Raw genomic sequence first — 72,089 nt, 5'->3', positions numbered from 1 at the left:
ATCTTTAAGCCTGTGGTTATACAAGTAAGTGATTGAATAAATATATGAAATGGAGAGAATAGACAAATCTTCATATAAAGAAATAAAAAATAACTTATGAAGATACTCCTTTTTTCAGGAGGTGGAACATAGAAATCCATTGCTTAAGTGTGGGCTGCCCATAGTGATTTCCTAACAAACAGTAGAATATAGAAAGAAGGGAAAGGAGTAAATTTCAGTGGTGAAACCTGACAAACACTACCCTAGCCATGTGATCAAGGCTCATATCCACAGTCATAAGTCATGTTGATAGCATGAATCCCTGATATGGTGTGATGCACATTACCTCTGTGGCTTTTCTTTCCCCAAATCAATAATTCCAGTGTAACCATAAGAAAACATCAGCCAAACCAGAGACATTCTGCAAAATACTTGATTAGTCCTCCTCAAAACTGTCAACTGTCTTGTCATACAAGAAAAGTATGAGAAACTGTCATCTAAAGAAATCTAAGGAAACATGATGACTAAATGTAATGTGATATCCTGGATGGGTTTCTGAATCCAGAAAAAATAACATTAGATAAAAATAAAATAATGCAACTAAAGTATGGACTTGAGCTAATAATACATCAATATTGGTTCATTAGTTATATCATTCAATGCAGGATGTTAGAAACTGGGCAGTCTGCTTATGGTAAATATAAGAACCTTCTGTATTATCTTTATATATATATATCAGATCAGATGAGATCAGTCGCTCAGTCGTGTCTGACTCTTTGCAACCCCATGAATCGTAGCATACCAGGCCTCCCTGTCCATCACCAACTCCCAGAGTTCACTCAGACTCACGTCCATCAAGTCAGTGATGCCATCCAGCCATCTCATCCTCTGTCATCCCCTTCTCCTCCTGCCCCCAATCCCTCCCAGCATCAGAGTCTTTTCCAATGAGTCAACTCTTCGCATGAGGTGGCCAAAGTACTGGAGTTTCAGCTTTAGCATCATTCCTTCCAAAGAAATCCCAGGGCTGATCTCCTTCAGAATGGACTGGTTGGATCTCCTTGCAGTCCAAGGGACTCTCAAGAGTCTTCTCCAACACCACAGTTCAAAAGCATCAATTCTTCGGCTCTCAGCCTTCTTCATAGTCCAACTCTCACATCCATACATGACCACAGGAAAAACCATAGCCTTGACTAGACAAACTTTGTTGGCAAAGTAATGTCTCTGCTTTTGAATATGCTATCTAGGTTAGTCCTAACTTTCCTTCCAAGGAGTAAGCGTCTTTTAATTTCATGGCTGCAGTCACTATCTGCAGTGATTTTGGAGCCCAGAAAAATAAAGTCTGACACTGTTTCCACTGTTTCCCCATCTATTTCCCATGAAGTGGTGGGACCGGATGCCATGATCTTCGTTTTCTGAATGTTGAGCTTTAAGCCAACTTTTTCACTCTCCACTTTCACTTTCATCAAGAGGCTTTTGAGTTCCTCTTCACTTTCTGCCATAAGGGTGGTGTCATCTGCATATCTGAGGTTATTGATATTTCTCCTGGCGATCTTGATTCCAGCTTGTGTTTCTTCCAGTCCAGCGTTTCTCATGATGTACTCTGCATATAAGGTAAATAAGCAGGGTGACAATATACAGCCTTGACAACCTCCTTTTCCTATTTGGAATCAGTCTGTGGTTCCATGTCCAGTTCTAACTGTTGCTTCCTGACCTGCATACAGATTTCTCAAGAGGCAGATCAGGTGGTCTGGTATTCCCATCTCTTTCAAAATTTTCCACAGTTTCTTGTGATCCACACAGTCAAAGACTTTGGCATAGTCAATAAAGCATTATATATCTGTAAATATAAAACTGTTCTAGAATAAAAACTTTATTGAAAAGAAAATTGGGAAAAGTTCAGTGAGTAAAAGGATATTCAAATAGTTCAAAGATTCACTGCATGAATTGCTTTTTCTTTACAGGAGGAGGGAAGGTACCTTTGTGGTGGAGAAATATAAAGGATAATGCTTTAATCAAATGATCACATTTTTCATTGCCAAATATTGAATATAAACCATATGCCTCCTGATATGCTTCACGGAGATTAATACAGCATCACTATTTCTGACAAGAACCTTTAACCTGATTTCATTATGAGGATACCATTAGACAAATCCACATTATGTAATGTTCTGCAAAATAACTAAAATGTATGAGATAGCTAAAAGCATTTTTAGCTGAAGGGCTTCAGATTAAAATTATTTCGTTTTTTACCTAACACAATCTGTTTCCATGGGGTGATTGGAAAGAGCTTCATAGAGTAAATGGCACCAGGGATACAAATCTAAGGATGAATTGGAGGGGTTAATTGGACCAAGTAATAGAACAGAATACATGTTATGGTTAATTGATATATTACTGCGTAAGGAGAAAGGAAAAAAAAATACAAACCTTTCCTGAGAATTTAGATCAGAGGAGTCAGAAATGAGCAGGCATAGTGTCAGTGATATAAAGATTTCATGTTTGAAATTTACCTAATGCTGCAGCTTTGTGTTAATTCTAAAAAGGACTGTGATCAGAAGCTTTCTTCTACTTCAAGATCATTTATAAGAAATATTCAACTATTTTTCTCTATTTTTATCAGAGTCTATATACCTATAGATAAAGTAACCACATAAACAATTTTGGAGCATAAGACTTATTTGAAAATGGAAGAGGTTATCCCATGGACGGAGGAGCCTGGTAGGCTACAGTTCATGGGGTCATGGAGAGTCGGGCATGACTAAGCGACTTCACTTTCACTTTTCACTTTCATGCATTGGAGAAGGAAATGGCAACCCACTCCAGTGTTCTTGCCTGGAGAATCCCAGGGACGGGGGAGCCTGGTGGGCTAACATCTGTGGGGTCGCACAGAGTAGGACACGACTGGAGCCACTTAGCAGCAGCAGCAGCATTCATCGTTTTAAAAATATGTCTGACATAATGATTTTTAAATATATGAAATGGTTTTATGTTCATTTAGCAGGTAGATCAGTTAGAAATCCTTTTTGATGAAAACTTTAAGCATTGCTTTGCAATATTATTTTGTCTGCTTATGCCAAGTGATTTGTAGCTTTTGACTCTGAACCTCTTTCACTATTTGATCATTAATCCTAGCATCTTTGGTTACATTTTATAAAGTTAAGTAAAATGACAAAAGTGTGATAAAGGGACAAATATATAAAGACACTATGCTTATGCTTTTTCTTATTTGTTTTTTAGTATTTTGGATTTCAGTAAATCTCTTAGAAAACCCATATTTAATATACTGCTGCTACTAAATCGCTTCAGTCGTGTCCGACTCTGTGCGACCCCATAGACGGCAACCCACCAGGCTCCCCTGTCCCTGGGATTCTCCAGGCAAGAACACTGGAGTGGGTTGCCATCTCCTTCTACAATGCATGAAAGTGAAAAGTGAAAGCGAAGTTGCTCAATCCTGTCCGACTCTTAGTAACCCCGTGGACTGCAACATACCAGGCTCCTCCATCCATGGGATTTTCCAGGCAAGAGTACTGGAGAGGGTTGCCATTGCCTTCTCCTATTTAATATACACTTACTGTAAATAATTCAAATACTGGAAAGTAACTAGGTTGCATTCTTACCATCAAGTCCTGCACTTGTATTGCTGCACTTAGAGCCAGTCTTATTCTTTTTTCTGGCTCTGTGATCTCTTTTCTAGCACCTCAGTCCTGTAAATTTCTGGCAGAGGCTCCCTAGAATGGGTTGACTGTGTTATTTGACAGCCTCAAGCTTTGCAGGCCCCCTGTGGCTGGTTATAACAGGCAATTGCGTAAGGAGAAAAATACAGTTTGCCAGCTAGTACTGAGGAAAGCCATAACACAGACACCTTGAGACTCATATTCAGTTAACCTTCTCTGCCTCCAAGCTTTTTCATAACAAAACCACTGCTGTCTACAAAAGTTATAGTCAATTCAACAAATATTTACAGAGCCCCTACTGTGTGTGGGGTGGGCACTCTGCTAGAGCAAGTAGGCTAAGAGAAAAGGGAATGGAGGTGACTGATGAAAAGAAGGGGGGAATCTTCGAGTTTGAGCTTTGGAGTTAACTAAAATGAATTCAAGTAATTTTAACTTTTCCCTCATTGGCCTGTGACCTTAAGCAAGTTAATCTAACTTCTGAATTTTTTTTTTTAATTTTCATTTGGACAGAGCTAAAGAGAATTTTTTAAAGGTAAATTTAAGTATGCAACCACATTTAAATTTTATGTCAGTAACAAAAGTTAAAATTAAATACAGTGAATAAATGTAACGTTTTAAATTCTATACCTGTACCTTGTAAGTGACGAGAATAAAAATTGAATATAACTAGTTCTAGGGAGCAAACCAGAGCTGTGTAAACACAGGTAGAACTTGCTGAGAAGACACATTCAGTTAGTCTGCCGTAGGTAGGGATCAAAAGTTCAGCTTGTCTGCTGGATCTGAGTTATGTATTCATAGACAGGTTAGCTACAGAGTGCCTTGATGGCATGCCAGAACAGAATATTGCATTCATTCATGGAACTGCAATCTAAGTGGGGTCATCAAAAACTTAATAGCAGATTATAAAAGGATACAGGATGAAATGTGTTAAAAAGAGATGCAAACCACACATAGCCAGAAAACTAGAATAATTTATCTGAGCTAAGTTGGGTGGTGATAACAGGAGAAGTTTCGTAGGAGAGGTAGCGTTGAATTGGGCCTAGGGATGATAGTGGTGGCATCAGAGGCAGTGAATGGCAAACTTGAACAGCGTTAACTATGTGAGAGCACAGGGAATGTTACAGAAACACAAAAGTATCATAGAAATTATGAATACACCAGAGGGTTGTAGTATATGCGTGCTGTTGGTGATGAATTTATAGTTAGTTAACAGAGGGCAGAGGAAGCTGCATAACTAATCTAGGGAGAAAGTTTGAACAAGGAAGAAAATGAAGCCTGAGGACTTAACCCTGGAGTATACCAGTGTTTGGAGTTTGGGAAGAGCACGTAGATATAGCAGTAGACAATGAAAAGAAGACATCTGTGTAAATGTTCACATTGGGTCAGTTAAGTCGCTCAGTTGTGTCCGACTCTTTGCAACCTCATGGACTGCAGCACGCCAGGCCTCCCTGTCCATCACCAACTCCCAGGGTTTACTCAAACTCATGTCCATTGAGTCAATGATGCCATCCAACCATCTCATCCTCTGTTGTCTCTTGCTCCTCCTGCCTTCAATCTTTCCCAGCATCAGGGTCTTTTCCAATGAGTCAGTTCTTCGCATCAGGTGGCCAAACTATTGGAGTTTCAGCTTCAGCATCAGTCCTTCCAGTGAATATTCAGGACTGATTTCTTTTAGGATGGACTGGTTGGATTTCCTTGCAGTCCAAGGGCCTCTCAAGAGTCTTCTGCAACACCAGAGTTTAAAAGCATCAATTCTTCAGTGCTCAGCTTTCTTTATAGTCCAACTCTCACATCTGTACATGACTACTGGAAAAACCATAGCCTTGACTAGACGGACCGTGTTCTTATAACAAAAACAAAATTGTAGCCCTATGTGGTGGGGGATGTTAACTAGACTAATTGTGATCATTTTACAATACGTGTAACTATCAAGTCAGTATACTGTCTCCTTGAAACTAGTATAAAGTATGATGATTATACTTCAGTAAAAGAAAAAAGATATCTATGGGGTAGAAAATGAGCTAGCGAGGTATGGAAATTAAAAAGGCAAGATGAAAGTAACCAAGAATAGGCATTCATCATCTGTATCAAATACTGCTGAGATTTGATTAAAAAGGAGACAGATATATAGCAGATAGTGGACCTAGTATGATGCCTGTCTTTGGTGATTATGAGTTATTGGTGAATGGATTGGATGGGGCTGAAAACCTCCACTAGTTTCTTGAGAGAACAGAGTTGAGGAATTGAAGACAGGCAATATTAGCTTTTCTAAGGAATTTTGTCATAAAATTGTTTTTTATTTTTATCTTAAAAGCTAGCACAGAAACGTGGCTGTGAATGGAGGGAAGAAGATTCAGTCAAAGCTTCAGAACTGGAAGCTTCAAGTATGAGAATCAGGAGGTTTGATAACTTTCTTCCCTGTCCTGTGGCCAGTGTGGGATTTTATTACACATAATAAAACCAGCACCTGGAACAAATCAGAGAAGGCAACTGTGCAGACTTCTGACTGGTTAGTCCAATCACATGCCAGGATGTTTCTAATGAATCTTTCCTTAGCCTAAATTAATTAAAGTGGAATTTGTGTAATCTAAATAAGCCTGGATGATTGAGTAGTAAAATATAATCAGCTAAACTTCGCAAATATTAACAGTGGGATGTCAAAAACATCAGCAAATTTTGGAGATTCGGACCTGGAATTCGTTAATAAGCTCAAAACTATAGTTTCCTAGTTTGAAATAGAGAGGACATAGTGAAATCATTAGTCAAGAAGGAGAATTGCTCAGTGTGTATGCCCAGGCATGGTAGGAGTATTTTCAGTATGTTTATAAAACAATATTGTAGAATACATACATGTGAAGAACAGCTGAGTAAAGTCCATGGAAGAAAATTTCAAGAAAGGTATTCCAAGATGTGAAGGAGAACCAAAAATGTAGTGTCATATGGCTCTAAGGAGTGGTTAAGTATTTTATGGAAGCAATACATTGCCAATTGTGTCAATTGTTTTCAAAGAGATTAATTATGATAAAACCAGTGGGCTTGACAGTGAGGAGCTTTGAGAAAGCAATTTTAATTTAAATAGTAGAGATGAAAGAGGGATGAGATTATCAGGTTAATATGTACACGGACAGAGAGGAGATAGCAAGGGAGAAGTAATTTAAGTGAAAGACAGAGAAAGATGGTAACTGGAGGGAAAACTCAGAATGAAAGAGAAGAATCTTAAGTAGTATTGATGGGGGAGCATATTTGATGACTACAGGGGAGCTGGGGAGAAGGAGACACTGAAAAGCAAACAACTAATGGATACAGCAAGGATACAAATGCCAACAGAGGAGAAAAAGAGTTAGCATTAGACATCTCCATTGCTTTCCTTCAAATAATTTCATCAGTACCATCTTTCTAGATTCCTTATATATGCATTAGTATATGATGTTTGTTTTTCTCTTTCTGACTTACTTCACTAACACAATACTGTAAACCAATTATCATTCAATTAAAAATAAATTAATTAAAAAAAAAAGGATGAAGCAGCATTATATGTACTTACATGGAACAATCCCAAGTATACAAAACTTTAAGGAAATGAATAGCGCATGTAATATTTTTGTTAAAAATAGTATATATTTCAGAATGAAAAGTTAAAAATTATTTTAAATATTTATGGGTATATATGTATGTGTTTGTGTGCATATGTATGTATGGATATGTATGTTGTATACAACATATGTATGTATGTATGTATCTATGCTTCTGTGTGCATAGAATATCTCTGAGAATAGAAACAAGGAACTAAAAACATCTAGGGAGAGGGGTTGGGTGGACTGGACATGGAGGTTAAGAGATGGGAGATTTACTTTTCTGTGTTTACTCTTTGGAACATTTTACTTTTATAATTGTGAATTACCGGGTCAAACAATAAACAGATTAAAATCTGGGGTGAAAATTAAAAAAAAAAAAGTTAGAATGAAGGTAGGCCATGACTTTGTTGAAAATAAAATGACAGGAAAAAATGCAGAAATATTTTAGGTGAAAAGTGGGAAATTTATGTTTTGAAAATGATAATTAAGAGGAAAGGGGCCAGATATAGAGAAATAATGGTAAGGCAATAGGTCAGTCAAAGGAGCAAATAAGGTAGATAATTATCCAGAAATGAATAAACAATGCTACTTCCTTCTGCCACTTCTTCCATTCTCCTCCTCCTTGTTTTACGACTAGTTTCATATATATTAAACACCCAGAGACTGTGCCATCAAAGGGTGGATGAATAAAAGAACAAAAATACTGGATTTTGCTTTGGTATCCAAGAGGATGACTTTGAATTACACACCACAGAGAACACTTTGCTTTATCAACACAAGAATCAACCTTTCCAGAATGTTTTCTTGGTATACAAGCAAGAACTGAGGACTGTTAATTAGCTGGTAGAAGTCCTTCTGTAAGAGATGATTGGTTTTAGAGGACATAGGTAGTTTCTACAGGGTATCCAACCTTGTGTTGCCCTACCCTTAGATGAGAAAGGGTTTCCCTTAAGAACCATCATCCTCCTCTACAACAGAGACTTGAGATACCAGAAATACTTGCTTCAGAGTATTAGAAATGAATATGCACATATATAAAAATACCATCCATTTACAAGTTGTGGATCACCTTCAAGTTTACTGCTGGTTCTTCATTTGAACTCTGCATCAACAGGAAAACACATTTACTCTGTAGCCTATGACTCTGATACACTGAGACATTGTAATTGCTCTACATTCCTGAGTAATCATTTTCTGATGGGTTTATTGCCACCTCTGCCTTATCAGGGCATGGCACTGTTATGGACCCTAGTGATAAATTACCCTTTGGAGAGGGATAAGACAGTGCCACTTTAACAAGTGCAATAAAACACTTTTTATATTGGGAGAGTTCAGTGCATTTTCCATTCATCATACACCCTCAGTGATTTTACACAGATTTTACACTGTTGATTAGCTCATTAGTGGGGTTAATTGGATACATTAACTGGCAGAATTACAGCTTGACTATGAACCAGAGGCTGCAGCATTATAAATGACAGACAAACCGCAGACATGCATGACCAGCCTGAAGGAAGTTCTTCTCTTTGATTAACTTTCATTAGATTTTTATTTTTCCCCCTCCCCACTCCTGTAATTGGCTCCACATGAATATTTACTATGGGTTGGATAAGTGAATAGATGGCATGAATACATATTTTCAATATCTCCTCTCTTTCTACTATAAGTTTTCCTGAAAAATAATAAGAAAAAAGAGCAGTTTAGGAAAATGATGGAAATAGTCTCCAGGAAATCCATAAATTAATTTCTAGAAATTCAATAAATTCTCCTCTTTTAAAAACCATACTTTTACGAATCCTTGATAGTACATAGTGTGATTAATTGTTCCCTCATGGACTGCACGTCAGTATCATGGGGAAGCTTTTAACAATACAGATTCCTGGACTATACAGCAACCTTATTAAATAAAGACTTATAAAATAGACCCAGGAATCTTTAAAACTAACAAATTCCCCAGCTGATTCTTACACAGCGAGTTTTACATTGTGGTTAGAATAGCATGTTAGTTTGTACTGAACACCAAGCAGTGTGAAATATGCACTTAATTAAATGACTATAAATGGATGTGATACCATTTGGAGAAAGGCCAAGGTCTTTTTAAGAAACAATAGAAAATGATGCAGGATACAGGATGTTTGGGGCTGGTGCACTGGGATGACCCAGAGGAACGGTATGGGGAGGGAGGTGTGGGAGGGGGGTTCAGGATACGGAACGCGTGTACACCCGTGGTGGATTCATGTTGATGTATGGCAAAACCAATACAATATTGTAAAGTAATTAGCCTCCAATTAAAATAAATAAATTAAAATTAAAAAAAAATAAAAGTTTTATAACTTTAAAAAAAAAGAAAGAAAATTTTTTCTGTAGTTCAGTTTCCTACCAGATTCAGGCTTTAAGTTTGTTGAAGTCTTTCTGAGTCTCTTCTCCCATCTTTCTTTAACTTTTTTACTTCTACTAGTTGTGATTGTCTTTATGAAATTTTTAGTTTTATTTCTTTCCTGAGAAATTGTATTTGTTGCAGTGGAAACTATAAGTATAGAAACAGTGTGTAATTTACCTATGTTTTATATAAGATAGTGGTTGGCAGTAGAAAGAACTCTAGACTTGGAATGTGGACCTGGGCTCCAGTTTCAGTTCTGTGCTCTGAGTGCTGTCGCGTTCGATTCTTTGTGACCCTGTGGACTGTAGCCGATTCTTTGTGACCCTGTGGACTGTAGCCCACCAAGCTCCTCTGTCATACTGGAGTGGGTAGCCTATCCCTTCACCAGGGGATCTTCTTGACCCAGGAATCGAACCAGGGTCTCCTGCATTGCAGGCAGGTTCTTTATCCGCTGAGCCACCATTGAAGCCAGCTCTGTTACTCCCTTTTTAGACACCTTGAGAAAGTTTCAAATTCTCTGATTCTCAATTTATGATTCTTAAATTGGAGATCAGTCATATCTGATAGTAGGATCAGGCAAAGATCAGCTCCAAAGGAGGGGGAGGCAGCTAGTTCATTAGGCAGCTAGTTTGCAAAGCAGCTGGTATAAAAGAAAAGGAAGGAAATTTCATGTGGACAACATGTGCAGACTGCGTGGAGAACAAGGATGTTGGGAATACAGGAAACTTGGCGATGGTTATAGGTAATTCACTCCTACCTGCTACTCTTCAGGCAGAGAGGAACAGGCATGAAGCAGACACTGGATGAGAAGAAGGCAGAAGATAAAATAATTATTTGTAGTTGTTGGGGGAAAAAAGCATAGGAAAAGAATGGGGAGGAAAAAATAAAAACAGAACGCTTTGCCTGTGAATTCTAGGAGAAAACAAAACCAGGAGGGCTTGGGAGAGAGAGAAAAATCTCCCTGTTTGATGTAACAGGGAGAGAGAGAAGTTATTAGGAAATCTACATTAAAAATGCATGGAAGTGATTACCAAGTTACTGCCTAGTTGGGACTTTGATAAAGGATTTAATGAACTGAACCCAAAGGCTGCGTTTACAGTGACTCTAAGTTCTGGAATTGAGTATTGATTTACATTCCATAATAAAGCTCTTATTATAAAAAATGTTTCAAGAGAATAAAGAGTGTAACGACAGTGTTCTCGGTGGTTTTCGGTAGGTGTGAAGTAAAACTTGTAAGACGTACTGTGACTTTTGTGACCAAGATACTGTAATGTGTTAGGTGGCCTTGAATCCAGAGACAGTAGATCAAAAGTCCCACATGTCAGTGACTCATATGTTTAGGAAACCTTAGGTATCTGGCATGTCGTTACTTTTCAGAAAAAAAATAGTGTTTGTACTATTTTGGAGGGGGACCCTCAGGCGCTAATTTTACCTTTTTGAGTAATTAATACTTTGGTTTCAGCAACCTTGATGATGGTTTCAGCGACCTTGATGAACTTTTTGCTAATAGCAACCCCCAAATATGGCATTGCTCTCTCTTAAAACTCAAAAACTAAATAGTGTCTAAATATATTCATTTAAAAATATTCTCTGTGCTATGAAAACCAAATAAAATGTAATACATTAAATAAAGCTCTTCCTGTTCAACTAGGTCTCTTTCTTTTCTGAACTTCTGTAGCATGCTGTGCATGCACCTTATGAGGTACTTATCTTATTTTACCTTCTGTCCTAGTTATTTGCACATGAACTTTATCTTCCTTCCTAGATGACCTGTTTCTGGAGGACAGACATGATGTTAAATAAAATGTAGAATAGACAAATGGAGAAGGCAATGGCACCCCACTCCAGTACTCTTGCCTGGAAAATCCCATGGGTGGAGGAGTCTGGAAGGCTGCAGCCCATGGGGTCACTGAGGGTTGGATACGACTGAGCAACTTCACTTTCACTTTTCACTTTCATGCACTGGAGAAGGAAATGGCAACCCACTCCAGTGTTCTTGCCTGGAGAATCCCAGGGAGGAGGGAGCCTGGTGGGCTGCCGTCTATGGGGTTGCACAGAGTCGGACACGACTGAAGCAACTTAGCAGTAGCAGCAGCAGCAGAATAGACACACAGTTAATCATTGTAATTCTCATGATATACATAAAGATCTGTTGAGAACAAAGGTATACCAAGCAGATGACAGAATGAGACAGACATTGATTGCAGTTTCCTTCAGAGTTCATATACTGAACTCAATGGATCTCACAGCTTGGAGCAAAAGTTGTACATGTACACTTAATATTGGAGTAACTATTTTTATATCTTAGTAGAGTATAGAACAACTGGAAATAAAGGTCAATAAAATGCATATTTTGAAAGTTATTGGAACAGAGAAATAAAATTTTTGTAGAATATATTGTAGATTATTCTTGATCATGCGGAGATATGAAACTAACTTTAAGACAAATCGACTAGACACAAATTGAACAATGTATTGAAATGAAATCACAAAGTGAAACAAAATATATGTTTAAATATGCATAGTATCAGATCAGATCAGATCAGTCGCATAGTATAGGAGAGGATATTGCTTTAATATTGTTCTGGAAAGCAATTGAGAACCAATGAAGAGGGTTAAAGAGCAGAAAAGTGTTGGAAATACGTTTAGAATGTGGACAAAGTATCTCGTCTTTTTATTTCTCTAGTCACAACTTGAAAAAGCCTTATTGTTCCCTGTTTTGTACAGTGGAGTTCAGAGCTTATACCTCCTGATATTGGCTAATGTAGTACATAAGACAATCACCTAGGTCAGAAAGAGCATTGGGAGAAGAACTCTGCAAGTGAGTGGGGGCTAGAAATCATTCTGTTGCTTTGTGCCTTCCCTGGCACCTGGGTGGGCACTTTGGACATATGTCACAGTTTTATTTATCTACTACACAATGTGACTTCCTTAGGTTCTGGTTCAGTGCACTCATTACTCACCAACATAAATATCAAGCTGTTCAGCTGGAGTCCTGTCACTGCTGAAAGTTATCATTAGTCCTCTCTAAGTCCAGAATCTAGTCCACACTCATTTCTTGCTTCTGGCTGTGAAGCTACTCAAAACAGGATTAATCAATGAGTATCATGATGAGTATCTGTCTGACCAAATCTTGTCACATCTTGAGACTATGGCTTCATTTGGTCTACATTGAAATCAGTGCCATTGTATAGTCTATCATCATACCTGTTTAAATACCTATAATTTGGAGGAAAGTAAGTCAATGGGGTCGCAAAGAGTCGGACATGACTGAACGACTGAACTGAACTGAAGTCAATGGAAAATTAGCTAAAAAATTGAGTATATATTTTCAAAATTCAATGTATTCATTCACAAATCATTCACTCTATTTGTTCATCTTATTGAGAAAATATCCTACAAATTATTATAATAGTAATGTATAGAAATAGAGTAGACTTATTATTGCTTGTTAGTATACATAAAATATAAACATGGATACATATTTTAAAGGATGATATAGGAAATCAAACTAGTACACTACAATATGAAATCTGAATCTTGTTTATTTGGAAATAACTTGCCTTTTTGACAACTTCATTATCAAGCATAAGCCTTTACCCATATACTAGGCACTATATAAATACTCGTTTCAAGAATAAGTGTGTCTGACCAAGAGAGAAGTTTTTAGTAAGCATAAATAAAGCACAACAGTTCTGTACAGTAAATGAACAGTTGTAGCTGAATCAGAATCCAAAATGCAGTATTATTTTGAAAGCATAATCTACTGGCAATGGAATATGTGAGGATACAATTTGTTTAGTGCACTAGTAAGGGTTCTTTAGAGAAACAGAACCAATAGGGTACAAAGGACAATTGATTATGAGATATTGGCTCCTGTGACTATAGAGCCTGAGACGTCCCACGATTCTCTGTCTGTAAGCTGGAGATCCAGAAAACCGGTGGCTTAATTTAGCTCAAGTCCAGAGACTAGAGAAGCAGGGCATTGATGTAAATCTCAGACCAAGGCCAGGAGATGATGAGATGTCCCAGTTGAAGCAGAGGAACATTTCTTCTTTCGTTGACCTTTTTGTTCTGTTCAGACATTCAACAGATTGAATGATGCCCCCTCACAGAGGGTAGAGCTACATACGTTACTGAGTCAACAGATTCAAATTCATATCTCACCTGGGCACACTCACAAGCACTTCCAAAAATAATGATTAACCAGTTATGTAGGCATTCCCTGATCTAGCCAAGTTGATATACAAAAATTAATCTTACAACTGGTTTAATTAAGTTAGTTATAGTAATTGAGTAATTTAGTTATTACTCAATATGTTACTCAAGTTATTGCTCAATAAATTACTCAACTTGCATCCATGGGGTCACAAGAATTGGACATGACTTAGTGACTAAACCACCACGATATTATAATAAATTCCTACTGTTTAGTTGCTATGAGCTGTATATATATATACCTTGGATATAAAGGATCTTTGATGTCGAAAGCATGAACGATACTGCATATGTACAAGGCTCAATTTGGGAATACAGAGTGAATAAGAAGCTGTCTCTGCTCTTAAGTATTTATAATTTAGTAGATGCTCTTAGTGCAGAGAACTTCATACAAACACTCTCAATGAAAACTGCCATTTGACAGTATTATCTATTGATAAGTAGGTATAAGTCAGTATGTGTACACACACACACACATACACACACAACACACACACTCACACACCACACACACACACACTCTCTTTCAGTCTTCTGAGAAACAGGAATTAGAATATCCAGTATAGCTGGATAATAATTCAGGCAGTCTTGAGACCAGACAGCCATTTTATGTATTTTCCACACCAATGTTTTCTTCCAGAATTGTGAATGTCTGTCTTTTATTGCTGGTTCTTTGTTGCCCCAGATCATGGTGCTTCTTGAAAGCTGCTAGTGAATGAACAATTTGTTTCTATTCCCAGGATAACATCTGTAGGAAAACAACTCAGGCAGATATATTCACTTATGCTAGCAAATGCTACTTTTTTTTTTTTTTATCTGAGGCATGATTATGCAGCACCTGCTAAGATGTTGGCTGTTTCTTTCCCTTTTAGGAAGATGTGGTTCTGATGACCCTAATTGTATTGGGAAGAATAAGGGTAGTGATTAGGTGGTTATTGTCTCTCATTTGAAGGCAGATTTCTGGCTGAGATTTATTTTCAGTATAAAATGTTTATATAAATGAGAAAAATGCCATACTCACACAAATCCTTGAAATAAAATGGCACTTTCGCAGTATTTCAATCTGAATCTTATATTCCTCACAATAGATTCATCTCTGCAAAATGTCCAATCAATCCTTTCAACCCTTCTGCTATCATTCTAATTTAATTAAACACCTTTACAGTGAAATTACCATGTTTCCTGTGATAATTAAATTTATCTTGTATTCTGTTGCCTTAAATAATGAAAAAGATGTTTATTAAAAATGAGCTCAGTACTGAATATTTAAAGCTTTTCCTTCTTATCACTTTCACTATGTAAATATACTTTAACTGTTTAGCCCCTGAATTACTTAAATTCCCTTTGCCTTATTTGAAGCTACTGATCCCACCTTCATGACTCTCTCTATGATCTCATCTTATATACAATATCTTTCTTCTTTGAATTCTTCTCTAGACAGGTCAGCCTTCTCATTTTGATCACATGCACATAATTTGGCCTCATGAAGCATCTTCTCATAGTAGGTAGCCATCGAGTTTCACTTTCTGCCCTTCTTTACCCTACTAAGTGTACCAATATTTTATTTACCTACACTCCCTATCTATCCCTTAAAGTTACATTTGTCCAGTAGAAAATTCCAGTGGGAGATGGGTGAATGTGAAGACAAAACTGCCTTTGCATTTAAATTTCTATCTCCTTTTGTTAGTCTGTTGTTACCCATGGCTGGTTCCTTTACTGTAAGCCACAGCTCCAGATGGGCTACACCTTCTGTAACTCTAAGTCTTGCCATGTCCAGAGAAACATATGTCACCAGCTGTTGTCCATTCTTAGGATTCTTCACCTTCTTTTTTGGTGTCCTATAAATGTGTCCAGACAACTGTAAAACATCATTTTATTAAACTCTTTTTCAGTCACCTTATATGAGTATGCCATATATGTTTCTTGTGGGGATTCCATTAGATATAGTCTGCCCAACCCTAACCAACATCAGTAAAGACTGAATAAAGAACAAATTAAAAAGTAGGAAGTCTCAGTAAAGAAATAGAAGCCATAAAGTAGACCCAAATGAAAAAAAAAAATTGAAAAAATATGTTAACCCCTAGTAAAATTGGGTAAAGAACACACAGAATTTCTCTGTATTGTTTTTACAATAGCATGTAAGTCTAGTTATTTCAAAATCAAAAGTTGGTTTTAAAATATCTATTTTAGAAGGACAGAAACATTTACCTTGAAAGTATCGATATTTAGATGAGAAAAAAGTCTTCAAATAATCAAATCATAATTTTTCTTTTTCCTTATGATCTTTTAAAACAGCTTTATAGCTTTGTTTTACATATAAAAAAAACTTGCACATATTTAGCATATATGCATCCAATTTGATGAGTTTGGATATATGCATACACCTGTGAAACTATCAACATGATCAAGGTAATAAACATAACTGTACCTCCATAAGTTTCCTCATGCTCCTTTGATTTTTTTGTGTGTATATGTGTTTTGTATCACAGCTTTAATCACCAAATCACAGTATTGAAAATCACTATATTTGAAAATCCTCAACAATGTTCTCTATACCTGTAATCTAATTCTTAATATCTTTATAGTTTGTTCCTTTGGAAAATGAACATTCTCATGACAAATAAATAACTGCTTTTATCTTTTAATTATTAAGTAATTAGCAGCAATGTTTTATGTAATAGGAATACTGATGGGTAGCCATGGATCAGACTAGTTAGGGGCTTATATGTGTGATCTGGAATGGATTTGGGATTTTATTATGAATGTGAGTCAGATTAAAATGGAGAATCAGGTTGCAAATTAAGATTGTATGCATATAGTATATTATCTTTGTATCTGCTCTCACTTGTCAAAAATATTTTTTCATATTATACAATCTGTTCTCTGAAAATCTTCATTCCTAACTTGATTTACCTAAATTACTTAAATATATTTTTCTCTACCTTCTAATTATAGAAGCATTCTCATATGTTCTTCTAATTAGTGCTATTCTAAATTTAAATTTAGACCTTTAGTTAATTTAAATCAATTTTGTTGTATGTTATGAAATGAAACCTTACATTTATTTTCTTCTAAATAAAATATCCAGCACCCTAACACCATTTTTGGAATACCATTGTTCCCTACTTGGGGCATATTATTATTACATTTATATTATTTTCACAAAACTACTTTAATCAACTGCTTCACTTTCTATCATTTCATTAACTTCTTAGACTTTTATTGTACAAATATACACTATTCTAATTAAAGAAGCTTGATAGGTAATGGACAGGTACAGTTCAGTTCAATTGCTCAGTCATGTCCAACTCTTTGTGACTCCATGAACCACAGCACGCCAGGCCTCCCTGTCTATCACCAACTCCCAGAGTTTACCCAAACTCATGTCCATTGAGTTGGTGATGCCATCTAACCATCTCATCCTCTGTCGTCCCATTCTCCTCCTGACTTCAATCTTTACCAACATCAGGGTCTTTTCAAATTAGTCAGCACTTCACATCAGGTGACCAAAATATTGGAGTTTCAGCTTCAGCATCAGTCCTCCCAGTGAACACACAGGACTGATTTCCTTTAGGACAGATTGGTTGGATCTCCTTGCAGTCTAAGGGACTCTCAAGAGTGTTCTCCAACACCACAGTTCAAAGCATCATCTTCAGCTCTCAGCTTTCTTTATAGTCCAAATCACAACCATACATGACTACTGGAAAAACCATAGCCTTGACTAGATGGACCTTTGTTGGCAAAGTGATGTCTGCTTTTTAATATGCTGTCTAAGTTGGTCATAAATTTCCCTCCAAGGAACAAGCATCTTTTAATTTCATGGCTGAAGTCACCATCTGCAGTGATTTTGGAGCCCAGAAAAATAAAGTCTGACACTGTTTCCCCATCTATTTGCCATGAAGTGATAGGACCGGATGCCATGATCTTAGTTTTCTGAATGTTGAGCTTTAAGCCAACTTTTTTACTTTCTTCTTTCAATTTCATCAAGAGGCTCTTTAGTTCTTCACATTCTGCCATAATGGTAGTGTCATCTGCATATCTGAGGTTATTGGTATTTCTCACAGCAATCTTGATTCCAGCTTGTGCTTCTTCCAGCCCAAGATTTCTGAAGATGTACTCTGCATATAAGTTAAATAAGCAAGGTGACAATATACAGCCTTGATGTACTCCATATTGTATTTGGAACCAGTCCGTTGTTCCATGTCCAGTTCTAACTGTTGCTTCCTGACCTGCATATAGGCTTCTCAAGAGGCAAGTCAGGTGGTCTGGTATTCCCATCTATTTCAGAATTTTCCATGGTTTATTGTGATCCACACAGTCAAAGGCTTTGGCATAGTCAATAAAGCAGAAATAGATGTTTTTCTGGAACTCTCTTGCTTTTTCCCTGATCTAGTGGATGTTGCCAGTTTGACCTCTGGTTCCTCTGCCTTTTCTAAAACCAGCTTGAACATCAGGAAGTTCACAGTTCATGTATTGTTGAAGCCTGGCTTGGAGAATTTTGAGCATTACTTTACTAGCGTGTGAGATGAGTGCAACTGTGTGGTAGTTTGAGCATTCTTTGGCATTGCCTTTCTTTGGGATTGGAATGAAAACTGAGCTTTTCCAGTCTTGTGGCCACTGCTGAATTTTCCAAATTTTTTGGCATATTGAGTGCAGCACTTTCACAGCATCATCTTTCAGGATTTGAAATACCTTAACTAGAATTCCATCACCTCCACTAGCTTTGTTTGTAGTGATAATTCCTAAGTCTTACTTGACTTCACATTCCAGGATGTCTGGCTCTAGGTGAGTTATCACACCACCGTGTTTATTTGGGTTATGAAGATCTTTTTTGTATTTTGTATTTTTATTACTTATTCATTTAAAAAGTTTGTTTAGCAATTTCATATTTATTCTCCCATATATACTTTAGAATCATTTTCAATAAAAAAGCCCTTTGTAATTCCAGCATTAATGTGATTCTGTAATTAATATAATCTGTAATTAATGTTGATATTAAACACAAATCTTTATGTGGCTTTATAACTGTTTATAATGTTATGCCTTTCCTCATTTATTTAGACATCTAAAAGAAAAGTGTATTTTTCTATTGTGTGTGAGTACTTCTACAATTTTTAAAATAAGGTTTTGGTGACAGGATCATCCCAGTATAATAAAATAAGCTGAAGGGTTTTTCATGTCATTCTGCTGTGAAGTTTTGTAAAATATGAAGGGTTTGTTTGTCATCTGAGTGTATGTTAAAATTCACAAGTATAACTACCTGGAACTTGTGTCTTTTACAGTCATGTACCTTTGAAAATCTTTTCTTCTAATGATTTAGAATGTTGAATCTTTGATCTCTTCTTAGAGCAGTTATTATGATATATATTTTGCTAGAAAATTATGAAAGTTGTCATGAATTAGCATAGAACTGTCACTTATAATAATTTTAATCCCTTTGAAGCCCACAGTTCTATCTTCATTCTCAACTCTGAGGTTGTACATATTAGTATCTTTTTTTTTTTTCTTTCCTTTTTTACTCTTAATGAGAAGTGGTCTTTTTAAGAAAAGAGAAGGTGACTCTACTGAGAGTTTCATACTCATTTTTTTTTTTACTTTAACTTAATCTAAACTTAATGATTATACTAAGGCAATTTTTAGTTTATGTTGCTTCTTTCCTTTTATAAACTTAATATGGCACATGTAGTTTCTTTTATTTCTGAAAAGGAAGCATTTAGATGAATATAATCGATTTCTTAAAGAAGCTTTGATAGGATATATTGTTTCTTATTGCCAAATTCAGACTTAAATTGAAAAAGTAGGGAAAAGCCCTAGACCATTCAGGTATGACCTAAATCAAATTCCTAAGATTATACAGTGGAAGTGAGAAATGAATTTAAGGGACTAGATCTGATAGACACAGTGCCTGATGAACTATGGATGGGGGTTTGTGACATGTACAGGAGACAGGGAGAGAGATAATCCCCAAAAAAGAAATGCAAGAAAGCAAAATGGCTGTCTGAGGAGGCCTTAAAATTAAAAGAAGAGAAGTGAAAAGCAAAGGAGAAAAGGAAAGATATTCCCATTTGATGCAGAGTTCCAAAGTATAGCAAGGGGAGATAAGAAAGCCTTCCTCAGCAATCAATGCAAAGAAATAGAGGAAAATAATAGAATGGGAAAGACTAGAGATCTCTTCAAGAAAATTAGAGATACCAAGGGAACATTTCATGCAAAGATGGGCTCAAAAAGGACAGAAATGGTATGGACCTAACAGAAACAGAAGATATTATGAAGAGCTGGCGAGAATACACAGAACTGGACAAAAAAGATCCTCATGCCCATATAATCACAATGGTGTGATCACTCAACTATAGCCAGATATCCTAGAATGTGAAGTCAAATGGGCCTTAGGAAGCAGCACTACAAACAAAGTTAGTGGAGGTGATGGAATTCCAGTTGAGCTATTTCATATCCTAAAAGATGATGCTGTGAAAGTGCTGCACTCAATATGCCAGAAAAATTGGAAAATTCAGCAGTGGCCACGGAAATGGAAAAGTTCCAATTGCAAAGAAAGGTAATGACAAAAAATGCTCAAACAGCCGCAGAATTGCACTCATCTTATATGCTAGTAAGATAATGCTCAAAATTCTCCAAGCCAGGCTTCAGCAATATGTGAACCATGAACTTCTAGATGTTTAAGCTGGTTTTAGAAAAGATAGAAGAATCAGAGAACAATTGCCAACATGCGTTGGATCATTGAAAAATTAAGAGAGTTCAAGAAAAATATCTATTTCTGCTTTATTGACAATGCTAATGCCTTTTATGTGTGTATTACAATGAACTGTGGAAAATTCTGAAAGAGATGGGAATACCAGACCACGTGACCTGCCTCTTGAGAAACCTGTATGCAGGTCAGGAAGCAACAGTTAGAACTGGACATGAACAACAGACTGGTTCCAAATAAGAAAAGGAGTACATCAAGGCTGTATATTGTCACTCTGCTTATTTAAGTTATATGCACAGTACATCATGGGAAATGCTGGGCTGGAAGAAACACAAGCTGGAATCAAGATTGCCGGGAGAAGTATCAATAACCTGAGATATGCAAATGACACCACTCTTATGGCAGAAAGTGAAGAGGAACTAAAAAGCCTCTTGATGAAATTGAAAGAGGAGAGTGAAAAAGTTGGCTTAAAGCTCAACATTCAGAAAACTAAGATCAATCCACCTGGTCCAATTACTTCATGGCAAACAGATGGGGAAACAGTGGCAGACTTTATTTTTGGGGGTTCCAGAATCACTGCAGATGGTGATTGCAGCCATGAAATTAAAACACGCTTATTTCTTGGAAGGAAAGTTATGACCAACCTAGACAGCATATTAAAAAGCAGAGACATTACTTTGCCAACAAAGGTCCGTCTAGTCAAGGCTATGGTTTTTCCAGTGGTCGTGCATGGATGTGAGAGTTGGACTGTGAAGAAGGCTGAGCGCCGAAGAATTGATGCTTTTAAACTGTGGTGTTGGAGAAGACTCTTGAAAGTCCCTTGGACTGCAAGGAGATCCGACCAGTCCATCCTAAAGGAGATCATTCTGGGTGTTCATTGGAAGGACTGATGTTGAAGCTGAAACTCCAATACTTTGGCCACCTGATGCAAAGAGATGACTGATTGGAAAAGACCTTGATGTTGAGAAAGATTGAGGGCATGAGGAGAAGGGGATGACAATAGATGAGATGGTTGGATGGCATCACCGACTCAATGGACATGAGTTTGGGTAAACTCCAGGAGTCAGTGATGGACAGGGAGCCCTGGCTTGGTGCAGTCCATGAAATTACAGAGTCGGACTCAACTCAATGACTGAACTGAACTGATAATTTCTTAAGAAGTCTCTTTTAATTTACAGATGATTTCCACTTTAAAATTTAGTTTAATATTAAGTTCTTTTTGTTAACTTCTGTGTTTTTGCATTAACATCTGAGAACATGGTCTCTAAAAATCACTGTTTTTAACATCTACTGAGGGCTATCTTTGTTACTCATATAGAAAATTTTTGTAAAAGCTCCATGGACAAAAGAGAGAAGAGTGTATTTTTCTGTTTGTTGCTTCAGACATCATTTTTCCTTTGGGTTTATGTTCAAGTTGTCAGATTTTTTTTTTTCTACCCCTGAAGTGACAGAGATTATAAGTATTAGAAAAAGCTACATTGGGCGGGACCACAGAGTCTGGATCAGATGCTCTGTAAAGTGATGTGCTATCCTCGTCGCTCTCTCTAGTCCTGGAGCTACACTGTGATTTGGATTATGTAATATGATTTTAGCTTCCTCCCTTTCTGTTTGAATTGATGTTCCTTTCTGTTGCTGTTAGTGAACATGTTATTCAAGTTCAAAATATTATTTTACTTCTCTTTTCTATTTCAGATCAAATCTTATTAATAAACCAAATTCCTACTCATTTTGTTTTTAATGCCCTTAAGGTATATATACACAGAAGCCTTCATGATTTGAAAGAATTGAGGTGCACAGTTAATTTATTGAGAGTTGACACCTTAAAGGTACAATGTTAAAAATATCTATAAATCAAAACTTATAAAGCACATTAACATTTTTAAACAGAAAGTCCCAAAGGCCACTTAAAGGGGCATGGACATGGCTTTCTCTCTAAATGCCTCATATAGTTTCTTTTTAACATTTTTTACTTTGATATTTTGACAATAGAAAACCATACCATTATATGTTTGCTTAATAAAAACCATTTAAAACAATATGAGAAAAATCAATCTGAATTCAAAACCCATTGTAAGTGCTATTATAATAAAACAGCTGTCTTTATATAACATAGGTGCCCCTGTTTAAGACACTTAAAGAAATGTACTACATCCATAAAAGATAATGTAGATGTAAAAGTATTGATTTTTCAAAATATGAAGAGTAGGAAATGCATTATTGAGTGGATATAACTTCTAAGTGAAATTATATCAGAGTGAAAATTCAAGAATAAGAGTACATTTCTGGGATACTCTTTTATGTAATTTCATTCACAAAAGTCAGGAATGGTTACCAAGCAGCAGTCCTTCCCAATATCAAGCACACCCAAGACATCACACACACAAGCCCACGTATAATTGAACATGCTCACATATACAGTTGCACATACAAGACATCACCTGCACATACACTTACACACAGACACTGCTGCTGCGAAGTCGCTTCAGTCGTGTCTGACTCTGTGCGACCCCATAGATGGCAGCCCACCAGGCTCCGCCGTCCCTGGGATTCTCCAGGCAAGAACACTGGAGTGGGTTGCCATTTCCTTCTCCAATGCATGAAAGTGAAAAGTGAAAGTGAAGTCGCTCAGTCGTGCTCGACTCTTAGCGACCCCATGGACTGCAGCCCACCAGACTCCTCCGTCCATGGGATTTTCCAGGCAAGAGTACTGGAGTGGGGTGCCATTGCGTTTCTCAATTCAAATTTGTGCATTTCACAGGTTAAGATAGGTCTGACTCCTAGCTAGATATCTCTAATCTGGGGGGCCTGTTAGCAGATTTTTCCAGGCTGAAGTATGCATAAGAAAAATTTGAGGATACTTTAAAAAACATTTCTAGGTCACCAGACACACAAACACACTTCTTTGAAATAAATACTAAGAATCTGCCAACCCTTGATGTAACAATAACAGTAGAAATATCACTTGTTTTATTCCATTATTTCTAAAATATAGTAAACTTTTAATCAACCTCCCCCACAAGGTTCCACCCATTTAAAGGAAGAGACTTCCCACAAAGAAGGAATAGTATGAATGGAACTATGGAGACAGTAAGTAACGTGATAGCACATTATGAGGGGCAAAAAATCTCTCCTCTCTTCTTCATTATCACCCCCTATCTCTGTCATGTTAAAAGAGATTACCTTTGTCTAAGAGATGTGAATGTTTCTAAATCTAATGCCCTCAGATCCCCTTCACTTCCCTTTTCATCCAGAATAAACACCTGGCTGTGTTTTTTGAGAATATATTGATCATTTGTAGTGAGTTAAGGAATTTGATTTAAAGGACAGGGAACCCTGGCTTGCTACAGTTCATAGGGTGGCAAAGAGTCAGACACGACTTAGAGACCGAACAGCAACACCGAGAAGGAATGTGAGCGGCCTAGGTTAGTGTTTTTTTTTTTTTCCCTTAAGTGACAGTGTGTCATAGGCTTTTGTTAAAGGTAAAGAACTTAGGAGGGCCAGCAGGTCTGAGGGGAAGAAAAGTGGGTTCTGCATTAGCTTTCTGAGTTTCAGATGACTATGATAATATTCATCATATAGACTTCCCTGGTGGCTCAGACGGTAAAGCGTCTGTCTACAATGCAGGAGACCCAGGTTCAATCCCTGGGTCGTGACGATCCCCTGGAGAAGGAAATGGCAACCCACTCCAGTACTATTGCCTGGAAAATCCCATGGACAGAGGAGCCTGGTAGGCTACAGTCCATGGGGTCACAAAGAGTCAGACACGACTGAGCAACTTGACTTCACTTCACTTCATGATAATATTGGTGGTTATACATCCCCAGTACAGTTGCCCATTACTTTCTTTATGCCCAGATGTTCTCTAAATTTTTATCATAATATCCATAGTATTTTCGGAGAAGGCGATGGCACCCCACTCCAGTACTCTTGCCTGGAAAATCCCATGGATGGAGGAGGCCTGTAGGCTGCAGTCCATGGGGTCGCTCAGAGTCGGACACGACTGAGCGACTTCACTTTCACTTTTCACTTTCATGCATTGGAGAAGGAAATGGCAACCCACTCCAGTGTTCTTGCCTGGAGAATCCCAGGGACGGGGAGCCTGGTGGGCTGCTATCTGTGGGGTCGCACAGAGTCAGACACGACTGAAGCGACTTAGCAGCAGCAACAGCAGCATAATATTTTACCTCACTTCAGTTAGTTTACTAAATTTAGAGCCCTCAAAATCAAGATATGAATGTTTTTAATTCACAGAATCTCATGCATTGTCCGATAAGTAATAAGTGTAATCAAGCTGTTTTCTCAAAATGTTTATGAAGGCTCATTGCTCCATCATTCTAATGGTTCTAAACACTTTTGTAAGATGTGTGAAGACATAGTAATAAGATATTACCAGCATTAATTCACTTCTCTTTTTCCTTATTGTTATTTTTATAAATGGGATTGGGGTATTGTACAAGAAAGGGTGTGGTAACTTTGGGGGAATGATTGTTGGAGTGATGTGACATTTGCTGTCCCTAACTTTTGGACGAAGAAAATAAAGTTCATCTCTGTCACCTCAGGTAAGATGAATGGGGATTCAAGGAAATAGTTTGGAGAGCTTGATATGAGTCTTCTGAAAACTCGGGGATATTGAAGTCTGGTATCTTTCTCCTCTATGAGAAGTAAAAGGTAAAAACACTTTAATTATGTTTCAACCATCAAAATAAAGTAAGAGAGGACTATGATCGAGGAAGCTACATTTCTTCTGGAAGTATTGCAAATGAGTGTGTTAGGACCTGATGAGATTTTGGAAGGTGATTGGCCTAGGGTCACCTAAGCAACAGTCCTAAATTGAGTAAGTGATTTCTATAAGAAGGATGAGTATGTGCAGACCACAGCCTGAGGAGGAATTGGTAAAAAAGGGAATGGATGGATGTCAAGAGGATTATAGGTACAAGTTCCATTGGGAGGGTCTCTGAGGAACTCACATAAATCCCATAAGAGAAGGCCAAAAGTTATTCCTTTGTCACCCTGATAGCACTGAAAACAAATTACGAGTTTACCAACCTAGTGAGGTCTTTGCTATCTCTTGTCTCTCTTGCAACCCTCAGTTCAGTTCAGTTCAGTCACTCAGTCGTGTCCAACTCTTTGTAACCCCATGGATCACAGCACACCAGGCTTCCCTGTCCATCACCAACTCCCGGAGTTTACTCAAACTCATGTCCATTGAATCGGTGATGCCATCCAACCATCTCATCCTCTGTCGGCCGCTTCTTCTCCTGCCTTCAATCTTTCCCATCATCAGGGTCTTTTCCAATGAGTCAGTTCTACATAAAAGATGGCCAAAATATTGTAGTTTCAGCTGCAATATCAGTCCTTCCAATGAACACTCAGGACTGATTTCCTTTAGTATGGACTGGTTGGATTTCCTTGCAGTCCAAGGGACTTTCAAGAGTCTCTCCGAACACTGTAGTCCAAAAGCATTGATTGTTCATCACTCAGCTTTCTTCACAGTCCAACTCTCACAACCATACATGACCACTGGAAAAACCATAGCCTTGACTAGACGGACCTTTGTTAGCAAAGTACTGTCTCTGCTTTTTAATATGCTGTCTAGTTTGGTCATAACTTTCCTTCCAAGGAGTAAGTGTCTTTTAATTTCATGGCTGTAGTCACCATCCTCAGTGATTTTGGAGCCCCCTCCAAAACAAAGTCAGCCACTTTTCCCACTGTTTCCCCATCTATTTGCCATGATCTTAGTTTTCTGAATGTTGAGCTTTAACCCAACTTTTTCACTTTCCTCTTTCAATTTCATCAAGAGGCTCTTTAGTTCTTCTTCACTTTCTGCCGTAAGGGTGGTGTCATTTGCATATCTGAGGTTATTGATATTTCTCCTGGCAATCTTGATTCTAGCTTATGCTTCATCCAGCCTGGTGTTTCTCAAGATGTACTCTACATAAAAGTTAAATAATCAGGGTGACAATATACAGCCTTGATGTACTCCTTTCCTGATTTGGAACCAGTCTGTTGTTCCATGTCCAGTTCTAACTGTTGCTTCCTGACCTGCATACAGGTTTCTCAAGAGGCAGATCAGGTGGTCTGGTTTCCCATCTGTTTAAGAATTTTCCACAGTTTATTGTGATCCACACAGTCAAAGGCTTTGGCATAGTCAATAAAGCAGAAATAGATGTTTTTTTGGAACTCTCTTGCTTTTATAATCACAGCAAACACAATCACAGAAAACTAACCAATCTAATCACATGGACTACAGCCTTGTCTAACTCAATGAAACTAAGCCATGCCATGTAGGGCCACTCAGGATGGTCATGTCATGGTGGAGAGTTCCGACAAAATGTAGTCCACTGGAGAAGGGAATGGCAAGCTACTTCAGTATTCTTACCTTAAGAAGCACATGAACAGTATGAAAAGACAAAAAGATCAGATCAGATCAGTCACTCAGTCGTGTCCGACTCTGCGACCCCATGAATCGCAGCACGCAGGCCTCTCTGTCCATCACCAACTCCCGGAGTTCACTCAGACTCATATCCATCGAGTCAGTGATGCCATCCAGCCATCTCATCCTCTGTCATCCCCTTCTCCTCCTGCCCCCAATCCCTCCCAGCATTAGAGTCTTTTCCAATGAGTCAACTCTTCGCATGAGGTGGCCAAAGTACTGGAGTTTGAGCTTTTGCCTTATTCCTTCCAAAGAAATCCCAGGGCTGATTTCCTTCAGAATGGACTGGTTGGATCTCCCTGCAGTCCAAGGGACTCTCAAGAGTCTTCTCCAACAGTCTTCTCCAACACCACGGTTCAAAAGCATCAATTCTTCGGCGCTCAGCCTTCTTCACAGTCCAACTCTCACATCCATACATGACCACAGGAAAAACCATAGCCTTGACTAGATGAACCTTTGTTGGCAAAGTAATGTCTCTGCTTTTGAATATGCTATCTAGGTTGGACATAACTTTCCTTCCAAGGAGTAAGCGTCTTTAAATTTCATGGCTGCAGTCACCATCTGCAGTGATTTTGGAGCCCAGAAAAATAAAGTCTGACACTGTTTCCCCATCTATTTGCCATGAAGTGATGGGACCAGATGCCATGATCTTCGTTTTCTGAATGTTGAGCTTTAAGCCAACTTTTTCACTCTCCACTTTCACCTTCATCAAGAGGCATTTTAGTTCCTCTTCACTTTCTGCTATAAGGGTGGTGTCGTCTGCATATCTGAGGTTATTGATATTTCTCCTGGCAATCTTAATTCCAGCTTGTGTTTCTTCCAGTCCAGCGTTTCTCATGATGTACTCTGCATAGAAGTTAAATAAGCAGGGTGACAATATACAGCCTTGACATACTCCTTTTCCTATTTGGAACCAGTCTGTTGTTCCATGTCCAGTTCTAACTGTTGCTTCCTGACTTGCATACAGGTTTCTCAAGAGGCAGGTCAGGTGGTCTGGTGTTCCCATCTGTTTAAGAATTTTCCACAGTTTATTGTTATCCACACAGTCAAAGGCTTTGGCATAGTCAATAAAGCAGAAATAGATGTTTTTCTGGAACAGTACGAACATGAACATGAACAGTATGAAAAGGCAAAAAGATAGGACACAGAAAGAGGAACTCCCCAGGTTGGTAGGTGCCCAATATGCTACTGGAGATCAGCAGAGAAATAACTCCGGAAAGAATGAAGAGACGGAGCCAAAGCAAAAACAGCACCCAGTTGTGGATGTGACTGGTGATGGAGCAAGGTCTGATGCTGTAATGGGCAATATTGCATAGGAACCTGGAATGTTAGGTCCATGAATCAAGGCAAATTGGAAGTGCTCAAAGGAGATGGCAAGATGGAACATTGACATTTTAGGAATTAATGAACTAAAATGGACTGGAATGGGTTAACTTAACTCAGATTATCATTATATCTACTACTGTGGACAGGAATCCCTTAGAAGAAATGGAGTAGCCATCATAGTCCACAAAAGAGTCCGAAATGCAGTTCTTGGATGGAATCTCAAAAACAACAGAATTTTCTCTGTTCATTTCCAAGGCAAACCTTTCAATATCACAATAGTCCAAGTCTATGCCCCCACCTGCAACACTGAAGAAGCTAAAGTTGAACGGTTCTATGAAGATCTTGAAGCCATAGTAACCCAATAAAAGCCAGCACATGAGACAGAGGAGAAGTGGTTTTCTAAGTATGGTCCCTGACAAGCAGCAGCAACAGTGCCATCAGGGAACTAATTAGAAATCTTTCTTAGACCTCATCAGACTGACTGGATGCGAAATTTTCGGACTTAGATGCAGCAACCTCTCTAATACACCATACAGTTGATTCATGCTGATTCATACGGGCGTGTGATAGCCACTCTGCTAAGAGAATGAGGAGGTGGGTGTCACACTGTGCTACACTTGTCCGTGGCAGGCCTGAGATGTAGAAGGAAAAGAACTCAAGCAGGTCAGTTGGACTTTTGGATAGGAAATGATTTTTAAACAATTGAAACGGAGGTGTACCCTTGCACCATAAAGGACTAAAAAATTGATGGGCCATGCTTGATAAAAGAGGAAAGAATGAGATTAGAGAGTGTGTTTGATAAGGAAAGGGGAAAAACAGAGTTGCTTTCTAATTTTTTTCCCTACAGAGCTCCGTTCATTCAATAAACTTGACAGGAATGTGTCAAATAAATGTGTTCATAAATTTGAGTAAACACACAAGTCTGAAGCACAAATGAAAAGCAAGGAAGAGATAACGATTTTGTTGTCTACTGCACATGGATGCTAGTTAAAGCCATGAGAAATGTGGAGATTTATAGAAAGGTCGGGAAACCAAAGACAGGAGTCTGGAAACCTCAGTATTTAAACAAGAGCTGGAGAAAGAAGTTATCATGAGATAGATGGGAAAAAATAAAAAAAGAATTGTTAGAGATGTTAAAGAAAAACTAAGAAAAGTAGTAAAATATGTGGCAAAGAATAAGATTTAATTGTAAATAAAATAACAAAAAAGAAAATGGACTGAGTTTAATTTTCTGTAGAGACTCAATAATACTGGATGTGAAAATGTGGATTAAGTTTTTTCCAAGAATCTTAGAAAGCAACTGAAGTGAGAAAAGTCAGAAGCTGGGGATTGGAGGTGAAAAACAAAGGGAAACATTTAATTCACATGAGTCAGAATGTGTGGATGTTTATATGTTTTAGGTTAACAGCCTTTAGACATAAAGATACGCAGAATTTAGGAACATGTTGTAGTGATACAACATGATCCAGAAGGATTAGAGGAAAGAAGGGATAATGGGCATCAATTAAATAGCTGGTTGTTTAAACAGAATTTCATAATAGTTCATTCACAACAGCAATTGAATGACTATTAATTATTGAAGTGTAGTATTTAGATAGTGGCATTAGATTTCCTTAAGCTGATCACCTAAAGCAATAAAATTTAAATAATTCATCACAGGAGATCTTATGCTACAAAGTATTAGCTAATTTCTTATTGGCCCATTCACATTGAATTTCAAGCAACGTCTACTGTTCCTGATGATATAATCCATCCCCGCCATTGACCTTTTGCTTGTTTTGTTTTTTTTATTATGGGACTAGGTGTAATAGAAGAATTATACCATCTTCCCATTCAGATCCACATGGCTTCCCTTTTTATGAGTATTTTGGGAATTATATATCCTACTTATGATTGTAGTAAGGACTATGGCTGCTTGCATGGTAACTGAAAAGTCTAATGAAATTATATAGAATTTTCAATCTTATGGTTCAAAGCTTTTGGTTACTCAGTCATCTACTTTTTAATTCTTTAAACAAGCAATTATTATGATACTGTTAGGTATGGTAATACAACAGGACACAGGACATACATACTCATGCCTTCGTGGAAATTCAAGAGCCCTGAGGAGGATCTGGGGCTTCCCTGGTAGCTCAGCTGGTAAAAAATCTGCCTGCAATGCAGGAGATCCTGGTTCACTTCCTGGGTCATGAAGATCCACTGAAGAAGGGATAGGCTGCCCACTCCAGTATTCTTGGGTTTCAGTTGAAGAAGGAATCATCAAATGATTAGTTGCCTGCTGGGATGAGGTAACTGCCTGATGTGTAGGTGTGCAAATAAGGGGCTGATTGAGGTAATGGGAGGGAAAGCTATAGAGGAGAGGTAGATAAGGCATGAGTCCAGGGGAATAGGTATCCTCACTTGACAGTAATGATATAAGTATTTAGTCAAGAGGAGCGAGTGCTCCAAGATGGCAGGTAGAACATCAACATAACACAAAGGCCTAGAAATCACACAGAACAGCCTAGAAGTAGTTAAATAGGTAAGAATTTACTGTAGTAATCTTAATAATAAGAGCAATGATGGTCTATATTTTACTCATAGCAAAGTGGGTGAGGAGAAGTAAACAAATAAATGTAAAGAAATGTGTATTGAGCCAAGGCTACTAGTTGATCTTATCCAATACAGAGAAAACCTTATGCTCCTAATATCTTCCCACAATTGGATCGATTAGTCCAGGATGCTATAGTAGTACCACTGCATTGTATGCCCTGGATAAAGGAAATCAAGAATAAAATAGGCCTCAGATATATGGCTGGGTCTGGGAAATGGTCCCTCCATTATCATAATCTCTTTAGTGCAAAATACAGAGGGAATATTAAGAGAGGGTACAGATCATATGGAAGATAGATCTGTAACTGCCAGCCTTTGAGATTAGAAAGTGAATTAATGGTCTGATAGAGTGACATCAGGGGATCACTAGCAAACCAATCTGTTGTCCCATGCACAGTCTGTCTGCACAGAGACACTGTTCAGTGTGGAAGCCATCTCACAAATTTCAGACACTGATGGGACAGCTTGTTCATAACAGGGGATTTGTGGGGAATTCTCTGGTGGTCCAATTGTTAGGACTTCATGATTTCAATTCCGAGGACCCAGGATTGGATTCCCGGTAAGAGATCTATGATCTCAGAAGCTGCATGATGTGTCCCTCTCTGCCACCACAAATTTTTTTTTTTTTTTAATGGGATTTCCTTTCTTATCAAGATGATGCATCCTGGTATTACCCATATGAAGTAGGAGAAAGTTACGAGAAACACAGTTTGGAATTTTTTTTAGAAATCAAGCATATTCATATATATATATATATATATATATATATATATATATATATATATATATATAATTACCTTAGAGTTAAAATATCTTGAGGAATGACCAAGTTTAGAATATTGCTATGGAGATGGGTTTTTCAGGTGGAACAAATATGATGGTCATTCAGAATGTTGGGTCAAGGAACTGGAAGTGCTGCATGTAATTTTTAATAGGGCCATGTATTGACTCAGTATGACAGTAAGGATTTGAATGTAGTAAGATGAGAAAAGCTGGTAGCAAAGTTATCAGTGGAAAATAGGAAAATGATAAGAATGAGGAATGAAAGCATGAGGAAAGGTAGCTGGTTGTATAGCTAACTGGATAGGCCTCCAAAAGCAGTGGAGTGATTTTTTTACATGAGAAATCATCAATAATAGCTTGGAAAAGCCACCGAGGAACCAAGACTACACCAATCTCAGCTATTACCTATGCAGCAGTGTAAGAACGTGGTAAATTCCTCTTGAATGTTCTGCAAAGAAATCTGTTTCCACAAGGCCACAAATTTAAAGTGAGAGGATGAGACTGCAGTGGAATGATTTTCAAAATTCACAGTGGAGATATTTGGGAGCAAGATTAAGAAGAAATAAAGCATTGCATGTGTTTATTGCTGGAACGTGACAGAATAACTTATGGAAAAATCTTACACCTTGAGTGCCGGCCAAGGGTTTCGAGGATGTTGAAGAATGATAGATAGTAAACCTTGTGTAATAGTCTACATTTAATAAGACACATGCAAAGAGAATACTATATAAAGTTGGTTGTAAAGACAACCATAAGTGTTGGTATACTGAAGTTGTGGAACCCACTCTGGTAGGTCATCAGTTAAAGAACAGGTTTCAAAAGTGTTTGGAGTTTTATATGCCTTTAATAAGTTTATGAAGCCACTCAACTAGATACATGATTATAATACTAAAAGGCAGATTTTCATATGTGGAAAACTTTATCATATTTTATAGTCATTAACCACTACTATCCTTACATGTAAACCATTTTTTTCACTCTTTCAGAGGTCATAATTTTGGCCAAGAGAATAGATATTATAATTCTGTTACCACTAAAATTTTGCCTACGTAATTCTTTTTCTCTAGGTCAACAGTAAAAATGTGAATATTTAATTAATGTTAGTATATTGCTATATGATCAAATCCCCAACATCCGTTGGATCATGGGAAAAGCAAGAGAGTTCCAGAAAAACATCTAATTCTTTTTTATTGACTATGCCAAGGCCTTTGTGGATCACAACAAAATGTGGAAAATTCTGAAAGAGATGGGAGTACCAGACCACCTGACCTGCCTCCTGAGAAATCTGTATGCAGGTCAAGAAATAAGAGTTAGAACTGAACATGGAACAACAGACTGGTTCCAAATTGGGAAAGAAGAACATCAAGTCTATATATTGTCACCCTGCTTATTTAACTTATATGCAGAGTACATCATGTGAAATGCCAGGCTGGATGAAGCACAAGCTGGAAACAAGATTGCTGGGAGAAATAGCAATAACCTCAGATACGCAGATGGCACCACCCTTATGGCAGAAAGCAAAGAAGAACTAAAGAGCCCTTAATGAAAGTGAAAGAGGAGAGTGAAAAAAGTTGATTTAAGACTCAACATTAAGAAAACTAAGATCATGTCATCTGCTCCCATTACTTCATGGCAAATAGATGAGGAAATAATGGAAACAGTGTCAGACTTTACTTTTTTGGGCCCCAAAATCACTGCAGATGGTGACTGCGGCCATGAAATTAAAAGATGCTTGCTCCTTGGAAGAAAAGCTATGACCAACCTAGACAGCATATTAAAATGCAGAGACATTACACTGCCAACAAAGGTCTGTCTAACCAAAGCTATTGTTTTTCCAGTAGTCCTGTATGGATGTGAGAGTTGGACTGTGAAGAAAGCTGAGCACTGAAGAATTGATGCTTTTGAACTGTGGTGTTGGAGGAGACTCTTGAGAGTCCCTTGAACTGCAAAGAGATCCAACCAGTCCATCCTAAAGGAAATCTGTCCTGAATACTCATTGGAAGGACTAATGCTGAAGCTGAAACTCAAAACTTTGGCCACTTGATGCAAAGAACTTATTCATTTGAAAAGACCCTGATGCTGGGAAAGATTGAAGGCGGGAGAAGGGGCCAACAGAGGATGAGATGGTTGGATGGCATCACCAACTCAATGGACATGAGTTTGATTAAGCTCCGGAAGTTGGTGATGGACAGAGCAGCCTGCTGTGCTGCAGTCCATGAGGTCGCAAAGAGTAGAGTGGTATTAAGCGACTGAACTGAACTGTTATGATTATCAATTTTGTGTTGTTATAAAAAATAATTTTATAATTTATTCAATTTCTGACTTTCCAGAAACAATTTAAATAAAAAGTAGTTTAAAATATTGCAGTTTCAAGCATATTTGCTTTTTTAATATATGGATTAAATTGATTCTAATGCAATTTCATATACAGTTGACTTTAGTATGTTTTATTTTTTCAATTAAAATATGGAGTTTGCCAGCATAGATAGAAAGGCTGAATGCTCACCATATGTACATAATTCACAGTTCTCCCAAGTACATCCTCCTCTTATCACCACGGTAACAGCCAGGTAGGTTGCTATTGGAATAACATCATTGAAGGTGGGTCCTTTTCTATAGAGTTCAGTAAATGATTGTCAGGAACTTGTTTTATGAGTTGACTTCTAGGCCAAGTTAAGCCAGGGGCTATGATTTTTGCAGAACTAGAGTGCATTTATATATATATTTGGGCATGAGATGATTCATTCTGTCACCTCAACTCATTCTAAATCCAAGAAACTTCAGAATTCTAGATAAATTTGTTTTGTGTATCCAGGGATGAATGGGAAAATTGGATTGTGCTCTATCATGACAGAAAAAATGAAGGAGATTTTGATTAAATTTCTTCAAATTTTATTCCCAAAAAACTGCTTACCATCATCCCACTTGAATTATATTGAATGGAGGTCGATGTTTGAGCTGATTCTTAGGTAAACAAAGGGGGCTAACTAAATTATCCACCTGAATGTCTTCTGCTGTAGACACTGGATACAGAATACACGGCTATCCTTTCAGTGCCCTTCATGCCTTGTCATCAGGAAGGGATGTGCCTTCTCTGACACATCGTTAAATGTTGAATTTGTTCAATTTTTAAGTACAGTTGAATATTCTATTATTTATAACTCAATTAATTAACAATTTCCTTACTTATAGTTACATTATAATAAAATATTTACTTTATGTGTTTAGAAATATGCATAGTTTTATTTGTATTCATGACAAACTTTCCAAGCTGCTTTTCCAAGAATCCTGATGAATTGTGTTTAGCCTTAAGTTAGAGCAAGGCAAAAGATCATTTTTTCAACGGATAAAAAAGTTAAAAACATAAAAGCAGACCTTAAAAAGGCAGAAATCATGAAACTCTAGAAATTACAGGGATTTTTTAAAAAGTCATTCATACTTTTCAGAGGACTGCATCTTTTTTTTATATATATATAATAACTAAAGACCTTTCATTGCCAAACATATCTGGTTTAGTAAAAGTCCTGGCCCAGTCTGAGTCACACATACATCCTCTCTTATACAGGAGCCCAGATTTTTTGGTGGTTGGTAGCTTTACTAGAATCACTTTGGGTGGGAGAAGTTATCTCAAGAAAATTGAGCTTTAACTGATAATAATCAACAACTTATTTATCTATTTCTTATTGTTTTGCTTTGCTTTCTTGATACACCTCTCTCTCTCGGTCTCTGTCTCTCCCCCCGCCCCATACAGATGTGCACACACATGCACACAAATTTTTTCCCTATATGTATTCACTTCCAAAAATGTCACTTTTCATAAAACTGACCTACTTATAATAGCAAACCAATTCACTGATTTGTCAGAGACAACCTTAAAAGAATGCTTAGCTAAAGCCTACAAAGGCCGGTGTCACAAGGCTTCTTTTCTCCAAATCCAATATCTTTAAGAAATGTTATGGATTTATGGAGGAGTCAGTGTTAAAACAAAAATATTTCCCAAGATTATGATAACTGAATAACTTAAGTGATACAAGACCGGACATTAGAGAGGAGTTGCAGAAAAGATCCTTATGAAACATGAGATATTTGGAATTAGTTATCAAACTCAGATTGGGCACATGAAATTGAAGCCTCCATTTATATTCTGAATCTAGAATTAGTCCATGTCTCTCAGTGCCAAATTCATTAATCAACGTACTCCAAGTCAAGTTCAGGTTAAGTGCAGCCAAACCCAGCCTAGATCAGAGAAGCCAGAGCCAGAGCTTACTTGCAGACTCCTGAGCATGAACATAAACACTTGTTTTGTAAGGCACTGAGATTCTGTAGTTGTTTATTGTAGTGGAAATGAAGAGGAAAGACTGAGCTTACTGTCCAATTCTCCAGTCTAAAACATTTTAAGATCCTAATTTTCTAGTCCATTAGTCACAATGCATGAATTAGTGTAGATCTTGACCCCAGGCCATCACTCCTTTTAAGCGAAGTAGTAAAGAAAATGTAATGATTGAAATTTTTGCCTAATCAGAGAATTTCCCTTTTGTCCTTAGGGATTTCTTATTAATGAGGCTGTTATATTCCAGTTGCCCTCTTGTTGCTGTCGTCTGCATATTTTCAGAACCATCTGTAGTTTGGGCAAGATATTTTGCATTGCTTAGTTAATTAATCTGAGGCACTCTTCTGATTTCAGTAGTTGGTGATGAGGAAGTGGTATGTATTCAAGGCACTTAAGAAATACTAACTTGCTAATACAGTGTTCCTTCCAACGCTGCCCAGGCCTCCCTTAGATGTGCCAGGTTTCTCTGATGCCACAGGGTGGTTACACATTCTTAGTTTCACAGCACAATGAATCAGGGAAGGTTACAGCCATGTTACCATCTTAGATTTCATGTTAACAAGAGTAAGTATGCTCTCATCCTCAAAGCTCAGTGATGAATCATAATCTACTCCTCAAACCATATGCAAATCCTTTGGATTGAATTCTTTAACTATTGTGATTTCACTTTACTGATTCCAGATTTGCTTTATTTGAATTTATGTTATGTTTGAATTTATGTTGTGTTATAAATAGTGTGAGGAGTATGGTATGAGGAGAAAGGTTAATTCATTTCCATAGGGGGAAGCACATCATTTTCAGTTTGATGAGGCAAAATTATAAAGGACTATTCTCAGGGATTTGGGAAGTTGGAACTTCTCAATGCTCTTCAGTTCAGTTCAGTTCAGGCATGCAGTGTGTCCGATTCTTTGCAACCCCGTGAATCACAGCACGTCAGGCGTCCCTGTCCATCATCAACTCCCGGAGTTCACTCAGACTCACGTCCATCGAGTCAGTGATGCCATCCAGCCATCTCATCCTCTGTCGTCCCCTTCTTCTCCTGCCCCCAATCCCTCCCAGCATCAGAGTCTTTTCCAATGAGTCAACTCTTCGCATGAGGTGGCCAAAGTACTGGAGTTTCAGCTTCAGCATCATTCCTTCTAAAGAAATCCCAGGACCGACTCCTATAGAGTGGACTGCTTGGATCTCCTTGCAGTCCAAGGGACTCTCAAGAGTCTTCTCCAACATCACAGTTCAAAAGCATCAATTCTTCAGCACTCAGCTTTCTTCACAGTCCAATGCTCACAACCATACATGACCACTGGAAAAACCATAGCCTTGACTAGACGAACCTTTGTTGGCAAAGTAATGTCTCTGCTTTTGAATATGCTATCTAGGTTGGTCATAACTTTCCTTCCAAGGAGTAAGCGTCTTTTAATTTCATGGCTGCAATCACCGTCTGCTGTGATTTTGGAGCCCCAAAAAATAAAGTCTGACACTGTTTCCACTGTTTCCCCATCTATTTCCCATGAAGTGATGGGACCAGATGCCATGATCTTCGTTTTCTGAATGTTGATCTTTAAGCCAACTTTTTCAGTCTCCTCTTTCACTTTCATCAAGAGGCTCTTTAGTTCCTTTTCACTTTTGGCCGTAAGGTTGTGTCATCTGCATATCTGAGGTTATTGATATTTCTCCTGGCAATCTTGATTCCAGCTTGTGCTTCTTCCAGCCCAGCATTTCTCATGATGTACTCTGCAAAGAAGTTAAATAAGCAGGGTGACAATATACAGCCTTGACGAACTCCTTTTCCTATTTGGAACCAGTCTGTTGTTCCTTGTCCAGTTCTAACGGTTGCTTCCTGACCTGCATACAAATTTCTCAAGAGGCAGGTCAGGTGGTCTGGTACTCCCATCTCTTTCAGAATTTTCCACAGTTTGTTGTGATCCACACAGTCAAAGGCTTTGGCATAGGCAATAAAGCAGAAATAGATGTTTTTCTGGAACTCTCTTGCTTTTTCTATGATCCAGCGGATGTTGGCAATTTGATCTCTGGTTCCTCAGCCTTTTCTAAAACCAGCTTGAACATCAGGAAGTTCACGGTTCACATATTGCTGAAGCCTGGCTTGGAGAATTTTGAGCATTACTTTACTAGCGTGTGACATGAGTGCAATTGTGTAGTAGTTTGAGCATTCTTTGGCATTGCCTTTCTTTGTGATTGGAATGAAAACTGACCTTTTCCAGTCCTGTGGCCCCTGCTGAGTTTTCCAAATCTGCTTGCATATTGAGTGCAGCACTTTCACAGCATCATCTTTCAGGATTTGAAATAGCTCAACTGGAATTCCATAACTTCCACTAGCTTTGTTCGTAGTGATGCTTTCTAAGGCCCATTTGACTTCACATTCCAGGATGTCTGGCTCTAGGTCAGTGATCACACCATCGTGATTATCTGGGTCAGGAAGATCTTTTTTGTACAGTTCTTCTGTGTATTCTTGCCATCTCTTCTTAATATTTTCTGCTTCTGTTAGGTCCATACCATTTCTGTCCTTTATCGAGCCCATCTTTGCATGAAATATTCCTTTGGTATCTCTGATTTTCTTGAAGAGATACCTAGTCTTTCCCATTCTGTTGTTTTCCTCTATTTCTTTGCATTGATCGCTGAAGAAGGCTTTCTTATCTCTTCTTGCTATTCTTTGGAACTCTGCATTCAGATGTTTATATCTTTCCTTTTCTCCTTTGCTTTTCACTTCTCTTCTTTTCACAGCTATTTTTAAGGCCTCCCCAGACGGCCATTGTGCTTTTTTGCATTTCTTTTCCATGGGGATGGTCTTGATCCCTGTCTCCTGTACAATGTCACGAACCTCAGTCCATAGTTCATCAGGCACTCTATCTATCAGATCTAGGCCCTTAAATCTATTTCTCACTTCCACTGTGTAATTATAAGGGATTTTATTTAGGTCATACCTGAATGGTCTAGTGGTTTTCCCTACTTTCTTCAATTTAAGTCTGAATTTGGCAATAAGGAGTTCATGGTCTGAGCCACAGTCAGCTCCTGGTCTTGTTTTTGCTGACTGTATAGAGCTTCTCCATCTTTGGCTGCAAAGAATATAATCAGTCTGATTTCGGTGTTGACCATCTGGTGATATCCTTGTATAGCGTCTTCTCTTGTGTTGTTGGAAGAGGGTGTTTGTTATGACCAGTGCATTTTCTTTAATCTTCATAAAAATGTCTTAATTGCATTTTTTTCTAATTCAAAGATTTCTGTTGGTTCATCACTGCCTTCATTAAATAAAATTGAATACTACCATATGATGTAGAAGGCAGCCAAACTGGCACACAACTGGACTCAATTTACTTCTTCCATTTTATACCAGATAGAATCCTCCCTGCTTTCTCCACAAGCTTCTTTCTCAGGAAAACTGAAAGTCTCAGTTTTTCAAGATGGCAACTGAATTTTTACTTTGGTTCCATGACTGTACAGAGAGGCGTTTCTTCTGCTAGTGATCATTTCCCTGGATATTCATTTTTTTCCTGCATCCTCTTGTTAATTATTCAAAACACAACACAAATGTTACTTTCTGACTATCTCTACTTACTCTCAGAGTTTACTTGCATGTTAGGTGATTTAGTTGCTAAGTCATATTTGACTCTTTGTGACCCCATGGACTGTAGCCCGTCAGGCTCCTCTGTCCATGGAATTCCCCAGGCAAGAATACTGGAGTGGGTTGCCATATCCTTCTCCAAGAGATCTTCCTGTCCCACGGACCAAACCCGAGTCTCCTGGATTGCAGGCAGATTCTTTACTAACTGAGCTACAAGGCAAGCCCTAACTGCATGCTAAGAGCATCGCAATCTGTGGAATAAATAATCCACAAAATTAATATTAACAAATGACTAGCATCATCGTAATTATTATTAGGTTACATTATACTTGTGTGTTAATGGACATCTTCCTGAGCAACTTCTGAGTTTCTAGAGAGCAGAGGATATACCAGTTTCACCTTGGGGTGCTCAGTGCCTGGCATTGTGTGTGCCTTATTTGATGCTCAGTAAGTTTTATTGAACTAAATTATATATTAATGATTGACTCTTCCAAAACCAAAACATGACACATATAAAGTACAATAAATTCTGAGTTGTAAAGTGTGTAACAATATGTTTTCCTCAGAAGACCTTAGGAGTTACTTACTGCTTGTCTAGATTTATTTCACGTGTTTTAAGAAAATCTAAAACTTTTTCATCCAATGTAAAGATGACCTTGATTTACCCTCAGAAAATTAACAGTGAAGAGATCTATTCTAAAACAGCATGCTTGTTTTGAAATCTTGTTTTACTCATTAAGAAAAAGGCACACAAAACTATTTTTGTAAAGAATATCCTCAGCTGATCAAGTATACTTTGATGTATCCTAAAGCATTCATCTTACCAGAATGAAAAGAAAATTCTAATCAAAAGGACTTTCACTGAAGCTAGGCCTAGTGGGAGGTAGAATATGTACTGAATGAAGAAATAGGTCTCTCAGGAAAATTGCACTCTGAGACCTATCCAAATGTGTCAGAAATGGAAACCTTCAAATGATTTTGAAATATTCTATTTCTTTGTCAAAAAAATTTTTTTTCATATGGGAAGTTTAACAAATATTAACCTGAAAACTGAGAAGTATAGTGGAGACAAATGGGTAGTAAGATCTTGATCTCTGTAATTTTTCTTGAACATAAAGATTGTAAGGACCAAAGAAAGTGAAGAAAAACACATGGGTGGGTCCTTGAAGTTATATTTTTGTTCTTTGTGTAATGCAGCATTATAAATGTTTAGAGTAAGACATATTTTAGTACTGAATATTAGAACTTGTTTCAGGGGCCCTAGTACTCTATGAGGCATCTTTGTGGGATAAGGCAGTGATTCCACACATTGACTCATGCAACAGATATTGACTTTTCCCAAGGTTCTAATGGTACACTTGTACAAACAAAGCCTTTGCTCTCAAGAAGCTTACCTTCTACTGGGGGAAAGAAATATAGGAAAATATAAACAAGTGGTTTATAATATAAGTTCAGTTCAGTCGCTCAGTCGTGTCTGACTCCTTGCGACCCCATGAATTGCAGCACGCCAGGGCTCCCTGTCCATCACCATCTCCCGGAGTTCACTCAAACTCATGTGCATCGAGTCAGTGGTGCCATCCAGCCATCTCATCCTCTGTCGTCCCCTTTTCCTCCTGCTCCCAATCCCTCCCAGCATCAGAGTCTTTTCCAATGAGTCAACTCTTATAATTACCAGTAAATAGAGAGTACATATTTTAGGGTGTACTCTAGTGGAGGTATTGGATTTCCAATTGAGTTATTACAAATCCTAAAAGATGATGCTGTTAAAATGCTACACTCAGTATGCCAGCAAATTTGGAAAACTCAGCAGTGGCCACCAGACTGGAAAAGGTCAGTTTCATTCTAATTCCACAGAAAGGCAATGCCAAAGTAACTTACTAGGTGTCCTTCAGCCAGACAGGAAGGTATTTAAGAGAACACCTTGTAAATATCATGGGAAAGGAAGACAGAAGAGCATTTTCAAATGACCTGGTGTTGGGAAAATCTTAGTGTATTTAATTAACAGCAAGAAGGCAAGTGAGAACCAAGTCCAAGGTTATAGAAGTTGCAGTCAAGAAGTTGGCCAGAGGCAAGATCCTTTAAGACACTGTAGCTTGAGGTAAGATGTCTGCATTAATTTCATATTAGATGGGAAGCACATGAGTGGTTTGAGAAGCAAAATGAGGTTTGCATTCTTAAAATATGATTCTAGACATTGAGTTTTGGGGTCAAGGCTCTCATTTACCTCAACAGGAGAAGTGGTTCAGGGAATGAGCTCAGGACTAAATATGGTCAGAGTTGGGATATTGTTGAAGGTAGAACTTATAAGTTGATGGGGTGGATATTACTATATTTAGGCTGCCAAAGCAACAGACTAAGTGGCTCAAACAACAGAGATTTATTTTCTCAAATTTCTGAAGGCTAGAAATCTGATATCAAGGTTGGTTAGTTCTGAGGGCTGTGAAAGAAAGTTCTATCTGGGCCTTTATCTTTGAGTTGTAGATTGCAGTTTTCTCTCTGTACCTTCTCTTCACCATTTTTCTATACCTGTATTTTTCCAAATTTTTTCTTCTTGCATGAACAACTATTATATTGAATTAAGACCCACTCTAATGATGTAATTTTTCTTAATAGCCTCTACAAAGATCCTGTGACCAAATATGGTTATATTCTGAGTTACTGGGAGTTAGGACTTTATCATATGAATATTTTTAGAGAGTATGACACAAGTCAGTCAATAGCAGATAAAGAACCATTTTGAAAAAGAGGAGTTGGGATAATTTCTAAGCGTTGGCCTGAGTAACTAGTAAGTTTACATTACTGAAGAATAAAAGCATGATTGGTCAAGTGTGAGGATGATCATAGAAGGGAAAACAAGATTTAGGTATTGTACAACAATATTGGAAGTGTTCATTATATAGTTGGATATATGAGTCTGATACTTAGGAAAAAGATTAGAACTGGAAGCACATGTTTGAAATGCTTCAGATAGACATTTGGATTGCATTGGGACAGAGATAGTGTTTAAAGTCAAGGGATGATATGAGAATATCTAGAAAGTGAGTGTGGAGACTGAAGATTTCTGAGAATTCAATCAACAGACACTGTAAAAAATCTAAATCAGAAAAAAAGGAACAATCAGAAAAGGCTATCTAAAAGGAACAGTCATTGTTTCATAAAGAAAACCAGTAGGATGCAGCTCACTCAGAATCCAGGGAAGAGACTGATTCAAGGGGAAATTGGTCAATGGTGTACAGTCCATTTGCAAGAGAAAGATAAGAACTGAGAATTTAACCACTAGGTGTGGCAAGGTGAAGGTGACCGTGGAATAATATTTTCAGAGGAGCTGTGATGAACAAAGATGTTTAGGATAAGCTGAGGACAGAATGCAAGATGAGGACAAAGTAACAAATACAGTACATATTGTGGAATTTGCTATGCTGATAGGCAGGGTGGGATCAAGAGATTGTTGTGGTCTGTTGCTTTGATATTATTTTAAGTTGAGAAATATTTGAGATGTGTCTGTGAACTAAAGGAAAACAATTCAGTAGCAGGTGAAAATTTGATGATATAGATGAGAGAATAATTTCAACAACAAAATTCTTGTGAGGCAAATAGAGCAAATGTTGCACATATATTGTGGTTGGAGGAAGGCAGGTTTTATGGAAACATTTATGACTGGGTTATTAGATTTGTTGACTGGAAGATGAAGTAATTCTAATCTGATGATTCCTGTTATTTTGATTGTCCCTTCATAATGAAACTGCAAAGTTTTTTCACAGTGTACTTTATAAAATATTTGCTGTCAAGCATTATAATGTATAGAAAAAAGTATTCCCATTATAGATTTTATATTGTGTTTATATTGATGATTGTGAATCTTATTCCTTATTTTTAAAGGTATGTGAAGATTTTTTGTAAGGTGGTATATTAACTTAAGATTCAAATAAGAAGCTGTAAAACACAATTTGAATAAAAAATTAGCAGAATAAGATTTTAAAAATCCCTAATGAATGTTAAATTTTGGGCTATTTAAATAATTTAGTATCCATTAAATAAAAAGTTAAAACTAATAAATTCAAAATAGAAACTAAAATTATTTCTCTTTCATGTGTCATATATCCTTTTCATTTCTTTCTCCCTACATTTATTCATTATTCTATTTACACACCTTTCTTTGTTCTTTCAATCTCCTTTGAATCTACAGATTACACAGGTAGAGGTAATTCCCAAGATATATTGCTAAGGATTTCTCATGATTGCTTAGTCTGATTTGCTGTCAAATGTCTAGATTTTACTTTTCAGAATTTAAATAATTTTTTAAAGGTGAAAATCTAATTTTTTTTTTTATCCTGACTTGGGAAATAGAAAAGAAAGATAGAAAACTTCTTCAGCTTCTCCTTATAAGAGATACCTTGTGTCTCTTAAATGGTCTGAATATGGCATTATCAACCTAAAACTAAAGATGGATCATACAGATGCATATGCTAGAAGTCAGAATCAGTTCAGTTCAGTTCAGTTGCTCAGTTGTGTCCAACTCTTTGCAACCCCGTGAATCACAGCACGCCAGGCCTCCCTGTCCATCACCAACTCCTGGAGTTCACCCAGACTCATGTCCATCGAGTCAGTGTTGCCATTCAGCCATCTCATCCTCTGTCGTCCCCTTCTCCTCCTGCCCCCAATCCCTCCCAGCATCAGAGTCTTTTCCAATGAGTCAACTCTTCACAGGAGGTGGCCAAAGGACTGGAGTTTCAGCTTTAGCATCATTCCTTCCAAACAAATCCCAGGGCTGATCTCCTTCAGAATGGACTGGTTGGATCTCCTTGCAGTCCAAGGGACTCTCAAGAGTCTTCTCCGACACCACAGTTCAAAAACATCAATTCTTCGGCACTCAGCCTTCTTCACAGTCCAACTCTCACATCCATACATGACCACAGGAAAAACCATAGCCTTGACTAGATGGACCTTTGTTGCCAAAGTAATGTCTCTGCTTTAGAATATGCTATCTAGGTTGGACATAACTTTCCTTCCAAGGAGCAAGCATCTTTTAATTGCATGGCTACAGTCACCATCTGCAGTGATTTTGGAGCCCCCCAAAATAAAGTCTGATACTGTTTCCACTGTTTCCCCATCTATTTCCCATGAAGTGATGGGACCGGATGCCATGATCTTCGTTTTCTGAATGTTGAGCTTTAAGCCAACTTTTTCACTCTCCACTTTCACTTTCATCAAGAGGCTTTTGAGTTCCTCTTCACTTTCTGCCATAAGGGTGCTGTCATCTGCATATCTGAAGTTATTGATATTTCTCCCCGCAATCTTGATTCCAGCTTCTGTTCCAGTCCAGTGTTTCTCATGATGTACTCTGCATCTAAGTTAAATAAGCAGGGTGACAATATACGGTCTTGACATACTCCTTTTCCTATTTGGAACCAGTCTGTTGTTTCATGTCCAGTTCTAACTGTTGCTTCCTGACCTGCATACAAATTTCTCAAGAGGCAGGTCAGGTGGTCTGGTATTCCCATCTCTTTCAGAATTTTCCACAGTTTATTGTGATCCACACAGTCAAAGGCTTTGGCATAGTCAATAAAGCAGAAATAGATGTTTTTCTGGAACTCTCCTGCTTTTTTCATGATCCAGCGGATGTTGGCAATTTGATCTCTATTTCCTCCTCCTTTTCTAAAACCAGCTTGAACACCTGGAAGTTCACGGTTCATATATTGCTGAAGCCTGGCTTGGAGAATTTTGAGCATTACTTTACTAGCGTATGAGATGAGTGCAATTGTGCAGTAGTTTGAGCATTCTTTGGCATTGCCTTTCTTTGAGATTGGAATGAAAACTGACCTTTTCCAGTCCTATGGCCACTGCTGAGTTTTCCAGATTTGCTGGCATACTGAGTGCAGCACTTTCACAGCCTCATCTTTCAGGACTTGAAATAGCTCAACTGGAATTCTATCACCTCCACCAGCTTTGTTTGTAGTGATGCTTTCTAAGGCCCATATGACTTCACATTCCAGGATGTCTGGCTCTAGGTCAGTGATCACACCATCATGATTATCTGGGTCGTGAAGATCTTTTTTGTACAGTTCTTCTGTGTATTCTTGCCACCTCTTCCTAATATCTTCTGTTTCTGTTAGGTCCATACCATTTCTCTCCTTTATCGAGCCCATCTTTGCATGAAATGTTCCATTGGTGTCTCAATTTTCTTGAAGAGATCTCTAGTCTTTCCCATTCTTTTATTTTCCTCTATTTCTTTGCATTGATCGCTGAAGAAGGCTTTCTTATCTCTTCTTGCTATTCTTTGGAACTCTGCGTTCAGATGTTTATATCTTTCCTTTTCTCCTTTGCTTTTCGCTTCTCTTCTCTTCACAGCTATTTGTAAGGCCTCCCCAGACAGCCATTTTGCTTTTTTGCGTTTCTTTTCCATGGGGATGGTCTTGATCCCTGTCTCCTGTACAATGTCACGAACCTCAGTCCATAGTTCATCAGGCACTCTATCTATCAGATCTAGGCCCTTAAATCTATTTCTCACTTCCACTGTATAATCATAAGGGATTTGATTTAGGTCAGAATAGTGTTTACCATTGAGGGATAGAGGTACATTGTGACTGGAGGGGGCACAAGGAGATTCTGGGGGTACTGGTAATATTCTATTTCATATCTAAGCCACTCTGTGTGTTTCACACTCCAACGTGGTCCTGTAGATCCCTCAAGGGTAAAACAAGCTGCACCCTTCCTTTGCCTCTTTCTGCTTCCCTCCATGACATATACTAAAAGCAGTTCTGATAAGTGCACAGTGTGTCTCATGTCTGACTTGGTATTTATTGTACCCTCTTCTCTAAATTTAGAGATGATCTTGAAAGGGAGAGTAGAAGGTTTTAGACAATTTAAGGTAGAATCACTGATTGCTTAATTACTCCCCTCTGATACTGACACATTTTCTGTGAACCAAATGCATCTATTTTCTCTTAGAGTGAGATTCTTCCCATATTTTCTATCAGTCCTTCAGGTAAACAGATCCATGATGAGTACTGAGGATGGAGAGGGTTTAGGCTTACCAGTGATTCTTTTTATCTCCATAGCTCTTTTAATTCTGTTGTTCTTAATACTTGTTGTAAGATCACAATATTACCTTCTACACTTTAAGGCAAGATAATATTCCTCAATGTCTTGTGATTTCTACTAATTAAACATTACACATATGAGTGATGGGAACCTCCATTTAACTTAAAAAGTTTTTCTACTGCCCATGTTTATGATCTTTTCTTCCTTCAGTAGTAGTGTGTAGATGGGTAAACTATAGAAATAAAATTTGCAAATATGGCTGTAATGCTCAAAAGTCTGCAAGCCAGGCTTCAGCAATACGTGAACCATGAACTTCCAGATGTTCAAGCTGGTTTTAGAAAAGGCAGAGGAAACAGAGATCAAATTGCCAACATCCTCTGGATCATGGAAAAAGCAGGAGAGTTCCAGAAAAACATCTATTTCTGCTTTATTGACTATGCCAAAGCCTTTGACTGTGTGGATCACAAGAAACTCTGGAAAATTCTTCAAGAGATGGGAATACCAGACCACCAGACCTGCCTCTTGAGAAATCTGTATGCAGGTCAGGAAGCAACAGTTAGAACTGGACATGGAACAACAGACTGGTTCCAAATAGGAACAGGAGTACGTCAAGGCTGTATATTGTCACCCTGCTTATTTAACTTCTATGCAGAGAACATCATGAGAAACACTGGGCTGGATTGCTGGGCAGGATTGCCGGGAGAAATATCAATAACTTCAGATGTGCAGATGACAGCACCCTTATGGCAGAAAGTGAAGAGGAACTCAAAAGCCTCTTGATGAAAGTGAAAGAGGAAAGTGAAAAAGTTAGCTTAAAGCTCCACATTCAGTAAACAAAGATCATGGATCTGGTCCCATCACTTCATGGGAAATAGATGGGGAAACAGTGGAAACAGTGTCAGACTTTATATTTTGGGGCTCCAAAATCACTGCAGATGGTGACTGAAGCCATGAAATTAAAAGACGCTTGTTCCTTGGAGGGAAATTTATGACCAACCTAGACAGCATATAAAAAAGCAGACATTACTTTGACAATAAAGGTCTGTCTAGTCAAGGCTGTGGTTTTTCCAGTGGTCATGTATGGATGTGAGAGTTGGACTGTGAAGAAAGCTGAGTGCTGAAGAATTGATGTTTTTGAACTGTGGTGTTGGAGAAGACTCTTGAGAGTCCCTTGGACTGCAAGGAGATCCAACTAGTCCATCCTATAGGAGATCAGCCCTGGTTGTTCTTTGGAAGGAATGATGCTAAAGCTGAAACTGCAGTCCTTTGGCCACCTCATGCGAAGAGTTGACTCATTGAAAAGACCCTGATGCTGGGAGGGATTGGGGACAGGAGGAGAAAGGGACAACAGAGGGTGAGATGGCTGGATGGCATCACTGACTCTATGGACGTGAGTTTGAGTGAACCACAGGAGTTGGTGCTGGACAGGGAGGCCTGGAATGCTGCGGTTTATGGGGTCACAAAGAGTTGGACATGACTGAGTGACTGAACTGAACTGAAGGCACTATAGGGGTTCTCTGATAGCTTAGTTGGTAAATAATCCGCCTGCAATGCAGGAGACCCTGATTCGATCCCTGGGTTGTAAAGATCTCCTGAAGAAGTGAAAGGCTACCCACTCCAGTATTCTGGCCTGGAGAATTCCATGGGCTGTATAGTCCATGGGACAGCAAAGAGTTGAACATGATTGAGTGACTTTCACTTTCACTTTCAAGGCAGTATAAAGGTTAAAGGCATAAAAGAGGAATCACTTCATTTACTGTGATGGTGGGTGTATAAGATACGGAAAATGTTCTATTTGAGGGCAATCATGTTTTTACCAATTTGGTCGAGTTAGTTTTGAAGCATATTGCGTGGTGGAAAGGAAACAAGCAATTATTTTCTAATTTTTAAAAATATGTTCTATGTTTAAGAAACTTGTGGTGACATTGCAAGGTACAAATGACAGATTTCACACTTAGAACGTAATAAAAACTTAAAATGCTGCATTTTACCTGAAGGCTTACCTTTTGTCGTGGCAGTGATGACATTGCACCATTTTTAAATGCATCAATATTGAGATGATAAAACATCGCAAAATATTGATTCCAGAGAGAATTGTCGTAATTGCCCCGACCCTTAAGGGTGACACGTTAGGAACAACACCAGGAGAGCCATGAAGCAGTGACATTGCCTCCGAGCAGAAGTTACCCTTTCAGGAAAATGCTCCAATTTCCTACTGTGCCCTTTACTGTAATCATTGATGGTAATGGTTTAATCTCATTTTTATAGTTCTAAATAATGTAAATCATCACAAACCACACTTAACATGGAGAATGTGAAGTACAATTAATCACTGATTTACTGCTTCAGTGAATGTGCAAGTGAGGAGAATAACCTTGCCATATATAGAAGAGATAAGAATAATGTCATAGAATTACTGGAATTGGAAACTAAAAAGTGAGACAAAGCCCCGGCTCTACCTAGAGACTTATTTTATTTGACATGACCTATTTTTTCCATGGTCCGCTTGAGGATTATCTAGAGACTGAATTCGTGTATACTTCTTGATAGAAAATTACCAAATGTTTCCAAATCTTAGTACCCGAAGGAACACACACAATTAGCAGATTAATTGTTTTATTTATTGGTGTATATTTTTCTCACAAGATTATTTTGTTCTGTGTAGCAGATGTGCTTCATACTTTCAAAGAATCTCATTTATCACCCTAATCTATCATACTATCATTTTATGCAATTTGACTATGTCATATTATTTTAATCCAGGATATAGACTTAAGACCAAAAGGAATATTTTTACCTTGATTTTTTTCTTCAATTTCAGCTGGACTGATACTCTGTTGTATTCTTCTTCTCAGAGTGAATCCAGTCACACCCATTGTACAGATTTGTACACACTCTAGTTACTCATCAGCTGCACAGAATATAGAATGATCCCAATTTTAGGCAGAGGGGCTATAACCCTCTGGAACTCAGTGTTAAGACACTCTTCCTGCCTGACTAATTCAGACATACTTATCTCTGTTCCAAAAATTCAACTTTATAATTTTCTTTTGAGACAGTTTGGATCATTACTTTGGATCCCAGTTATTTCAGGACTCTAATTCTTTGTCTTGCCAGATTTTGCCCCAGGAAAGCTTCTCTCCATCAATCTCCCCTTCACCCGCTAAAGAACATTGCTTATCAAAATATATTCCTAGAGCAACTGATCTCTCAGGCTGATTCAGCACAGACAGATGTTTCTATTTTCAGACAAATTTGGTAAATTCTATATACTGTATGCATGGTTTTCTATGTATGTATACAGGAAGGTATAATGTTAAAGGAGTTTTGGTTAAATTGTATATAGCATTGTGACCACCAAACCAAAAAATCACTAGTTTTTCCTAAATAATGTCTATCAACAATTTTAACTGGGACTTTAATCACGTAGGAACAGTCTTCCTGAATGCCCAACAGCACATTCACATGCTGCCTAGTTACATTTCAATGCCTCATTTTCCCCCATGGCCTTAAGAAAAGTGTTTAATATCACCTATGTAGTTATAAAAAGTAAAAATTAATGACAGAATAGAGTGAGACCTTTGAACATTTTGATACTCATGTTATTTGAAACAGTTTATATTTATTCACCCAAATTGCCCAGCCTGGTAGTAACTATGGATTCATGTGATAATTAAATACAACATATGTTTCAGTTTTAGTGGGTTAAGGATTTGGAGTCAGTCAAAGTTTGAATATCATTACCAGCTATAATTAACCTATCTGGTCCACAGTTTTATTTTACACAAAATGAAAACTATTTGAGATTATCGAGGATTAAATGGATCAATATGCATCACTTGCCATTATAATGCCTGACACTCTCTATGTGGATCAGTTTCTGTTCCTCCACCTCTGAACATTTCCTGATGTTGATTTCCTGATTATTGGTATGATCTTCTAAATATAACTTATTTCTGGAGTCTTTACTTGCCTGTTTGAGAAACTTTGTGTCCCATGGAGCTCTCTGAAGTAAAACTCTACATGGAATTATACTATAGTCTATGATGTATCTTTTTGATATTATGTTTCACTGATGTGGCTAGACTTTATCCTGGCACCTGTCACAGTGTCTGTGGTCTGTGTGACCCAGTGCTGGGACAGATTCTATAATCTGACTCTCCTAGCCTACTCTGTTCTGTCATAGTTAGCATGCCACCCCTTTTCCTGCTCTAGAATCAGACAGAAAATATTTACACTTCTTATGCCTGTAGGAAAATGACTCTATGTGTCCAGTGGTTTTGGATTTGCTACATTGGAAACAAAGAAACAAATGTAAACCTATTCATCATTTCATAAATTCTCTAAAGAATTTGCATGTATAGAAAGCCTAATACTTCCCAGTTCTGCTGAAGAATTTTGAAAATCTTCTTAATATTTTTCTAAGTGGCAGAAGTGGTAAAACGATTTGTGGAAATATACCTCCTAATAATCTAAGCTTTGTTTTCCAAGGGAATTTAATTAACAGATCATGATAATCTAATTAAAAAGAAGCATAACTAAACAAACAATAAATATTCCCATTTGAAAGTAATTCCTACTCTGGTTAGTTGGGCTTCCTGGGGGAAAAATAAAAACAATCAAGAAAAAATTGAACATACAAAATGACATTCTTCTGCCATTACTAAAAATAACTCAGTGAATGTAAATTTATTGTTAATATATAAGCTTTACTAGAGACTTTCTTCTCTGGGGATTGTCATTTTAATATTTTTGGTGCCTATGTTAAATTCTGTAATACATTTTCCTGCATAGAGACTAGGGGCTTAGTCATATGGTGTCTGCAGAAAATACTGGCAATATTTGAATGGTATTAAAATAATTCTCTGTCAGCTATATAAAATATTCCCTGTCAGTCATCCTTCTACCCCTGAGGGGTCCGTAAGGGAGCCCTGTGCATAGCCAAGTGGGAATCAAAGTACACTTTATGATTATTTGTGTCCATCCAAATCAGCAGCAATGCAGGGCTCACTGACATAAGCTAAACTGATTGTGTGGCTTTAACTTGAACGCTAATACAGTTTTATACTTCTTCTTCCTTGATTCTAAATCTTGGTACAAAGAAGTCAAACCTGCCTGTGAGGAAAGAGAAAATATGGCCTGTCCTCTAAGCAGGCACTGACTAACCTAACCCCAATTAAAGAGAAGATAGCCCACCTCATTATGCTCCACAGGAGTCAGTGTGGAAATCCAGGAGAGAGAAGGAAGCTCAACTTCTGCCTTGAAGGAGGAGCAGTGTTGTTGTTCAGACATGACATGTTAAGTTATGTCCATGTCTTTGCAGTCCCATGGACTATAGCATGCCAGGTTTCCCTGTCCTTCACTATCTCCTGAAGTTTTCTCAAACTCATACCCATTGAGTCTGTGATGCCATCCAACTATCTCATCCTCTGTCACCCCTTTCTCCTCCTGCCCTCAATCTTTCCCAGTATCAGGGTCTTTTCCCGTGAGTCAACTTTTTGCTTCAAGTGAACAAAGTATTGGAGCTTCTGCTTAAACATCAGTATTTACAATGAATATTAAGGATTGGGTTTGTTTAGGATTACCTGGTTGCATCTCCTTGCAGTCCAAGGGAGTCTTCTCTAGCACCGCAATTCAAAGACATCAATTCTTTAGCACTTGGGCTTCTTTATGGTACACCCCTCATGTCCATACATGACTACTGGGAAATCATAGCTTTGACTGTATGGACCTTTGTCAACAAAGTGAGGTCTCTGCTTTTTAATGTGCTGTCTAGAGTTGTCATAGTTTTTCTTCCAAGAAGAAAGCATCTCCTAATTTAGTGGCTGCGGTCACAGGCTGCAGTGATGAGCAGTGTGCCTTCTGATAACATGTGGAAACAGGAGGTGGTTCTAGACTCTAATTAGGTAAAATAACAGGCAGAGTCAGACTGGGGCAGGAGAGTGGACATGTTTCCTCCTACCTGTGGTGTCAGAGAGGAGAGTGTTCTTAAAACACTGCACATAGACTTCCTTTAAGTACCCTTTACCTTTTCCATACAACAGTGGAGAGAGAGAAGCCAGCTATGTGTTGGCAGTCCAGTCATTGCAAAAGTAAGCTTATGCTATGAATTTCATTTTTTTAATGTAAATTTGTTTATTTATTGAAACTTCCAAGTAAAGTTTTATTTATTTTTTAATATAAATTTATTTATTTTAATTGGAGGTTAATTACTTTACAATATTGTGTTGGTTTTGCCATACATCAACATGAATCCACCACAGGTATACACGTGTTCCCCCTAGCATGGCCCATGGATGTGTTCACATTTGGAAGGAAAATAGTTATACACTGAACCACTTAAACACATCAGCCCCTTTAATCTTATGTGTATATTATAATACTAGGGCACTGTTTATCACTGCAACATTTTATACCAAATATTATATCATTCTGGAAAATCATTGTAATGGAATAAAATGTTATTTTGTGTATGTTTGTATACACAGTAGAAATTGTTTCATATACCACCATTAACCTATTTAAGGATTCCAGTAATATCCTACGTAGCCCTAGGTTGAAACATTACTGATCCTTGCATAGAAAAATGATTAGTTTTATGTTAATATGTGCAGTGGCACCCCACTCCAGTACTCTTGCCTGGGAAATCCCATGGACGGAGGAGTCTGGTAGGCTACAGTCCATGGGGTCGCTAAGAGTCAGACACAACTGAGTGACTTCACTTTCACTTTACCTAATTTATAGTATATTTCAATCACAATTATGGAATATTCTTGAATTACCATTTTACTCCTAACCAAACATTTTAATATTTTCCCCTAAAAAGTTATTTTGTTTAAAATTAGAATCTCATATATATTAAAAGAATAATAAGAAAATAGGTACAGTGTATCCACTATTAAAATTAAATAAGAATAAACATTTTTCCTTCTAAACATCTAATTAAAAAGTGAGCTAAGGAAAAGAGAGAATTAAAATGATACTGCCATAACTAATGATCCCCTGTTGTTTCTTTCATTGCTTCCTTTCTCAGAGATGAATATGCAGAGTTGACATATTCTTTTTATATTTATCTATTAAAACTTATATATTTATCATTGTATATTAACATTTAAAAATGTATATAGATTTTTATGGTGTGTATTATTATTCACTGGCTTTATAGTGATAAAATCTTCATAGTGATATATGTATCATTTATTCACACTACTTTGTAGTTTTACATTACATTAAATGTCATTTTACTTTGCTGACAAAGGACCATGTAGTCAAAGCTATGGTTTTTCTAGTAGTCATGTATGGATGTGAGAGTTGGACTGTAAAAAAATCTGAGCACCAGAGAATGGATGCTTTTGAACTGTGGTGTTGAAGAAAACTCTTGACAGTCCCTTGGACTATAAGGAGATCAAACTGGTCAATCCTCAAGGAAATCAGCCCTGAATATTCATTGGAAAGACTGATGCTGAAGCTGAAACTCCAATACTTTGGCCATGTAATGCAAAGAACTGACTCATTGGAAAAGACCTTGATACTGGGAAAGATTGAAGGCAGGAGGAGAAGGGGAATACAGAGGATGAGATGGTTGGATGGTCGGACTCAGTTGTGTCTGACTCTTAGCGACCCCATGGACTGTAGCCTCCTGACTCGATGGATGTGAGTTTGAGCAAGCTCCAGGAGTTGGTGATGGACAGAGAAGCCTGGTGTGCTGAAGTCCATGCGGTCGCAAAGATTTGGACATGACTGAGCAACTGAACAGAACTGAATGTCATTTTGTCCTTTTTTTTTTGTACCAATGGAGTTATTTTCTGTTTTCTATTTAAAATGAGACTCCCATAATTAATATTCTTTTTGTCTCTTTATTCACAGGGTGATACAGAAATGTTTATTTTCTGGTCAAAGTATATATGAATAATCATTTTTCTTGATATTATATTGCTAAATTAATTTCAAAATTGTTTCTAACATTTTAACTCTCATAAGGAAAGCTATAAAAGGTCCTGTCTCTTTGTACACTCAAATAACACCAAATGCTGTCAAACATTAATTTTGGTCAATATGATGGTTATGAAATGATATTTAAATGTTCTAATTTGCATTTTCTCCATTTCTGGTAAGAATGAGTCTGTATGGTTTTTTTTTTTTTCCATTTTCCCAATATTTCATCTTTCCTTTTTTACTGATTTGTGGTAGTTCTTTAATTCTTAGTTTCTTTGTCCTGTTAGTCTTGTTTAACAAATATGTCCCTTCAGTTCAGTTCAGTTCAGTTGCTCGGTCATGTCCGACTCTTTGCAACCCCATGAATCGCAGCATGCCGGGCCTCCCTGTCCAGCACCAACTCCCGGAGTTCACCCAAACTCATGTCCATCGAGTCGGTGATGCCATCCAGCCATCTCATCCTCTGTCATCCCCTTCTCCTCCTGCCCCCAATCCCTCCCAGCATCAGGGTCTTTTCCAGTGAGTCAACTCTTTGCATGATGTGGCCAAAGTAAATATGTCCCTACACTGATGTAATCAAGATATTACTTTTTTTTTTTTGAGGGTGAGTGTTAAAATCATCATGACTACTTAAGCACAAGTATATATTTTACTAGTTTGCTTAAATCCAATGAAGCAACTTATTACAAGTTGATTTTGTAGTTTTGTAAGAGATTGTTTTTCTTTTTCATCCATGATGAATTTTTATACTTTACATAATTGGCAAAATCCTATGAATCCTCTAAGTTTCTTATGCTCTATTTTAAAACATTTTTTTTCACAGGTATGTCTTTAATTCATCAGGAATTTAATTTTGCATACCAGGTGGTATAGGGATCTTATTTTTCTTTTTATAAATTTTTAATCTATGCAGTCTTTCCTCACTGATTTGTATTGCTTTCTCTATCATATATAACATCCCCATGCCTACATTTGTCAATTTTTGAGATTTCTTTGTTCAGTTTTCTATTTTTCCAGCTGCATGCCAAAGCCACTTTTAAAAATTATTGTAGATTTTTGATATTTTGCCAACTGTTTCCGTCACCAAATATAAATGAAGAGCCTTGGTTGTCATCTGATTTGGAGAATAGTGCCCTTTGCCATCCTCCACCCTTCCACTGTAGAAGTTAGAAACTTCAGTGCAACCAGCCTCCATGTAACTGCGCAACTTCTGTCAGCAGGAGCCCTGGAATTTTCCTATGCAATGCAGTCCACTCTGTCTTGTATGTCCACCATTATCTGTTTTAGGATCATTATGGCTAGTTTTTTAATGCCTTTTATCACTATTTTTATACCTGCAGTATAGAAGCAGAGACTTTTCAGGTCATCTTTTTCCCCCACATGACTTTGATTATATCTCTTTTCTGAATAAATCTACCCCCGTTTCCAAGTCCTAAACTGTAAAAGTCATTCAAGAATTCTGGACATTTTTCAGTGAACATTTCTTCAAATATTACCATTTTCTATCTCCTGATGATATCTACTTTTGTAATTCCTAAAAGAATTTCTGTTTTTAAGCTGCTCACTTTATTCATCATGTTTCTTAATTTCTCCATCATAATTTTGAAATCTTTATATCTGTTCATTTCAGATAAATTCCTCATATTATTCAAGTAATTTTTGTTATGCAAATATTTGAGGATTATGGTCCCTCTGATTCTCACTGTAGGTGTTGGCTTTCCTCATGAATTTCCTTGTGGAGCTCTTCTTCAGTAGGATGTATCAGTAGTTATCTTGTGACCTGAGCTATCTGTGTTTGATTTTACCAGGCAGCTCAGCGGTATCAGTAGTGCAGGACCATCTTTTATGATGTTTTCTGAAAAAAGTTAGGAAAGTAAAAGTTGGAAGTTTAGGAAGTACTGGTCACTTCAGACATAAAGCATGTAAGGTACAGAGCATGACTATGAATTCTCACTGACTTTATTTTCTGCACTTGGATCCTGTGAGAGACAGACAAGATTCCCTTTGTAAGTATGAGTACCATTGTACAAATTATGTTTTTTCACTTTATACATTTAGTAGTTTAATATTGTAACTCTTCAAATGCTTTTTTTTTATGTCTGCTGCTAAGTCACTTCAGTTGTGTCTGACTCTGTGCGACCCCATAAATGGCAGCCCACCAGGCTCCCCCGTCCCTGGGATTCTCCAGGCAAGAACACTGGAGTGGGTTGCCATTTCCTTCTCCAATGCATGAAAGTGAAAAGTGAAAGTGAAGTCGCTCGGTCTTGCTCGACTCTTAGTGACCCCATGGACTGCAGCCCACCAGACTCCTCCGTCCATGGGATTTTCCAGGCAAGAGTACTGGAGTGGGGTGCCATTGCGTTTCTCAATTCAAATTTGTGCATTTCACAGGTTAAGATAGGTCTTACCTCCCAACTTCATGTGACAGAGCTAATGAACTAACGTGCCCACCACCTCTACTTCTCTAGCCTCTCCCCATGTTTTGTCAGAGGTTTCATATGGAGCCCTCACTTTTGTTTTCAATTCCTTCTGCACTTCCTGCATTTGGTGATTTATTTATTATTATTATTATTTTTTTAATTCCAATCTCAGCTTTCAATAAGTGAATTTGTTGTGTAAATTTTCTTAAACATTAGTATTTGGAAAGTCTGCAGCTCATCAGCTGCATTTTTGGAATGAATTGTTACTTAGCTAATTTTCTTGAAGATTTGTTAATATGTCAAAGGATCACAGTCTATGAACAAAAAAGTTAAGGTTGAAAACACAAACCCTTACTTTGACAATTTTAACAGTGGCAATGATGTACTCTCAGCTCCTTAAAATATTTAGAAGCCTGTAGGCAAGCTTCATTATGGAAAAAGTTGTCAATAAACAGCATACGCTATTGTAATTTGCTTATAAGTCCAAAGAAAATTTTCTATATAGAATTATCTTAGCCAATAGAGTCAATATTTAAATGATAAAATTATGAAACAATTAGCTGATTTTTATTTTGAAAACAAAAGAGAAAAAGTTTATGTATTGATAACTTTGGTTAAATTACTTAACCTCCCTGTGCTTTATTTTTCACAACTTTAAACGTAAATGAGAATTACGTGTATTTCATTGGTATATTGTGAGGATTACATAAAATTCCACACAATTAGAACAGTCCCTAGCACAGCACAAAATAAATGTTTCCTATTGCTTCTATTGTTATCATTATCTGTTTTGGTAATATAGAGCTGAATAAGAAATAGCCCTAAATTTACATGATGTTTCATTTTATGTGTCAAGGTCACTGATCACAGGGTATCCTGATATTTGGCTAAACATTTTTGTATGTGTCTGTAAGAATGTTTCTGGTGAAATTAGTACTCAAATGGACGGGCTCAGTAGGGCAATTTGCCCTGCCCAGTATGGCTAGGCATCATCTAATTACCTGTTGGCCTGAAAAGAATAAGAATCTGAAGGAAGAAATAATTCAGCCTTTCCTGCCTGATTGCTTAAACTGCGACATTGATCTTTTCTTTGACTCTGTGTTCCTAGTTCCTTAGGCCTTCAGATCTGAACTGGATTCTCAAGGAAACTAATAAACACCAGTAATAGTAACCAATAGTCTACTTCAACCCTGTTAAATCTTCAGTTGGGAAAATTCAAGTCCAGATGAATTAAAGAAAATCAGAGTCACAAAGTAAACTAATTAGGATTAAAACTATAGAGTAGCCCGGGTCTTAGATGTTTGGAATTTTAGTCCATTGTATTGCGAGTATTGTTAGCTATGACTTAATGTGAGTAAAACTGTACTGAAAAGATAAAAGAGTTCTTTCCAGCCAACAATTATAATTTTGGCTATTATTTTCCTGAAAAAAATTATTCTTTCAGTTTTAAAAAGCCCTTTAACTTATTTCCCTGAGATTTAAATGTGTAGTGAAATAAATGTATAAATCGAGAAGGCACTGCTGATTCAAATGTAGGGAAGTTAACAGTCTTGAGTTCATGGAAGTTGCAGTTGTAGAGTGATGGACAATTAGCCTTTACAGTGTGATTTTGTGATTTGCTATGATAACAGGACTGTGGAGGTTGCTGTGAAGGCTCCTAACCTTACCCCATAGGTCAGGCCTGATAGGCTCAGAGCTACATTAATGTGTGTGTATGAGTGCATGTGTATGTGTGTGTGTGTGTAGGGAGAAGATTCATGCATGAAAAAGAGAGTGTTTAATATGTAGCTTGGTGACTATAGTTAATGATACTGTATTACATATTTGAAAGTTTCTCAGAGAGTAGATCTGAAAAATTATCATCCCAAGGGGGAAATAATTGTAACTGGAAATTGACAGCTGTTTACTAGACTTATGCTCAGTTCAGTTCAGTTGCTCAGTCGTGTCTGACTCTTTGCGACCCCACGGACTGCAGCATGCCAGGCTTCTCTGTCCATCATCAACTTCTGGAGCTTGCTCAAACTCATGCCCATCGAGTCGGTGATGCCATCCAACCATATCATCCTCTGTCTTCCCCTTCTCCTCCTGCCTTCAATCTTTCCCAGCATCAGGGTCTTTTTCAATGATTCAGTTCTTTGCATCATCATTGCACAATGTATACAAATATCAAAACATTATGTTGTACACTTGAACATAATGTTTTATATCTATTTGATATCAATCAAATAGAGAAGGGAGAGAAAGAGAGAGATTATTAGGCAATTTTAGAAGTTCAAGGAAGATTTCTCCAAGCAGTGACTGCTAAGCTAACACTGGGAAGATTATGCAATGATGAGAACAGCATATTCGTGGATCTGTCTTTAAACAGCAAGAGTGTAAATTGTATAGCAGACTGTCATTTATATTAAACCAGAGTTGGGTTGGTTGTATTGATAGAAAGGAAGACAGCAGGGGTTTCTTTTTGGTGAGCCAAGTAAGGATTATAGCCCCAAAGTAACCTGAATACAGGAATAAGGACGGTAACCCATTTGAGTATTCCTGTCTGGAAAATTCCTTGGTCAGAGGTCGGCTACTATCCATGGGGCCACAAAGAATCAGACACAACTGAGTCCACACACAGATCCTTTTAGGTTGAGGTAATAGAGAAACTATGAAATGAGGATCAGGTAAACTAATTCAAATTCTTCAATTAGATAGCAAGTGCAAAGAATATTCTTTATAGATTACAAATTACTGTGCTATATGACTTTTTTTCTAAACATAGGCCTAGTACACAGATGGAAATGGTAGTTACACATGTCATCTTTAGCTATCACTTTTTCCTCAAATATGCTGAATTTATAGAACACACTAAAGAATACATTGTGGTAAAAAGGGGTTGTACAACTTTAACTGGTCTGTCTGAAAGCTGGTCTTCGGCAAACACTGTGGTATCTTCTCCTCATTCCACTAACACTCATCTCATTTCACAAAGCCAAAGGTATTCACTAAACAACCGTCACTTTTCTCTGTATTCTTGATGATTCTACTTTCTGTTTTTAGTGAAAACAGAGCTGAAAGGGAATGATACATTGTGTATGAAGTTGAATGAGATGAGGAAGCAAATGCGTGTGCCGTGACTTTAGAGTGTAACAAATGAGCTTCCACTTTTACAATCTTTGAGTTTCTTTTGGAACAAGTGTTTACGTTTGAGTCTGTCCACTGGTCTTTGTGCTCATTTTCAAAAGAATGTGTCTCCTTTTTCTTTGCCTATTCAGTGTGTCACTTTGGAATGTGCCGTCATTGCAACACAGTCTGTTTATTTTTAGAAGTAGCAACCTGTTTTGAGCTTTTGAATTTTTATCACAGTATATTATGAAATGCTTCTCTTTCAACTTTTAAAATTTGAGATTATTGCCAAAATGTAAAATCTGCCCCTCAGGTTAAATTTGTCATAAAATGTAGAGTTGAAAGGCTAGTTATGGTCGAAGTGGCCTCAGGAGAGATTATATCCTAAGTGGTATACAACAGCCTTCAGGGATTCATAAAATGAATGATTCAACAGAAGAAGGGAAACATAAAGGTGTCTGAGAAAACTAGTTGTAGAGGTGGGAGGAAAGCAAGACAGTGTCCCATCAGTTTCAAAAAGAAAAGACTGTTTCAAAAACAGAGCATTAAAGTGTTGATGGCTGATAGGGATCAAGCAAGTGGGGTATGGAAGAAGTTACCAGTTTCTAAACATTGTCATAGGGATGAAGGACCAATAGCAAGAGGATCAAATGAAATATTCAAAAAAGTTTAAAGCCACATTAAGTCAGAGATGTGTTGAATATAGCCATCAGTTCAGTTCAGCAGTCTCTCAGTCGTGTTCAACTCTTTGTGACCCCCTGAACCGCAGTATGCCAGGCTTCTCTGTCCATCACCAACTTTTGGAGTCCACCAAAACCCATGTCCATCGTGTTGGTCATGCCATCCAACCATCTCATCCTCTGTCGTCCCCTTCTCCTCCTGCCCTCAATCTTTCCCAGCATTGGTCTTTTCAAATGAGTCAGCTCTCCACATCAGTTGGCCAAAGTATTGGAGTTCCAGCTTCAACATCAGTCCCTCCAATGAACACCCAGGACTGATCTCCTTTAGAATGGACTAGTTGGATCTCCTTGCAGTCCAAGGGACTCTCAAGAGTCTTCTCCAACACCACAGTTCAAAGCATCAATTCTTCTGCACTCAGCTTTCTTTACAACCATGGAACATTGTAAAAGAATGCACACAGCCAATATAGTATAGAATGTGCAAGCATTTCTAACATGTATTTAATCGCTTTTTCAAACAGTATGGTTGTGTGGAAAAATAGAGGACTATAATTGAGGGAACTGCTGGGGTCCAAGAAATTGGATGTGTTTAAAGGCTGGAATTGGATGGAAAGACTCAAGGGAGAAGAAGAGGTTGCAAAGCAAGAGTAATGAAATAGTTGATGGTGTAAGGGCCCTGAAAAGAAATGAAGGTAGTTCCCAGCACCTGTAGAAATTGGCTTGAGGCACATGCGCCGCTCCTCTCTTATAGTAACTACGGGGGAAGATGAAGGATAATTTTAATAATTTTAAACTGTACCTCTGTCATAAGATTTCTATTTCTTTTTTTTTTTTTTTTTTGGTAAGATGCAAAGTCATCTGAAGGGCCTAATGGAAGTTGATGATTGTTAGTTAACAGTCGACCCAGTCTACTTCTTTTATAATTATATCCAACCACCCTCAGCTTCTTAGAAGCAGGGCTGGCTAGAGTAGGTATTTGGTTTCATTGAAAGTTATGGGTTTTGCCCAGGCAAGTGTAATTTATAAAAAGATGAAGAATTAAGGTCGTTTGGGACAGTATTTAAGAATGCTTTTTAAAATAATGCTCATAGGAATCTAATCCAAATGTATTTAGAATGGAATAAAAAGGTCTATTTCTTGAGAAGTCACCTGAAATAATGGGGTCTTCCCTTGTGGCTCAGCTGGTAAAGAATCCACCTGCAATGCCGGAGACCTGGGTTTGATCCCTGGGTTGCAAAGGTCCCCTGGAGAAGGGAACGGCTACCCACTCCAATAGTCTGGCCTGGAGAATTACATGGGCTGTATAGTCCGTGGGGTGGCAAAGAGTCAGACACGACCGAACGACTTTCACTTTCACTTTCAATGGAGTCAGTCACTGACAGCTTCCGTCAAGATGAATGAAACCATAGGATCATCATTGAGCAAGAATGTTGAAAGGAAGGAGGTTGTAATCAGAGATTGATTCTTGAGTTTGTGATGCAGGTTTAGCAATTTTGAGTGATGATGACATTCAAGATGAGGCTGCGAGTGTTCAAAGGTATTGATGGTGAGGAAGGGATTAATGATAATAGTTTACATTTACTGATGACTTATGATAAACCAGGGAGTATTTTATTGACTGTTTTTTTTTCTCTCAACAGTTGTAAAATGAGTTATTATACCAACTCTCTCTTACAGATGAGGAAGTTAAGTCACTAAACAGTTAGTAACTTGCCTTGGGATCAAAGTTACCTGCTTCAGAAAACAAGAGGGCAGGCAGCCTACACAGTCTATGTTTGCACCTGACCTACACTGCTTCTTTGAAATGCCTAAGTCACTGTGGGTGCTAAAGTCATCCAAGATATTGGTATTTGTGGTAGAAGAAAGACTATAGTCAAAGTGCTAAACTTTTCAGTGAATAAGGGAAAGTGGCTCTAATTCAGGTGACAGCCCAGAAAAGGGCTGCTGAATTGGCATGGAATAAGCTGCAATTAGGCAGTTTTGATGAAAGCAATGATATGTAAAGTCTGGAAGAGATTATGTGGATCTAAGAGGGGCACATCCTTAATACCTGGCCTTACAAGGATGAGGATAAGAGTATATACCTATCACACATTTGAGATAGTTCTAGAAAAGAAAAAAGAACATTTTCAAGGGAGATCTACATATCCATATCAGTCAAAACAGAGAAGTGGAACAAATACAAATGTACTTGAAGAGGCTTAGTTGAAGTTACAGGGTTGGTTAAAAAGATAGAGATCCAGATATCTCTGTGGAAGAGTTTGAAAGGTAAGCAAAGGAAATCATTTGGGTAAATGAAGAAAGTATAATGCATTATGAGAGGATAGTGTGCAAGAAGATTAAACACTAGGATTGGTTATACTTTGTTCAATGACCAATGAAAACAGACCTCAACATTCACTTTGAAGTATATATCTGCTGAATTTAAAAGCAAAAGTACTCAGCTTACATTGATGGGTGAATGTAGTCTAGGAAATTGTAGACCTCAGACTATTGATTAGGAGAGACTATCTGGAGCACTTTGCCAGTTATGATTTTAAGGTCACATCTTAACACAGCTGGAAGGAGCAGTGACTGGATAGATGGCTCTACTGGGGACACAGAGAGAGGCAGTGGAGAATACATAAGTGTACCTGCTGACCCATATTCAGAATTTATCTGGAAATCACACCTTCCATGAAAGTAGTCATTGTTGTGATAAAACATTTAACAAAAGAACTACTTATATGCTTTCCTAGAGAAATGTCTCTTTATAAGAATCTGCCTTGAAATACAGGGCACACTGGTTTGATTCCTGGCCCAAGAACATCCCACATGCTGTGGGGCACCTAAACCTCTGCACCGCGTGCTGAGCCCGTGCACCCCAGAGCTGGGGCTCTGCAACAAACAAATACACCACAACGAAAAGCCCACACACTGCAACTAGAGAGTATCCCAGATTGTCACAACCAGAGAAAGTCCTCATGCAGCAGTGACAACCCAGCACAGCCAAAATGAAACAAATTTAAAACAAAATTAGAATATTAATTTTGACAAATATTGAAGAGACTATTGAAAGAAGTAATAGGAAATGATGGACTCAAGAAGAGATATTAAATCACCCAAAGGGTTATAAGAGCAGGAAGTATTAAAGCTCCTAGACGTTAAGGGTCAAGGCAAAGAAGTATTACCAGAACCCAGAACCGGCCTGCGTGACTCTAGCTGTGCCAACAGAAAGAATAATAGAGTGACTGATATTTTAAAGTCCCAGTAGAAAGAGAGCTGGGAAAAAGAGCACCCTGATCTTTCTTTCCCATGATACTACAAACTTCTGCTAGTGCCCTTCTTGGGAAGGAAGCTAAAGCACATGAGACCCTGAAAATGACATTCATCAATGTCAGTCTCCTGGAGCAAAATTATAAGGCAGAGAATGATCTCGAAAGGCTAATGGTAAAATTCTCCCACAAAGATGATGTGGTGATGCTCAGGGCTGCCACATATGGTTGTGCCGGCTGTGCACAGCACATTCCCATGCAGTGCCATTCCTGTTGGCAGTAGTCATGAGTACCGTTTATATAGCTGCTCATTTAGAATTGCAGGCATGTCTATGCTTTACAGGCTTTGAATTCATAACAAGACTGTGATCTGTCTTTTCCTCCTAATAGCAAAATTCAAACTGAAGGGGGTATAGAAGAGAAAAAATAATACCTTTCCGAGTTCTTAGTTGAAACCTCTTTCACAAAAGATAGCTTAATAAGAGAAAAACAAGTTTATTAATATACATACATCATTTATTCTTGAGTGATAACCAGGGGAAAAAGTGTTATTCCTGTAGTGGATTAAATTGAGACTCACATGCCATCTTAATAGGGAAAGGGGAGAGAGGATGTAGGCTTCCTAGGGTAGAGTAAATGATTTTTAGGAAAGATGGAGAGGGCCTTAGAAGAACAGATTAGAGCTATGATAGTTTGTGATAGTTTGTCTGGTTGTGGTGTTGACTTGTCACTTACTCTCCTGTGATAAGAGTCAGTATTCCTTGCTTGATGAAACTCCTAGGAAGGGGATTTACAGCAATTGAATTCTTTTTGGAGGATTTGCCTTTAGACAGATAAGGGAAGTCCAGAAAAATCCTCTCCCTGCATCTGCTGGTTTCAAATGCCTACAGCTCAAAATAATCAATATAACCAAAGCAGCATGTATTAGGGTGATGTGTCATATTTCGAGGTGACACATTCTGTTACACTACACAGGATTCTAGAATATCATAATATGGAGTAATAGCATCAGTCACAGGTTGAGATTTAATGAACAAGTAATGTCTGTTAAGTGTGACACAGCTGTTACATAAGATACACTCATAGAAATGACTATTTCTTTCTTATTGTTTGTTCATATATCAGTAACACATGATTTCATGTAACCTCCAGCTGGTACTCCACACCAGCATATCTTTTATTTTCTAGTTATGACATATGAAACAGACCAAAAAATTCTCTATTAATAAAGTTCTAGCTTTGAGAAATTTAATTCAAGAAGTCTAGACTTAAGAGTATTGAATGGAAAACATGGATGATACACTGATATTGTCATCACTGTTATTATGTTAGTGTCTAATGAATTTTAGGTACTTCTAATAGAATCATTATTATAAATGATATGACACATTTTCCTTTAGTAACTCAACCAAAAGAAGTTTGGGAGAAGTGGGAAACTAATGAAGAGGTAAAATGGTGTCCTTGGCTACTCAATCAGTTTAGAAACATATTTTGAATATGTATATGAAATTAAGAAAAACTTAAAGTTAATTTTAATATTCATAAACTTGCATAGTATTTAGTTTTTATAGGTATCCAGATTCAGATAGTATCCTTCAGGTTGTTTAAATTCTGGTATATAAACCTTATATTTACAAAGTAACATAAAGTAGAGAAATCAGAAATACTGTAAAACAGACCAGGGATGAATTCATCTAGTTGTCCATATTTTAATTCAACAATATCACCTTACTTAAAGAAGAGTCAGGACTGCTAAGAACAAATTAAATTTTATCACATATTCATCTTATTGTCCACAAAAAAAATCTTGTTAGGGCACGTAGCAAGTTTTAGTATCATAATATATGGCAAAAAGACACAGGCAGAGAAAAGTTAGGATCGGAAAGGAAAAGCTAATATGCACAGCATGAGGAACCTTTACCAAAGCTTTTTGTTCACTCAGCTCCATTGCGCATTATGTAAATATGTGGTAAGGCACTTAAATACTGTTTGAACTACATAAGGCAATATTTTAAAACATTACCTAATAGGAAAATTGTAGAACATGCTTTTTTAAATTAATTGTCATATTACAGAGTCTGGTTTGACAGTGTCTTCAAATAAAGGATATCTGTGACACAAATTCATAGAAATAATAAAGGTAGAACAGTGAGGGAAAATTAATGTATTCACATTTCCTCCCTATTTCCTTAGCAAGATTTCAGTTCAAAGACTCACCCTTTTTGCTCAAATTTCTGAAATAAAGCATTCTTGTTATACTGTCATTCCAGATTCCACCATATGTCAGTTATGTCTCAAAGTTCAATTAAAGTGACAAGTATGACACACATCAATAGTTTTGGAGTAAAAATGAAAAGTGAGTGAACTTCTAAATGAAATTTAATTATGAGATTATGGTAGAAATTATTCTAGAAAGAAGAGAAATACAGTAGCAAGCAATGGTTTATATTTTGGAATTTTCATCCCCAGAGACAGTTAACCAACCAAATCCACACCAACATTTGATTAAGTCTGCATGTTGTTCTTGACCTCATTAATGGAGTCAGTTATGAATTTCCACATCAATTTGTATGCAAATGCAACAGAAGTAGGGATGCAGTTTCATGAATAATCTGTCCGCTTTCTCTTTTTTTACTCCTTCTTCCATCTTCATTTATACACTGATACTTATCGGTGCCCTTATTTAAGTGTTTTGACAACTGATGCTATATGTTAAACAAAAAAAGGAAGAGATGATTCTAGAGTTTGTTTCATGTAAGACTGTGTGGCGTTTAAATGCAGTCTAATGTTTTCCAAAGACATTTACATCTATGATTTACTTTACTCCTAAATTATTCTAATACATTTGAACGTACTGGGAAGGGACTAGTGGATAAGAACAGACAACAGCAAGGCAAAATCCCATCCATTCTGAGGAGAAAGAGACGTCTCACCACAAAATGGGATAAATTTAGACATTTAGTGCTATACTGAAAAAAATTATAACTATATACTGTAAGACCTTGTCTGTTTTAAAGATAATGGGTATGGGAGCAATCTGATTTCTTGATAAAAAATTATTATTTATAGGATTCACAGTTGTTTGCTTTCCATTAAATTTATTCAGTTAAATTAAGTCAATGAATAATAACTTGTGAAGTATCTATGATGTCATATTTTATGAGGCATTATTAGAAATGTTTTGGGAACATTAGTTTTATTTGTCATTACACTAAGATTGCACAGATGTCAGCTAGATAGATAAGATAAATAAACCAAAAGGGTGAAACTTAAGAGACTTAAAGGAGGAAAATCTGTAAGATTTATGATTGGGTGTGTGGAGACCTGTGAAAGGGAAAGCTAGTGTCAACCGTAACTGAAGAACTCCTCTAGGATACCGAAGCAGTGATGAATCACAGAGCAGGGTAGGCACATTAAATAGATAGCTTGATGAAATGAACTGCCTTTATGAAAATGACACTTGTATTTCAGGTTTCATCTCAGTCAGATGGACTGAGAGTATGTGATTTTCCTCTTTCTTCCCAAATCTTATTAAAAATGATGGTCAGAAAACAACGAAAACAATAAGGGTGAATGTGAATAAAGAGGTTGTTATGCTGCTGCTGCTGCTGCTAAGTTGCTTCAGTCGTGTCCAACTCTGTGCGACCCCACAGATGGCAGCCCACCAGGCTCCCCCGTCCCTGCAATTCTCCGGGCAAGAACACTGGAGTGGGTTGCCATTTCCTTCTCCAATGAATGAAAGTGAAAAGTTAAAGTGAAGTCGCTCAGTCATATCCGACTCTTCTCGACCCCATGGACTGCAGCCTACCAGGCTCCTCCGTCCATGGGATTCTTGAGGGAAGAGCGCTAGAGTGGGGTGCCATTGTCCTCTCCAGATGTTGTTATCCTAGTCTGCTGCTGCTGCTGCTAAGTCGCTTCAGTCGTGTCTGACTCTGCGACCCCATAGACCGCAGCCCAGGCTCCCCGGTCCCTGGGATTCTCCAGGCAAGAACACTGGAGTGGGTTGCCATTTCCTTCTCCAATTATCCCAGTCTAGAAATGCTAAATCCTCACTTGTCATGGCCAAAATCAATAAATAACATCCACAGTTAATGAATTAATGTGCAATGTCATAAATATATCATGGAGTTTTGAAAGTAAGCAACTTAATAACAATTACAGACAATTGTTAAAAAAAAAAGTTGTAGATGTGGAAACAGGAGCAGTGGAATAATGGAACTTGTTTGCTTTCCTTTATACATCCTTGAGTAGCACTGGGTTTATAAGCCATGTGTGTGTATTACTTTAATAAAAAAATTACACTTCTAAGGGAAAAATAAACTTGCACTCTGCACTGAGAATTCCACACATTTCTAAATATTACATTTACCTTAAGATGGTGATTATTAATCAGCTATTCAGACGTCACTCTGTTGCTTTATAATCAGTCAGTACAGCCAAAGATGGAGAAGCTATAAACAGTCAGCAAAAAAAAAAAAAAGCCTGGGAGCCAACCGTGACTCAGATCATGAACTCTTTATTGCCAAATTCATATATAAATTGAAAAAGTAGGGAAAACCACTAGACCATTCAGGTATGACCTAAATCAAATCCCTAACGATTATACAGTGGAAGTGAGAAATAGATTTCAGGGACTAGATCTGACAGACAGAGTGCCTGATGAACTATGGACAGAGGTTCATGACATTGTACAGGAGACAGGGATCAAGACCATCCCCAAGAGAAAGAAATGCAAAAAAGCAAACTGTCTGAGGAGGCCTTACAAATAGCTGTGAAAAGAAGAGAAGCAAAAAACAAAGGAGAAAAAGAAAGATATATCCATTTGAATGCAGAGTTCCAAAGAATAGCAAGGAGATATAAGAAAGGAGACTAGAGATCACTTCAAGAAAATTAGAGATATCAGGGAACATTTCATGCAAAGATGGGCTCAATAAAGGACAGGAATGGTATGGACCTAACAGAAGCAGAAGATATTAAGAAGAGATGGCAAGAATACACAGAACTGTACAAAAAAAGATCTTCACAACCCAGATAATCACAATGGTGTGACCACTCACCTAGATCCAGACATCCTGGAATGCGAAGTCATATGGGCCTTAGGAAGCATCACAACGAACAAAGCTAGTGTAGGTAAAGGAATTCCAGTTGAGCTATTTCAAATCCTGAAAGATGATGCATTGAAAGTGCCACACTCAATATGCCAGCAAATTTGGAAAACTTAGCAGTAGCCACAGGATTGGAAAAGATCAGTTTTCATTCCAATCCCAAAGAAAGGCAATGCCAAAGAATGCTCAAATTGCCACACAATTGCACTCATCTCACATGTTAGTAATGCTCAAAATTCTCTAAGCCAGGCTTCAACAATATGTAAATCATGAACTTTCAGATGTATAATCTGGTTTTAGAAAAGGCAGAGGAACCAGAGATCAAATTGCCAACATCTACTGATCATTGAAAATGCAAGAGAGTTCCAGAAAAACATCTATTTCTGCTTTATTGACTATGCTAAAGCCTTTGACAGTGCGGTCACAATAAACTGTGAAAAATTCTGAAAAAGATGGGGATACCAGACCACCTGACCTGCCTCTTGAGAAACCTATATGCAGGTCAGGAAGCAACAGCTAGAACTGGACATGGAGCAACAGACTGGTTCCAAATAGGAAAAGGAGTACATCAAGGCTGTATATTGTCACCCTGCTTATTTAACTTATATGCAGAGTACATCATGAGAAATGCTGGGCTGGAAGAAGCACAAGCTGGAATCAAAATTGCCAGGAGAAATATCAATAACCTCAGATATGCAGATAACAACACCCTTATAGCAGAAAGTGAAGAAAAACTAAAATTCCACTTGATGAAAGTGAAAGAGCAGAGTGAAAAACTTGGTTTAAGACTCAACATTCAGAAAACTAAGATCATGGCATCTGGTCCCATCACTACATGTAAATAGATTGGAAACAGTGGAAACAATGGCAGCCTTTATTTTTCTGGACTCCAAAATCACTGCAGATGGTGATAGCAGCCATGAAATTAAAAAGACGCTTAGTCCTTGGAAGGAAAGTTATGACCAACCTAGATAGCATATTTAAAAGCAGAGTCATTACTTTGCCAACAAAGGTCTGTCTAGTCAAGGCTAAATTTTTCAAGCGGTCATGTATTCATGTGAGAGTGGGACTATAAAGAAAGCTGAGCACCGAAGAATTGATGCTTTTGAACTGTGGTGTTGGAAGAGACTCTTGAGAATCCCTTGGACTGCAGGGAGATCAAACCAGTCCATCCTAAAGGAAGTCAGTCGTGAGTGTTCCTTGGAAAGACTGATGTTGAAGTTGAAACTCCAATACTTTGGCCACCTGATGAGAAGAGCTGACTCATTGAAAAGACCCTGATGCTGGGAAAGATTGAAGCGGGGAGAAGAAGGGGACAACAGAGGATGATAGGTTTGGATGGCATCACCGGCTCAATGGGCATGAATTTGAGTAAACTTCAGGAGCTGGTGATGGACAGGGGGCTGGTGTGTTGCAGTCCTTGGGGTAGCAAAGAGTTGGACACAGCTGAGCAACTGAATGAACTGAACTGGTCTCTCTTGTAATAGCAGTTGTTTAAACATTTTTATAAAACTTTAAAAGTTAAACTATGATTTGTAATTTTTATTTAAATTGCATATAAAGAGTTGATTCTTACTGCTGATAAAGCTTGTGGCTCATAAATTCTCAGTTGCTTGCCAGTGTGGAATTCTTTTATATACAGCAGAATATAATGCAGGTTCATATAGCAGAAAATGTGACATATAATTTACCATAGAATATTATATATAGCATGGATATACATAACATATATATGTATATACATGTTATATATAACATACCAAAAATATGGTATATAGTATACATCTATATCGGAGAAGGCAATGGCACCCCACTCCAGTACTCTTGCCTGGAAAATCCCATGGGTGGAGGAGCGTGGTAGGCTGCAGGCCATGGGGTCGCGAAAAGTCGGACATGACTGAGCGACTTGACTTTCACTTTTCACTTTCATGCATTGGAGAAGGAAATGGCAACCCACTCCAGTGTTCTTGCCTGGAGAATCCCAGGGACGGGGGAGCCTGGTGGGCTGCTGTCTATGGGGTCGCACAGAGTCGGACACGACTGAAGGGACTTAGCAGCAGCAGCATACATCCATATACCACATACTGTGCAGAATTGATCCTTTTCCACATTGGCTAGAGTTTGAAGTTAGCATGAAGATTTTAAAAGCCTCTATTATTTGGCATAGTAATTCAGTATGAGATCATCAAAAACCCTTTCAATACCTTTGAAAAATGAGGGAATGTGTAGCTCACTCTTTTTAAAGTGTACTGAAGAATAAGGGTTCTCATTTAAATCCACTTTATATTAACCTGTCAATCCCTGTAGATTCACAGAAAACCTCTACCAGGCATGAGATTGAAAACTGATGCATGCTATTAGAAAAACTCAATGGCCACACATCCCTTTAAAAGACAAAATGCTCAGTTTTTTGTTTTTTTGTTTTTTAATTCATAGCAAGTGGGTTCTTTACCACTAGGACCACCTGAGAATTCCCAAAAACTTCACTGAGGTATAATTTATTAATTTCAATGTAAAGTTCAGTGATTTTTATTACATTAACAGGATTGTTCACACATCACAGAAATCATTTTCAAAACATTTCCTGCTTTCCAAGAAGGAAACCTTTATTCATTTACAGCGACTCCTTATCCCTGCCTCTAGCCTTACATCATGACAGACCTACCTTCTGTCTCTGCATGTTTTATATCAATTCTTCATGAATAATTTGTGACTGGAATTATGTTTTCAGTTAAATACAAGTTTGGATCTTTGTTCAGAGTGTTTTGATTCAATCATTTAATGTCCTAATTTTGCTTAGTACAATTTCAAAAGTCAGAGTATCAAACTCATGAATACTTTGAAAAGTCATAATGAAACTGTTTGACTTTGGGCTGCTTCTTTTACTCACCCCCATTTAATGCACCTCTGATCAGAACTGGCTGTATAACTGGCTAATCATCATTATAATTATATAGATTAATCAGATAAAAT

The sequence above is a fragment of the Bos grunniens genome, chromosome 6 (assembly GCF_055505025.1).
Source record: "Bos grunniens cultivar Pamir isolate PY7600 chromosome 6, Bosgru_T2T1.0, whole genome shotgun sequence".
NCBI classification, from domain to species: domain Eukaryota; kingdom Metazoa; phylum Chordata; class Mammalia; order Artiodactyla; family Bovidae; genus Bos; species Bos grunniens.
The sequence above is the reverse complement of the archived record's forward strand: the minus strand, read 5'-3'. Positions refer to the sequence as shown.